This window comes from Lolium perenne, chromosome 1, assembly GCF_019359855.2.
Source record: "Lolium perenne isolate Kyuss_39 chromosome 1, Kyuss_2.0, whole genome shotgun sequence".
NCBI lineage: Eukaryota > Viridiplantae > Streptophyta > Magnoliopsida > Poales > Poaceae > Lolium > Lolium perenne.
The window spans coordinates 144,722,560-144,794,648 of NC_067244.2; the positions used below are offsets into that span (position 1 = coordinate 144,722,560).

A 72,089-nucleotide genomic window follows, 5' to 3' on the forward strand; every position below is an offset into this window, starting at 1 on the left:
ATCATATCATCCATTTTTTTAAGAAAATAAAATTAATTTTATAAACCGTAGTTGTTTTATTTTACTCTCTCATATGGTTTCTATATAAAACTTTCTCTATGTCTTCTCTTTTAAACAAAACCCTAAAACCAAAGTTATAAAGAAATATAAATATTTCAAATGTTTCAAATTCTAAAATAACTTTGCTCTGTTTTTGTTTGATTTAAAAAGGATTTATAAACCAGTTTTAAAACCAAAGATAAAATGAATTTAAAACAAAACCTTAGGTATACCGTCGGGAGACTCCTACCAAAGCTCCTCCATGCAAGATGATGATGATGAGCTTGATGGGCTCAGTCCTACATCCATGTGGAGGAGGAGAAGGAGGAGGGATCCCTTCAAAGATGAAGATGACGAGGAAGAGGAGGAACAGAAGGAAGAAGACAATGAAGAAGAAGAAGAGGAAGAGGATCACAAGCACATCACCAACGCTGAGTTCAAGGGGAAGCTTCACCCCCATCCTATACCTCTTGCTGTAGTGATGGTGGTGTCGTTTCCTAAGAATTTTAAGCGCAGCACTCACATGAGTACTGGTGGAAAAGCTCCAATAAATTGCAGGGCCTCCAAAAATCGTGTTGCTAATTTCCATCGCAGGGAAAAATCAAAGAAGGTTAGAAGAGAAGAATTGGGAGGAACTTGGCAAGAGTACTCGGGAGTTCAAGCGAGCCTACAACCTCATGATGGCTTTGCTTCGTGATCTTCAAGACCATCGTGACCTGAAGCATCAGGAGAAGAAGGAGAAGAAATAAGATCTACACCAACACTCAAGCTTGGGGGAGTTATATCAAGTCTTTTATGCTTTCTAGTTTATCATATCATTTTTAGTTCATCATCTTAGTTTGGTTTTGCTTTCATTTAGTAGTATCAATTCTCTTATAGTTTGGAAAGCTCTTAGAGCATTATCATCTATCTTTGGTCAAGTGGGTTTTAATGCAATTTGAAGTATGGTGTCATCCATGATTCTTTTGTATGGAGATTTATGGGTAACACTCATGCATATGTGTTCCTCGTATTTAGAAATTTCAATCACATCTTATCTTGATCTTAATTAACTTGAGCATGATGGACAATCTTAGAATTTTGTAAGTATGGCTTGCAACAAAGGAAAGATCCAGCAAGCAATACTAAGCATTAGAAGAGAAATAAAAAATACCTTGAAGTTGTGTTGGAGATGTGGTCTTGGAGAACATATTGTTAGGAAGAGGAGATGACAATGAATTATGAGATATTCTTGTGCTACTTGGTAATCAACGGGTAAATTGATGTCATGGATATTTCAATACATATTCTCCAACAAGTTTGTGAAGGAAAAGGTCGACACCCGAGGATTCGGTTAGCCATGGAAAGTGAAAGACAAAGGTGGATGTAAAGCATATGACATGATTGAAAGATCCATGAATAAGGTTTATACTGCTTACTAAGGGGAAAGACTACTAACTGATCACATAAAGGAAAAAAGCAAAGTGTTTGATGAACATCAAACCTCATGCTCTTCTTGTCATTTAACAATTCCTCTTCTTGTAACTAGTTGTTCTATGAGAGTTATCTTCAGTGCAAAGGCGGAGTAAAAGAAGAACAAGATGGTAAAAGGCCAAGCATAGAAGCGATCTATACTTATAGACACACATGAAACATTGTTCAATTGTCCAACATGCGATGGTTGATCTTGTTTAAACGGTAAGAGGTTATTGCTCGAGTTTCTGTTATGAAGTTCATCTTTGTATGATTTTGGTTTAGAAATCTTCCTTTACAATTGAATATGCATAAGTAGATGACACAATGCTCGCATTTCTTTTATCAACCGTAAGCTCATTGATACATGATATGATCTATTCGCTTATTTGCTCGAGGAAGAGCAAAGGTTTAAGCTTGGCGGAGTTGATAGGTGCATTTTGCATCATCATAATTGCTACATATATGATTAGTTTTCTTTGTTATTTGCCATCATACATTATTATTTATGCATTTTTAGTCGATTTCCGGAACTTTCCTATACAGTCCCCTTCAATGATATTTAATTTCTGGAAGGCAAAAAACCTCATTTTTTGTATTTTATTTGTTTTAGGACTTTCTGGATCGCTAAAAATCGAGAAAAAAATAGCTAATCAGTTTTCCCCCCAGAGAAGGACAGTGGGCGAAAGAATCGCGCAGGAGAGCCACGAGGGTCGAACGGACCCAGGTGGCGCGCTCAAACAGTTAGGGCGCGCCACCCGAGGTCATTCGCACCTCGGGCATCATTTCAGACCTCCTTTATACCAGAAGCTGTGTTTTGCCTAAAAAACTAATCCATATTTTTCCCGAGATTTATTGAGGCGGCGAAGGTGGAGGCGAAAGTCCTCTCCTACTTCGGGAGAGGGCGGATCCTGCTGCACCGGTGCCTCCGTGAAGGGGAAATCGACGCCATCGACATCCCCACTCCTCCTTGGTTTGGGAGGAGGCATCTCCATCAACATCTACAACATCACCATTGTCACCACCATCTCCATCTACTAGATCGACGTCACCCCCCTCATAGTTTGTGTTGAATTGAACCCTAGATATTGTTTTTAGTGTTATTACATGTTTGTGATTGGTATTTTGTCATTATTTGGTGGAGAGATTATGTATTCATATTGTGTTGTAACCATTATGCCTCTGATCCATATCATGTTTTACACTTGTGGGGTGTTTCCCACGTTTCTGAGGGCATAGGATGATCTGACTATGATTCTATATGATGTGCAATGAATATTTGGTCAAGTTTTATATCTTTTATGTTGTTCTATGATGGTTTTATGCGAACGTCGACTGCATATTACTTCACCTATATGGGCTCATAGGGCTGCACTTTAATGTAATGCATTAGTGTTAGAAGGGACGAAACATATTACTTCACCTATATGGGCTCATAGGGCTGCACTTTAATGTAATGCATTAGTGTTGGAAGGGTCGGAACGATAGAAACCGCCTTCCAATACTATGGGTTGCATTAGAGGAGTTTATGTTGGGGACCTCTGATCTTATGGCTATGGTGGGATATTTATGTTTTAATGGTTCCTATACGTGCTCATGAAAATATCTCTAGGACCCATCATAAGAGGTGTATTTGCACATATCTATGGCTGCAGCAAACTTAGGCTCCTCCCATAATTGAATAAAGCTTGACAAAATATTTACCGTGTTGTTTAGAAGTCAGATGCTAGTGAATCCATGTCGCCCTCGGAAACTTTAGTCTCATATAAGCACACACACACTTGAGCTTGTCCTCTTGCTGCATAGAGTATTGGCGGGCTTTTCTCTCATCGAGAGCATTTACTTATTTTCTATTTACTTTCTGCACTTTATTTTTATTGCAAACTATACACCCAAAAACACCAAAACTGCCACTTTATTATTATCGCTTTCTTGTTGATTTTGCTAACCAATACCTGCAGCTCCTCGTGGGTTCGACAACCTTTCTTATTGAAAAAGACTACAATTGATCTCCTGCACTTGGGAGCCAACAACAATATATATTGCCCACCGGCGAGCACAGTTATTCTAGTCTCTCTAAGTACGTGCATTGGTACTTACTCTCGCCTTTCTTTCTCTTTTGTCTCCTCCCCTTTTGTCGGCAACCCTTGGCCCGACTTTTGATAGATATGATATGATGGTGTTAGCAAGGTTATCCTTCCGGCTTGACCTGGGCAGGGTTATGGACGCCACTGGTTATCTCTAAGACTTTTAGTCACATTTGTTTCTTGTCCGTACTTGGACGTATTTGATATTTTGTATGATTTAGATCTTTGTATTGTATATTTGTATTTTTGACTCGTTGGAGTCGTTGTTTGAAAGGATCGTATGCCGCGCCTAGAGAGGGGGGGGGGGTGATTAGGTGCTACCCAATTTTTAGTTCTTTTTCAATTTAGGCTTGACATAAAGGTAAATTCTCTAGATATGCAACTATGTGAATTTACATAGATGACAAGGTGTACAACTAAGCAAGATATTGCTAGACAAGATATAAAGGCGCAATCAAGGATAAAGGTAACCGAGAGTGGAGCACGCGGAGACACATAGATGATTCCCGTAGTTCCTTCCTTTTGAGGGGAAGTACGTCTACGTTTGGAGGAGTGTGCTCGCCACAAAGGCCTAACCAAAGCCACGAATGCGTCACTCAGGTCTTGCTACATTGCAAACGTAAATATAAATTTTGATGCTCCATGCTTGTTTTACACCAATTTATATATGTTTTGCTTACACTTCGTTGCACTTTTATACATTTTCCGGCACTAACCTATTGACAAGATGCCATAGTGTCAGTTTACTGTTTTCTGTTGTTTCGTATTTCAGAAAAGTTGTACAGGAAATATTCTCAAAATTGGACGAAACAAAAGCCGATGTCAATATTTTACCGTAACGAAGACAGAGTCCAGAGGGGGGACGAAGAGGCGCCACAGGGCGGCCAGACCACCCCATGGCGCGGCCAAGGGTAGGCCCGCACCAAGGGGTGGTGTGGGCCCCCCAGGCGTCCACCGACCTCGCCTTCCACCTATTTATTCACGATCTCGGGAAAAAACTAAATACCCGAGCCTCCATCCACGAAAAGATCTGTCGCGGCCGCCATTGCAGACCCTAGCTTGGGAGGGTTCTGAAGCTCTCCCCAGCACCCTGCCGGAGGGGGAGATCATCACCGGAGGCCTCTAAACCGCCATGTCTGCTCCCAAAGTGATGCGTGAGTAGTTCATCCCTGGACTACGGGTCCATAGCAGTAGCTAGATGGTTGTCTTCTCCAATTTGTGCCTCGTGTTTAGATCTTGTGAGTTGCCTATCATGATCAAGATCATCTTTTTATAATGCTACATGTTGTATTTGCTGGTATCCGAGGAATATCGAATGCTATGTTGAGATCTGTAAGGGTATTTTACCCTAATCCATTATTTTGGTAACAATGACACCGTAGCTAGTCAAGAAAAAATGACACCGTAGCTAGAGTAATCGTACTAATACATGCCTACAAGATTATTCTCAGATATTAGTTTAACATGCATAATGGTGTATCAATGGAACAAGAAGCTGAAGGGAGACCCCTCCCACTTCGATGAGAAAAGGGGACACTTTTTCTCTCTTCAGGCCGGCACCTGGTCCGGCGGCACCACATGGCCGGCTGGCTCGGCGCCCATCGGCCCTAGCACCGGTGCCCACCGGGCATATTCCATGGTGCTTGGAAAGGACGCCCGGTGCCCACCCGGTCCCTCATCCAGTTTCTGCCGGCTGGCCCGGCGCCTGGCCCGGCGACACCGGCTCATGCACTGGCCATCCCGGTGTAGGCCGGCCCCTGTGCCGGTGCGCACCGGGGCACTTCCAGGAGATCAACTCGCCCACTCGGTGCAAGCCCAGTGCTAGGCCTGGCAGCTGCCGACTGGCTCGGTCTACGGCCCGGCGGCACCGGGCGTGCCACCGGCCAGTCCGACGCCTGGCCCGGCAGACCGGCCTCCTCGACTTACTGCTGAGCTGGACAAGTTACTAGATATGTGACATGCACTCTAAGATCATCCGTAAGAGTTAATGTAAAGATGTGACCTGTAAAACGCGAATTCAGGTCGTTGAACTCGTATTTACGGGTCGAGAAACCGATGGCGCGAAACAGAGCCCGTAAAGCGAACCCATAAAACAACGGGTTTGGTTTACGGGCTCTGTTCCGCGCAAACAGCATCCGAACCCCTAAAATCAGGGATTTTCACATATTTCATATGCAAGTTCATGATCACAAATTTCTAAATGCAAACAATCGATGCATAGTTCGTAGTTCTACATCAAATCACCGCGACAAGTTCAAAACAAATCGAGCATAGTTCATAGCAAATAGTTGGTGTACCTCGTCACCCAAATCAAACCGTGATACCTTCATCACCACCACCTCAATTAGTAGCCAATGCGCCACCACCGTCGCCACCTTTATCGCCACCACCTCCACGAGTAGCCGATGAACCACCGCTTGCCACTTGATGTGCTAGCCTTCTTCTCTCTGTGATCTCTATCATGGCATCCTTCCACCACTCCAATTAGTGCTCATTCATGTCCTTTGTGGACATCATCATGATCTCCCTCTCTTCTTCCAAGAGCTCCTTCATTGCCTTGGCTTTCTTCACATTGATCTTCATCTCCTCCAACTCGGTATTGCGCCTTGCTTCTTCTCGTGTGGCTTCAACCTTTGCAAGCTTCACATCTCTCTTCTTCTCGGCAATGAAAAGCTTTGCCTCCAATGTCTTCACCGTCATTGCCTCCTTCGACTTCATCATTTGATCGAATTTGTACCTCAACAATGATGCCTCCACCTCAAGCTTCATCCTCTCTTTGGCCTTCTTCCTTTCCTTGGGCTTGTCATTGTTTCCTCCATCTTTCTCATCCTCACTATCATGCATGTTAACCATTGACCCTTTCTTAGGTGTTGTTTCTTGATCCCTCAATTGCCACTTGGGAAGGTGTTGGAGCACATCAAAGAAGTGTTTGAATGAAAAGCTTTTGCCCTTGCTGCCGATCATGTTTCTATACCTAGCATCTGCAATGTGGTCCTACAATACAAAACAAGGACGAAATAGTTACTATTACCAAACAATAGTTGACATACATGAGAGACTCACATATTCATCGATAGTTACACCACTAAGAGGATTCGACGTAGTTCCCGCTGCCCAACGGCTACATGCTGGTTTGATCACGTCCCAACAGCCCTGGAGGGATTGGTATATGCGATCCACTGGTCGCGTATACGAGGCATGAGTTCATGAAAATTATCTTCGATGTGTTGCCAATACCGCTTCCCGGTTTGATCCGTGCAGGACACCGCATCCCATCCCCACGACCGCCCAAGCCCGGCACAAAGTTGCATCTTCTATCACCGTGTAGGGGTAGCTGACGGTCCTTTTTGTCTTCACTTTACCTGCATAGACCTCGACCACCTCGTCGTCATCCCCCTCGGTCGCCTCATCGTCGCCCCCTCGGTCACCTCTAGTTCTACAAAATCACCGTTACCGCAGATTTTTTGGGCGGACCACCCTATTCGGCTTGGCTGCCGCCAGGTCCCGGGCGGGGACCACCAGGAGAGTACCGGTGCCCGTATCACCTACTTGTGTGACCACGTTCGTACCCCAAGTACCTCCTCGTCTTGATGCTTATTGCTGCTGCGACCATATTCGCAACGTTGGGGGAGCTCGGCAGACCTCCGCTTGCCCCGTGAGACATGGTCACCACCGGAGAGGGTGGCAGAAGATGCAAGCTGGACCCGGCGCCGACGGATCTGGCGTTGGCGTTGCAAAAGATGGTGGGGGCGTGTAGATCGGCGACGGCTAGGTGCAAGGGGGAAGAGCTGAAATATCTGTCACGCGCAAACTACTAGAGAAGTGCGGCTCATGCTCAGTTCGGCCTTTCAACCCATACTATTACGGCTGACGAGCGGATTTTTGTGCGGCCCTTAATTTTTTTTTTCCAGGTCGATTCGTTTACAGTGATTGGCGCCATTTTGTAAATTGAACCTGCAAATTAGCGACTATTTCATAGTTTAAACCCGTTCGTTTACGGTAAATGTTAGAGAAAACTATTGTAGCCGGTATTGATACGCCGGTGAAGATGGTGTTGAAGTTAGCTTTGCGACGGGGAGTCACCTTTTGCTTCTGCCCGTGACCACCGTTTGAGGCTTTGAGCATGTGGTGTCTTCTCAACACATATAAATACTCACAGTAGTAGATTCGGAAAAGCGTGTGGCTAGACCAGTCCAAACAGCAGCGACCTGAATTCAAAATCCCTCTCGCCTGTCTCAGCTCACACGTCCTCAGCCAGCGGATGTCAGTCCAAAAAAGCCGTAGAAAGGCCGCCGAGCGGCAGCGCCGCAGCGCACGGCGACGCACGCTCACGCTCGCAACCCCGATTCAAAACCCGCACCGCTCAAACGGTCGAATCCGCCAGCAAGACCTTGAACCCCACGTGCCCGTCCCCGATCCGACGGCCCACCTCGCCGCGAATTCAAACGCGACCTCGTCTCCGCGCTACCAGCCAAGCGGAGAGCCCCTCTCCACCGGGAAGAAATAAATTCCCACAACAGCTCGCTGGAAACTGCGCGACGCGGAGCCAGAGAGACCTGTCGGCCGCGGCTAGATAATACTACCAAGAGCGCGGAGCCACTTCCGTTGGTGAGTGGCCTACTCCTCCTGCATAATCATTCCCCAATCCCGCTTCCCTTTGCTCTTCTCTCCGACGCGCGCACGCCTCGCCGCGGCTGCTGATGGCCCGTTGATTGATGATTGGCATACCAATCGCAGCAGTAGCGGCGGCGGCGGTGCTAGTTCTGGTCTGTCTCTTCGCGCGGGCGGCCGGCAGCGGGAGGAGGGCGGCGGGTGCAGGGGTCAGCGGCGAGGCGTTAGGTGGAGGCGAGCGGATCGGAGGGGCAGGTAACTCGTTGCTTGCTTGATCCTGCCTTTAGTTTTGAATGTAGTTTCCTGCATACGCGTCCTGCTGTATGTTGCCTTCCTTCTTCCTCGCGGCCGCCTGCCTTTGCGTGCTCCGTTGCTAGGATTCCAAGCCAAGTATCTGCTTTCCTCCACACCCGCTGCAGCACAGCCCTTTGCAGATTCGCGTAGGACCCCGCTAACCTCTCGCAAATAAGGTGGCGCATGATCCAGCGATTTGATTTCGAAAAAGTATAGAGCTGTCAAATTTGAACAAAATCATAGGGCCATGGCAGCAGTAAATGTCATCCTCATCACCGGCGCTCGCACGCCAGTGGGAGGCAAACACTAGCGCAACAGCTGTATTCACTACGCCCACCGCTCCCGATGACACGTGGGTCCACCAAACATGGCTCCCCTTTGGCTGCCGAAGCAGAACGAAGCAGGGGCGGGCCCACACCCGTGCGTCCGCGTCCGCGTCCGCGAGCCCGAGACGCTGTGCTCTGGGCTCGGCTGGGTTCCCCGCGACGCTGCCGATCCGGCTCATCATGCGGTCCGGCCGGCCACTCGCTCACTGATTCGGCGGCCCCACCAGCTTTGCTGCAGCGAGCCAACGGCACCTTTCAGTCCGTGCGAGGAAAAGCCGTTGCCACGGTGGAAAAGCTGGTGATCGCGTGCGCGGTGCGTCGCCCCACGAGTCAATGCCAGGAGGGCCCGCCTGAGCTTTTAAACTGTAGTCTGCCTCATTTTCGTGTATCACACCTTTTCAGTGACTACGTAATTAGTGCTAAGTAATCACGGCTAGTCTTTAGACTCTCTTTTTTTCTGTGCATGCGTGGTAGTGATAAAAAAATCATGGCGTGATGAAGCTTTCGGAGGACCCGGTCCGTCTACGGTACGTCGTCGTCCCACACAATTATTTCCCCATGATTCGTAGGCGTAACGAACGCGTTTAGATCTTTGTGGGTTAGAATACAGGAAAAGCGGTGTGAAAACTATGATCGAGTTGCTCAAATCTTGCTCCTTCCGTTCTAAGAAAAGCACTGCAGGCTTAGCTTCAGATCTGATCGCCCACTTCGGTGAGACGGCAACGGTAGCCGCCCTCTCTGATTATAGCTATTCTAATAATGCCAAAGCAAAATTCAGTCGTGTTTGCTTAGAAGAAATGCTTCGGCCACTCTGTTTTGATGCCATCTAACATGCACAGCCAAATGCTATAGCATTTTGTATTCTACTGCTAGCGGCTAATCGCACCACTTGGCCACCTCTCCTGCTGTTGGACTTCATTTCAGTTTTCCTCTTTGTATGTTCTCATTCAGCCATCATCTGCGGGTCAAAACTCCAAATGCCTGGACCGACTGCAACAGTCTGATTTTTTTTTCAGTTTTCCCTCTTTGTCTGTTCTCATTCAGACATCATTAGCGGCTAATCGCACCACTTGGAGTAGTAACAAAGAGCGCAAAACAGTCAGAAAATCCGGGGATTCTGATAGGGCCTTCGTACCAGCTCCTGATTTCGTGTGTCGTCGCAGCATTCGATCTTACTCGATTTAACATTCCGTCTACCCAAAGATGAGTGTGCTTGGAATACAGTAGATGAGGTTAGCAGTAGCTTTCCAAGTTGTATTTTGATTCGCTCTAGACGACGATTGTCTCCTTCCGGGGCTTCTAGCTCCTTCGCTAGTACTACAGTATATTTTGCTTTCCCAGATTTGTCCGCTTCTTTCTTTGCCGAGGAGTGAGCAACTGAGCACCATCACTAATCTAGTCGGATGGCTGCAGATCACGACGCGGGGTGCTGTAGCCGCTGCCGCGACAGGGAAATGAGCCTGCGGAGCTGCCCGGCCGGGGACGCTGCGCCGGACGGGACGGCGGAGGAGTTGCTGGAGCGGGCGCGCGGGCTCGTGCCGGCCGCGCTGGAGGCGGCGCGCGCGGCGACGGGGTTCGGCGGGAGGTGGAAGGCCATCGCGGCCAGGCTGGAGAGGGTGCCGCCGTGCCTCTCGGACCTGTCCAGCCACCCCTGCTTCTCCAAGAACGCGCTCTGCCGGGAGCTGCTGCAGTCCGTGGCCGCCACCCTCGCCGAGGCGGCCGAGCTGGGCGCGCTCTGTCGTGAGCCGCCCAAGGCTGGGAAGCTGCAGATGCAGAGCAACCTCGACGCGCTCGCCGGGAAGCTGGACCTTAACCTCCGGGACTGCGGGCTGCTCGTCAAGACTGGCGTGCTGTCCGACGCAACGGTTCCGGCCCCTTCTGCCGAGGCGGTGTCGACGGCAGCGGCCTCGCAGACGGACGTGCGGGAGCTGCTTGCTCGGCTGCAGATTGGGCACGCCGAGGCGAAGAACCGGGCTGTGGACGGCCTCCTGGATGCCCTGCGCGAGGACGAGAAGAGCGTGCTGTCGGCGCTGGGCCGCGGCAACGTGTCCGCGCTGGTGCAGCTGCTCACCGCGACGGCGCCCAAGGTCAGGGAGAAGGCCGCAACCGTCCTCTGCCTGCTCGCCGAGTCCGGCAGCTGCGAGGGCTTGCTCGTGTCTGAGGGCGCGCTGCCGCCCCTCATCCGGCTGGCGGAGTCGGGGAGCCTAGTGGGCAGGGAGAAGGCAGTCATCACTCTACAGCGGCTGTCCATGTCGCCCGAGATCGCCCGCGCGATCGTCGGCCACAGCGGCGTGCGTCCGCTCATCGAAATCTGCCAGACCGGGGACTCCATCTCCCAGTCCGCGGCGGCCGGCGCGCTCAAGAACCTCTCCGCGGTGCCGGAGACGCGGCAGGCGCTGGCCGAGGAGGGCATCGTGCGCGTCATGATCGGCCTGCTCGACCGCGGCGTCGTGCTGGGGTCCAAGGAGTACGCCGCGGAGTGCCTGCAGAACTTCACGTCCAGCAACGACGGGCTGCGGCGCGCCGTGGTCGCCGAGGGCGCGCTGCCCAGCCTGCTGGCCTACCTCGACGGACCGCTGCCGCAGGAGCCCGCCGTGGGCGCGCTCCGCAACCTCGTGTCCGCAGTCTCGCAGGACAACCTCGTGACGCTCGGTGTGCTCCCGCGGCTCGCGCACGTGCTCCGGGACGGCTCTGTCGGCGCGCAGCAGGCGGCCGCCGCGGCCATCTGCAGGATCTCCAGCTCCCCCGAGATGAAGCGCCTGGTGGGCGACCATGGCTCCATGCCGCTGCTGGTCCGGCTGCTGGAGGCCAAGTCGAACGGCGCGCGCGAGGTGGCCGCGCAGGCGACGGCGACCCTGATGAGCTGCCCGGCGAACGCGAGGGACGTGAAGAAGGACGAGAAGAGCGTGCCGAACCTGGTGCAGCTGCTCGATCCGAGCCCCGGGAACACGGCCAAGAAGTACGCCATCTCCTGCCTCCTGTCGCTGTCGGCGAGCAAGAGGTGCAAGAAACTCATGATCGCGCACGGCGCCATTGGGTACCTGAAGAAGCTCTCCGAGATGGACGTCGCCGGCGCCAAGAAGCTGCTCGAGAAGCTGGAGCGCGGCAAGTTGCGCAACCTCTTCACTAGGAAGTAAAAAAGCTGGAGCCTTCTGTTTTGCCGTAACCTGTAAAGAAAATTCGCCGTCCTGTGTTCATAGTCTCTATGAAGGCAGTGCTGAGAGTACTGTTGCCATCATCTGAAACTAAACATACCGCGCTGTAGTATCGCTGGTTAATGTGTATGTCGCTATGTTAAGCAGTTCATGCATTAGACCTTAACTTAGGCTGAAGTGAACTCCTGATGCCAATAAAGTAATATTCAGTCAATCGAGAATACTTGCATAGTCTGGCCATACTCTCTGCATCGTCTGTTAAATTTGGTTGTTTTACTATTGTGCTTGTGCTGCTCAGGTCTCCAGTCCCAATCTGTGTTTGGCGCTGAAAATCAACACTATCTTGGTCCAGCAGTTCATCGCACTGAAAAACTGTATTTGGCATATCTTCAGTTCTTGGATCACTGAAACTTGCATGTCCTTTTAGCCTGAAAATCATGTCGAGTTATTGGGCCATGATGGGGACAAATCGCACGAAGGTGTCTGCACTGCCCGGGCGGGCGTCTAGGCAAATGATCAGTTGATTGCATTGTCGTCCGGTCAATGGTGCTTATCAGTGGGTACTTTGTCCTTATCGCTCTGCAGTAAGTACTGGCAAACAGGGGAAGCACCATAGCATCACGGTAGATATCGATCAGCTTATGGAATTCTTCTGCCTCGCGATGTGTTATTTGCTTTAACACTGCTTTTACTGAACCAAGACAATGATCTCGGGTAAACTGATGAACTGATGAGTGAGCGCCAATATCTCGGACAGGAGGGCATAATAACCCTCTCTGCACCGTGCTAAATGCCGTCGGATTTGGATCGTTCAGGTGAAATCGATTCTCTCAAGTCCAAACAGCTCCTCGGCGAACAGCAGCTCACTGAACGAGATAATGGGAATGATGGGGACACAGTGGAGATGCGCACGTGCACGTTGGTTGATTAGTGGTTCATGGGACACAAAAATCAGGGCGATATCATGTTCTCTTCCGTTAACATGTAAAGTGCAAAAGTGTTGGAACGACTGAACCTTAATGCTTCAGATTGGAGAGTAGGCAATGCAACCATTGGTTTTGTTTTCAGTTAGTAGTAGTTGTGCTATGGTAGCTTATACACCTAATTGTTGTTTAAACAAGCTGACATGCATGTCCATCTATGACAATGCAGTAAGCACATATTCTGAATTTCAGAACTGCTGCGGAGTTACTCTATATACAATTGTCTTGGTATCATGCTTGTCTCATTAGCTACAGTCGCAGATTCATGCAAGAGACTGTTGTCCCCAAGTTCAGTACAAGCTAGTGCACGGGCATTCGATTCACGACAGGACAAGTTACCTGCACATCTCTGAAATATATGTAGTGAAACCCCATCCTGATAGCATGCAGTGCTGTGATGTTTGCTCTCTTGGTGTATGTCTTTGCTTGCGTGCATATCTCGGACATACTGTTGAAGCGATGAGTGAGCGCCGATATCTCGGATAGGAGGGTATGATAACCCTCGCTGCACCGTGCTAAAATGCCGTCGGAATTGGATCGTCAGGTGAAATCGATTCTCAACTAATCTCTCACGTTCAAATAGCTCACTGAACGAGTTAATGCGAATGATGCACTGCGGAGACGCGCACGTGTTCGTTGGTTGATTATTGGTTCATCCGTTCATGGGACAAAAATCAGGGGATATCATGTTCTTTTCCGTTAACATGTAAACTGCAAACTTTTAGCAATGACTGAAAGTTAACGCTTCAGATCAGACAGTAGCCATCCCTCGGTTTTATTTTCAGTTGGTAGTGGTTGTACTATGCTAGTTTATGCATCTAATTGTTGTTTAAGCGTTCGCATGCATGTCCATCTGAAAATGCAATGAGCACGTATTCTGAAGTTTAGAACTGCTGTAGCATTGTTCTGTGTACGATTATCTTGGTATCATCCTTGTCTGATTTGCTACAGTCGCGGATTCCTGTAAGAGGCTGTTATCACCCAAGTTCAGTACATGCTGGTGCATATGTATTTGATTCAGGACAGAACAAGTTATAAACTGCACATCTCTGAGGAAATGTAGCGAAAACCCATCAGTGTACGTCGTGTTTGCTTGCATATCTGAACTAGTTAAACTGAACCATATAAACTCTAAAAGTCAGCAACATGACCATTTGCAAATGTAAATAATTGTACCCAAGTACCTTACCCTTACGTCCAGGTTTCATGAAAGAAGCTCAAAGCCACAGTACTAGCTCGGGTTTTGTAGAAGGACTAATGGCTCCTTTGATTCGAAGGGATCATGTAGGATCCTTATGATTTCTTTCGTACAGAAGACGTTTGCTAAGAGAATTTGAAATTACTTCAAAGGATTCCTCTTTTTTTCACTATATTTTTAGGAAAATTTCCATCCACTCCAACCTTTTCTTTTACAATTCCTTCGGGTTTTCTCTGCAATCAAACACCGATTGATCTAAAATCTTCTAGTTTTCTAATCCTTTAAGAATCAACATGACATACCACTCCAGTCATATGGTTTTTCTATTCCTAAGTTTTGAGAATCCTGTGGATGCTGGATGAAGCGCTAAATAAGCATACTAGCATCTCAGCCTTTAAGTTAAAGGTTATAGAATCACGATGAACCGAACATTCAAGTTTTAGTCTACATCCTCTTAAACCATGACCTTCACAGTTAACTAAGCTTTCCATTGAGTTGCTAGCTTCATCTCCATACTGCTAGTAACAATAGTTTAAGTGTTAATATAGTCGTAACCAAATCAACCATATATGCCAAACGTTAGCCCTACTATATATTATGCTGAAAATAGAAGTTAAAACTTAAAATCCGCAAATAGAAATATAAGACATAGCCAGCAGTACTTAAATGTTGATCCATTGGGAACCGTCAAAATCTTTTGCTCTTAATGAATTGGACATGTCCAAAAGTTACTCAAACATGAAAGTGCAAACATTATTTTTCATGAGCATATCATTAGCATCATTTGCATTTCATATATTTGAGGCACATTTCTTGAATAAGTAAGTTGTCAAAATGGGACATCAGAGTGTACTGGGTGCCTCGAGCAACGTGGTTGTCAAGTTAGTACTAGTTATTATGGTTGTACGACGGAATTATACCGTTGATCACCGTAATGTACGCTAGAATTGACATTTTTTTAGTAGATTGGGCCGCCTTGTAAGCTCATCCTGCAATGGGAGGGCGTTGAAGGGTTTGAGCATGGATCCCGGGCCAAACGAGGCTTCATAGGAGCAAAGTCAAGGTCCGGCACAACATCAGTCCGAGTTGATCGAGCCTCCTTGAAACGAAAACCGAAGCTCTGGAAGCTCTAGTTTTTTTTTAATCTTGCATTGAATGAGAGTTTTTTGGTTGCATGTAAGATCTTTGTTCATCTAGGTGCGCAGTTCCTAGGAAGTCATGATGGACTGGGCCAAGTCTAGAGCCACATTCTTCATTTTATTTTGGTCACCCGCATCATCTTCAATCAGCTCCAACAGATACATGTTGAGTGTGTTTGGTTACACTGCATGTAAAAGGAGGCTTACACATTGTATGTTTATATTAAATCTTTCATCTTAAATCCTTCTACCTATACAATGGTGGTTCAGTTCATGATAAGAGTTGCATGATATATTGTGATTCCGTCCCAACTATTGGCTTCGTAGTTTCTTTGACTGTTTAAAGTTTGATTTCATGTTCATGTTTGGATATTATTATAGACAGATTTTGTTAAGTTTGTTGCACATGGTCGACCGTTTGAAATTCCCTTTTAGGAGTAGCTTCATCTCGCTGTTTCGCACAACTTTCATGTTGTCAGGTTTTTGTTTTGACATTCACTAACGAGTAGATCTACATCTTAGTACTATATATTAGGAAAATATAGATCTACTTATCTATGTATGTTAAAACGGAAAACATACACCACAAAAGTAATGTGAAACGACAACATGAAGCTACTCGTTAAGGAATTTTAAACAACCGACCGTGTGTGCGATGAATAGAAAAAAATTATGTAAAAACACTCCAAACATAAATACAAAAATGGATTATAAAAGTGAACAAAACTAGATTCGATTGCGGGAACGGAATCACAATGTTTATGTGCATCTTCTTTGTATAAATCTTATCTAGAATCGATGCTCCATTCTATGATAGAAGGGATTAACTTAAAATATATTAGATAAACATGACATGTGCAAAGGTTTATGTATCTGCACACAAACAACCATGGGAGGGCATTTTGCGATTGCCAAAAGTTGGCCCTATAAAAACCATTGTTTTGGGCGTTCCTCCTCGTGCATGTTCTTGGCTAATTTAATATGTGTGTTGTGCAAACATTCCTTTTTGCACAATCAACCAAGCTGGCAAAATTTTGACTCCCAAGGGCTTATTTAATATTTTGTGGACAATCAATTGTCTTCAGTGAATGAGCTCCATCTTCGTTTTGAGTTTATATAGGGAAGGTGTCCTTGACACATGACCAAGACCACCCTTCATGGTCGCCGGTGAGATGGGTACATTGGTAAAACTTTGTCCACTAGTTTAGGAGGGATATGGAGGTGAGAGAGGATGTGCCATGATCCATGGTGGACTAGCCCAACTATGACTCCACCTAATGGGCATCATGTTTGACCTTGTGTTTTCCTATTGTCTTCATATTTGACCTTGTATTTCATCTGTTTTCTTCATCTTTAATGTATTTAAAGAAAATATGCCCTGGATGCGATGATAAAGTTGTATGATTCATATTTCCTGATTCATAATTAAGTTTATAGTTCTGTGCTACAGTTGTATTGGTTCCATATATGTGTGATATTAGAGGAAACCTAACTACATGTGTGGAATTATGAATCCAAATAGATATCCCTAGTCTCGCCGCTAATACTAGTTCTTATATTATTAATGGTCTTGTTTTCCTGACTATGGGCAATATTAAAGTGTTACAAGGTTACCGTTGATATATGAGAGCAACAATGTTGGGGAAACAATGGTATTAGATGAACCCTGAATGGAATTATTTGTAGTTTCTAGAGACAAATATTACCGTTTACTAAGATTCATTTAACCATGGGATAAGTGTAGACCTGAATACCAATGGTGTTCATCATACATACCAGAAAGTATGTCATAGTTGTACATTATATCGAGATTGAGAATTACTACTCCGCTAATGGAGAGATATACTTAGGGCACACTTGTGTATTATTATGTTCTTCATCGTCTAACCGGACACGTGACTTAGTTGGTAAGTCACAAAAACATCGATAATACGGAACGAGTAAAAGAGTACATGCCGGGTAACAAAGATAACATAATAGTTTCACCTCGAGTTATGTGAACTATCGAGAAATGATACGACATGTATCCAAAAGTAATAGAAAACTTTCACACGATAAATATATATGTGTTATGTGTGGGAATCTTTACGGTTATTAAGTGCTCGACACCGATCATCATGGTGAATGGTATTCCTAATATGTCTGCATATATCCAAACACGTAGGGTCACACACTTAAAGGTTTAGCGACATTTCGAATGTGACTGTGAATTAAGATATGTAAGAAGAGGTTGTGAGAGAGTAGTCGAAGAGTCTCGAAATATTTCAGAGGTGTCTAGAATACGACCAAGGGTGTTCGAAATGCTTAGCAATTATGGAATAATCTAGAAACATCCAAGAAGGTCCCAAATATTTTGTGGAAGGTTCGGAACGGCCCAGAAGGTCAAAACCTAGAGGAGAACCATGGGACCCACCCAGCTGGCGCATCAAGCTAGGGCGGGAGGAGTCAACATGGGTTGCGACTCCCCCTTGGTCAGTTGGGAAGGAGGAGTCTGCGTAGACTCCGACTCCCCCAAGTCGGTTTGGGAGAGAGGAGTCCAAACCTAGCTAGAAATCCACCCCCAGCCGGTCATCCCCCTTTGTAAGCGACGAAGAGGAGATGGGGTGGCACAACACGTGTCGTGTGCCCCTCCCAAAACTCTACCTCGACCGTCCAAGCTGTCGCCTAAGCACCACCACCAAAGCCCCTCCTTGGGCTAATCCCTACCCGCCGCAGGGAAGTCGTAGTCAATGTCGCCCTTCTTCCGCATGAAGTGCTGCCGGATTTCTACCACCGTCTAGATCTTAGAGCATCTCCACTCGTCCCCCCGAACAGGCCCCCGGCGAGCCATTTTTACACCCGGACGGCGTAAATCGGCCCAGTCGCGCCCCCGGTTCCTCGTTTTCGTCCGGATTTGGCCCTTCATCCATCCGGCGAGCCCACGCCATCCCCGGTCCCCCGGGGCGCGCTCGGGGACTCCGGACGAAAGATTTTGGCGCGAAACATCGTGTGGACCCGCGTAGTCGGCGACAGGAAAACCAAATCCTGTCGATTTTCCCTCCAATTTGCTTGCATATCCCCATTCTCTCCCGCCGAATTTGTCCATTCTCCTCGTCTTCCAGTTCCAGTTCCCGGCGGCGTCTTCTCGTCCACCACCACTCTCCTCCTCGTCTTCTCGTCCACCACAATGCCGCCGAAGGCGCCGACGAGGAAGCCGCGGGCGAAGAAAGAGCGGCCGCCGGGCATGACGAACGCCGAGTGGGCGGCGGACGAGAAACGGCGCGAGGTGGAAACAAGCGGCAGGACGGAGAGGGTGAAAAGAGCCACCGCCAAGAGGGCGGCGGCGGCGGCCCAGGACGAACAAGCGAGGAAGATCAGCATGGCCATGAGCGGCGGCGGCAGCATGTTCCCCGGCCAATGGCCGACGCAAGGTACAACTAGTTCCCCGTCGTCCTTCTCCCCTTCGATGTACTTGCAGTCGCCGCCTGCCGTGTTCCAAGAGGGCGCCTACGTCCAACCGTCCAGGTCCACGCCGTCGCCGCCCGAGCTTGACGTCGGCAGCGGCGGCCAGTTCGAGGGCACCTCGCGGCCCTGCGACGAGGGCCGCTCCCGTTCGGTGCGATGGCGGCGCCGAACGAAGAGGAGATCCACGAGATGATCACCTGCGGCTCCATGGCCGCCGCTGCGAGCCCGGGGTTCTTCACGGCCGCCGCCGCTGCGAGCCCGGGGTTCTTCACGCAAGAGGAGGCGAGGGCGACGACAGCTGTGGCGGCGCGCAACGAGCATCGGGAGGATGTTGCCGATGGAAGCCAAGCCGTCGAAGAAGAAGACGAGGAAGAAGAAGAGCCAACTCAAGCCGCCGCCAACCTGTCGAAGGGGAAGAAGAAGAGGAAGAAGGACTCGCCGCCTGCCGAACCGCGTATCAAATGGACGCCGAAGGAAGAGGAGTGCCTCGCCGAAGCTTGGATGACCGTGTCCACGAACGGCATAATCGGGGCCAATCAGTCGTTCGACACATATTGGCTTCGAGTGAGGCAGGCGTACGAGGAACGCAAACTCGTCGATCCCTACTTCAACAAGACGAACATGAACGTGTACCGGGGAGACAAGGCAATGGCCACCCATTGGGGGATCATGCATACGGCGTGCAACAAATGGCATGACATACAGGAGGAGGTCGAAAAAAGGCCGATCAGCGGCCACGACTTGGAGCAAAAGGTATGCTCCGTCGACCCTGCATCACCGAGGTACATCGTCGTGAGCTGACCCGTATCGCCGTGCTCTTTTTTCCCAGCTGCGCCGTGCTTTGGACATGTACACGGACGACACCGGCCTGCAGTTCAAGTTCCTGAACGTCTACGCCCACCTCGAGAACTGCGAGAAGTGGAAGGAAACCCGCACGACCCTCTTGAAGAGCAAGACCGAGCAGTACAACCCCGACGCTCCGGCGGCTTGCGCGGCGGAAGGGCGCCCTGAACTCGGCCAGAAGAAGCTCAAAGAGCTCAAAAAGACGGACAATCCCGCCGACAGGATGCAGGCGTCGATCGACAAGTGCTGGGCCGACTTGAGGTCGCACGCCGACGGGAGGAACGACAAGTTTGACGGCAGGTGGCGGGAGATGCTCGCCAACCAAGGCGTCCGGATCGCCCTGCTGAAGACGACGGCAGCGGCGAAGAAGAGGAACACAGACTTGGCGTTCCTGATGGGCGGCGGCAACATGGAACTGATGGACGAGGAGACGAGGAATTGGTACCAGGGCCACCGCAGCGACGTCCTCCGAGCCACTCCGGCCAGTCCTTCGTCGTCTCCGCCGGCTCCTACCTCGGCTTCCTCACCATCTACCTCGTCGACTGCGGCTGCTTCGACATCCACTGCCGCTGCTTCCTCGTCGGCTGCCGTAGCCGCTTCGGCCACGGCGTGTGAGGAAACTGGTCCGTCGGACACCGCCGTGCCGGCCGGGACTGCCGATGAGCCTGTTTCCGTGTAATTTCCCTCCGATCACCGATCTGTGGCTGCTCCTTTTGCTCCTTTTGCCGATCAACTGGCCGTACTTGTAGCGCGGGACGGCGCTTTGTTTGAATTTAAACTATGTCCGCCGAACTCCGGGTGGACGACTGGAAATACGATACTCCCCACGACTTAATTTCGTCCAATCCGGCGGTTGTTTCGTCCGGATTTGGGCGTGGGGAGCGCCAACGAGTGGGGATGCTCTTATCTAGCTAGCAATTGTGGAAGCGCTACCGGATCTTCATGGACACATTCCTGCTTTGACGGTGTGCTTGATCGCACTTCGATGTCAGTGTTGCTAATCTTGTACGTGTGGATACTGTCGAGGTTCTGCATGTGCAACACTTGATTGTGGGAGTAGTTCGAGGAATAACACATCTCCTCACGTCTTCTATGAAAATGTCATCGACATTCTGCTAGATCTTTCATTGAGGGTATGATATGTTGTCTCTCTCTTAGCATATGATCTTGGTTATGTGTGGTAAAATTTTGTTTTATGTAGCGCATTCCCCCATACTATTGACCATCCATGTCCATAAATTCTTGTTCACTAGTCTTGGCTTGGCTTGGTCCGCTAGGCGCCTAGTAGGCGTAATCAAGGATGGCAATTTTACCCACGGGTACGGGTACCCGTGGGTACCGTACCCGCATGGGCAGGGTATGGGTACACTTTTATGCCCATGGGTAGTACCCATACCCTGCCCGCTAAGTCATGGGCAGGGCACATGTATAGCCTCGTACCCGCGGGTAAACCCATACCCTGCCCGTTTATTGTTAAATCTTACGTGACACGTTTATTTTTGTTGACTTATGTGTTAGAATATGAGAATGTGATTTCTATATTATATTAATTGTTATGTACTCAACTACATGTTATTAAGTTGAGATAGTTAAATTTTATAATCAAATTTGTTATTGATAAATGTAAAATTGTGATTGACTTGTGTACAATTTATCCTACCCACCGGGTACCCAATGGGTACGGGTACCCGCCGGGTATGGGCATGGGTAAAGTTTTATACCCATGGATACGGGTATGGGTAGACGTTTGTACCCATTGGCTACATGGGTATGGGTATGGTATTGCTCTATCCTGCCCATATCCTGCCCATTGCCATCCTTAGGCGTAATGTAACACCCATGCCACCCCCGACCGAGCCTTTTACTCCTAGAATCTCTAGAATATCTAGATTGTCCTCACAGGTCTTTCATGAGAACTTTAACCTCAGAATTATTTGGAGATGAGCTTTCAGAAAATAAACTGCAACTCATGTTAATCCTTTGGATCCCGGGGCCACTATGTCACACTCATCCCCCTTAGAATATCGACATCCTTGCCGATCAACCCCAACCCAGCAAATTACTCTCTTAGCACACGTACATGCGTCTAGTGCCAGCACATGTGCCACGATTGGCCACATGTCCACGTCTCTAACTTGTAGGTGCCTATGTAACTGTGTGGATCGGCTCTGATACCAAATGTAACACCTTGTCCACCCCCGACCGAGCATGTTACCCTTGGCAGCTCTCTAAGCTAGGATATCTAGACTAACCCCACAGACCAACACATATCTTTTCTGCGCCGCTAGGAGCGCTCCAGGATGTCACACATGGGGTCCCCTTAGTTAGGCGATATTCATTCCCACAACGATCATTATTGGAATTTTTTGGATTTTTAGAAGAAGAAGTTCAATAATTAAACCCATGGAATTCAAGTATATATCCGCTATCACACAAGTCTAGTTTCACTTGTTTGCGTATGTTAATAGTGTTTAATAAAAGTTTCCACCTCGTTTATAGCTTGCACACAAGAAACCCTATTTCCTAAAGGAAACGAATTTAGATAGAGATTGTAAACCCTTACGCATGACATGTGTTGGTGGTGTAACTCTTGAAAGGGGTTGAAGGCACATGGAAGTTTCCAATGTGTTTCATATGGGATTAAATAATAATTGATCACTCTAACCGTGTACCCTGAATGGGTGGTGCGTAGCTAAACTAACCTTGTCATATGTCATATTGCTAGTGGAAAGACAAGCTCCTAGTACATCGGCTCTATGCACTAGTAGAGAATTATTGCTTATAGGAGTTATGTGATCTGTGGCGTGGCAAACTAAAAATACGCTACATCTAATATTGGTGGCGAATAATATGTTGGTGCGTCACACAAAATGAATGACACGCCACAATGTAGGCCCCACAAGCCAAACCGTCAGCTAAAGCGTAATGGCGTGTCATTTTATCAACACACCACTAATTTTTCTTACATCAGCCATGCCACGTCGCCATTCCGCCGATTGCAGTGAGCCCTAAGCCTCCACTTTTTAATTTTTAGTTAATTTCTAGCTAGTGCAGCCCCCTCTCGCACGCACGAGGAGTAGCCGACCACCAGCGCCGATACCCTCGATATTATCTAGTCCGACTGATTTTATATCAGTTATGCACACCGATCTCTAGATGTACAACTAGATGTACTATTTATGTTTTAATTTGGAAAATGTTGGTATAGTGCAAATCTTCTAGTCTTAAATAATAAGTGCATTGTTAATGTTTGAAATGTTTAGTTTTTATTATCTTAACAGGATATGGTGTCGTCTTGTTATGTCTGCCACACTAGATGCGCATCGAGCTTGTCGACGAGCGCATCCTTCGGTGTGTATCTTTTTGATGGTTTTGCAAATAAAGTGGTAAGTAACAAACTATTGTGCATGCACTTCCGCACTTACTAGATGAAATGTATATTGTTCTTGCTTTATCTAATGTTTGTTTATTTTTCTGATTTGTGCTTAGATTCTTACGTGGAACGTAAGGTCATATTTCAATGACTTTTTTGGAGGGAGTGTGTCCTTCTAGACTCATGGAGACACATACAACATCACAATAAAGAAAGAGTCGACAAGGACCCTTCCGCGTTGCCAAGGATGGAGGCAGTTCATTAGAGAGAAGAATCTCACTGGAGGAGAGATGATACACTTCAACTTGACAACTCAAGTGCCAAGGATTACCATTATCTATCTCAACTTTGGTGGTAATGAGGATAATGATGATGATGTCGCTTGGCAGCTACCATGTTCGCTCAAAGATGCGACCTTACCGATCCCTAGCAATACCATCTTTTGGAAATTCTACCGCCACTCAATGCTTGCACCGGGGTTCCATTTGTGACCCGACTGTCAAACATGAGTGTCAACCGAAACACTTTGATATGTTTCTTTCAAGTTGTACGTTTTTCTTCCTTTTTGTTGTTGTGTGCATGCTTAAATATCTTGTGGTGGAAGCTCTCGTTTTACATTGCTTTTTTGTTTTGTTGGCATACTAGAAATTACCACAATAGTGGGTATCCTCCCTTGGCATCCCTACTGAAGGCGTAGTTGGAGTACGTGTTGGAGCAACCGGTGCCATCACCAACATTGGTTACCAAATGGAGCAAGATGGCCGCGTGATGTTCCTCATCGAGGGATGGATGGACTTCATCAGTAGCTTACATCTAAAGATGATTGGACAAGCTCTGCTATTGACTACTAGACCAACAGCGCGCATGAAACTCAATGTGGTGTTTGTCATCGATTTCATTAACAACTATTAGTTGTTCACGTGGCGGCCATATAATAAAGTAATAATCTATCCATGCTATAAATGGTGAACTATGTTATAAGTGCTCTATGCATGTAAACTTAGTTGATATTTGGATGTATGGGTGGTGACCTATATGTTAAGGCCTCTGTATGTGAACTATGTTGAGATTTTTAAATTGCATTTTGTTGTCAATTTCAGTATTAGCAACATAATTATTTTAGTCAAAATAATTACAGTAACATCGTGGTTTGCTAATCCACACGCGCCACTAGAGCATTTGGTACATGTGGCATGTTTCTGGCACGTGGATACTGTGTAGTCCATTGAAAATAACAATCCAACTTGTAAGCTATAGAGAATCAACCTGAGGTTGGGTGGTTAGGATGGTGGTTGTACCTCCAGCCTACCAAAGTTCAAACCTCAGGTTTGAGTTCTGTGTGTCTCATAAAGGCAAAATGTTTTTTTAGTGGGAGAGGCGACGTTCCCATCAATAGCGAGGCGCCTGTGATGATTTCGTCAATTTCAAGATCCGATCTGCTGGCTCAGTCTTTCGAAAGTGGTCATAGGGGTAAGTGTATGAGTGTGTATGTGGTATGCGTTTGTACTGTGTTTTCTCAAAAACAAAAACAACTTGTAAGCTATATGATGACAGGCGGCTCGGCCTTCAGCGGCGCGTGATACTCGTGTCCGTTTATTGCATGCAACTTCCGTTTTTTTCCAGAGTTGCTTCTACGAAAGGGATTTTCCCCTACCTTTGCTATGGACAGAAGATAATGCATGATTTATAGCCGAAAAAAGCACCTTTCACACAAACGAAAGAGCATCAGATGATTATTGATCTCCCTAGAGGCCTCTAATCAGTACGTCGTCCACCGACAGATCTGATTTCCCTCGAATAATTGACGATGATTATGGACTGAATAATATATCCTGGAGATACGGTGTGAAAATATGTGCCGCTCTAGTTTAGTGGATGCTGCATCTCCACGTCAGCAGATCTTTTTTGGAAATAGCAGCAGCAATTTTGTTGCCCATACTCACTGATAAAAGGCATACACACTGATAATCGATTACTATAGTCGATCTCTTCTCAACAACGGTTGACCCTTCACTTGTATATATATAGACGTCGGGCAGAACGATCCATACCCAGGGCAACCGAGCAAGAGAGAGAGGGAGAGAGAGAGTAGCACTAAGAGCTAGGAGAGCAAAACAATGGCGGGTGAAGGAGATCTGAAGCTGCTGGGCTTGCTGGTGAGCCCATTCGTGGTCCGCGTCCGCATGGCGCTGCACATGAAGGGCGTGAGCTACGAGTACATCGAGCAGGATGTCATCGACAAGGGCGAGCTCCTCCTCAAGTACAACCCCGTGTACAAGAAGGTGCCCGTGCTCATCCACAACGGCGTGCCGCTCTGCGAGTCCCAGATCATCGTGCAGTACATCGACGAGGTCTGGCCTGGAACCAACGGCTCCTCCATCCTCCCCGCAGACCCCTATGACCGCGCCACCGCTCGCTTCTGGGCCGCCTACGTCGACGACAAGGTGCGTGCGTTTATTTTCTCATGCTTTTTCTCCTCCACTTTGCGGCTTCCATTTGATCTGCCGGAGTCATGGTTTTCTCACGCTCCAGAGTCATGGTTACTCTTCTTGCCATGCAGTTGTTCCCTGCCTGGCTAGGCATTCTCAAGGCGAAGACCCAGGAAGAAAGGGCAGAGAAGGTGAAAGAAACGCTTGCCGTGGTCGAGCTGCTGGAGGCGGCCTTGGCCCAGTGCTCGAATGGGAAGCCTTTCTTCGCCGGCGACTCCATCGGGTTCCTCGACCTTGTGGTAGGATGCAACTTGTTATGGTTCGAGGCGCTGCGCAGGTTGTTCGGCGTGACATTCGTTGCAGCCGGCAAGACTCCTCTCCTGGCCGCCTGGGCGGAGCGTTTCGGAGGTACCGAGGCGGCGAGGGAGGTTGTGCCGGACGCGGACAAAGCGGTGGAGTTCGCCAAGAAGCTTATGGCTAGTTTATGCTCCGCTCCGGTTGCCAATGCCAGCTAACATGATTCGGTTGTACTCTTTTCATCGTTGAATTACGTGGCAAATCGGATATGTACTTCAGAACATGTTCTTCGTGTAATAAAAGATGGATATGTCAACATTTTTACTACAGTATAAGGAATCACGAGGTCGACTGAAAATGCTTAATATATACTTCGGGCCTCCTTGCCGTAATATAGTGCGCATTAGTTTGTACGAAAGTAAAACTCCACTAATTTTGACAAAGTTTACTGAGAAATTATAGGTACTACTATCTCCAATATCAAATGTATACTATATTAAAAGTTTAAAACATACTTATGATGAATCAAATGGCATTGATTTGATACTCTAGATGTTAATGTTTTTTTGGTACAAAATTAATCAAAGTTCACACGGTTTGACTTCCCAAAAAATTTATAGGCACTGTATTTTGGCATAGAGGGAGAGTGTCTATGTCGCCTCGTGGAATAAAGGTGGACTAACTCGTGTACACCTCGATTCCAGAGTGCGTCACTGGTGACGCACTCAGGTACGTAAACATCAAGAACGAGACGCCGATGAGTCTATCTCTTTGCACAATAGATAAGAGGTAGGAAGAAACATATCGAGAACGAAAGAATGGCACGCGAAGGAGGTCTGAAGCTGCTCGGCTTGACGGTGAGTCCGTTCGTGCTCCGTGTACGCATGGCGCTGCAGCTGAAAGGCATCGGCTACGAGTACATCGAGCAGGACCTGTTCACCAAGGGCGAACTCCTACTCGTGTCCAACCCAGTGCACAAGAAGGTCCCGGTGCTCATCCATGACGGCAAGCCCGTCTGCGAGTCGCTGGCCATCGTGCACTACGTCGACGAGGTCTGGGCAGCCACGGGCCCCTCGATCCTCCCAGCCGACCCCTACGAGCGCGCTGATGCTCGTTTCTGGGCCGCCTACGCCGACAGCAAGGTGTTTTTCATGTGTTTTGCCCCCCAACTTCTTTTCTTCTATGGTAGACTGGTAATTCAGTCTAACCCGGTGCCAAACTCGTGGTGTTCTATCTGCAGCTCTTGCCTGCTTGGGTAGGCATCATGTGGGCGGCGACGGCGGAGGAGAGGGCGGAGAAGGTCGGCGACACGCTCACCGCGATCGGCCACTTGGAGGAGGCGTTCGGCAAGTGCTCGAACGGGAAGGCGTTTTTCGGCGGTGACTCGGTCGGGTACCTCGACCTCGTGCTCGGTTCACAGTTGCTCTGGTTCGAGGCGCTGCAGAAGATGTTCGGCGTGGTGGTCATTGAAGAGGGCAAGGCTCCGCTCTTGGCCGCGTGGGTGAAGCGGTTTGGACAAACTGATACAGAGAAGGAGGTGGTGCCAGACGTTGACACAGCGGTGCAGTACCTGAAGAAGCTTCAGTCTCACCGACCAGGTTCTACAGTTGCCCAGTTGTTGTCGTGACAAAAGTTCTATGCCAAAGTGCGTAACCAGGGCTAACAGTAAAAAGCCTTGATGCCGTCCGTAATTCACGGAGAGCCGTTACAGGAGAAACTTGGGCGATTCTGGGCGATCGCCGGGGACTCCGAGGATGAGGATGAGGACGCCGGCGGTTCACCGCCATCTCTTCTCTCTGCCTCAACGACGGATTATCTCTGCGGGTCACCGACGCCGATCCAGTGCGACTTACAGACTACTTCGTCTAGTTCTTTGAAGAGGAAGGAGAGGAAACGGAGGATGCAAAGGGAAACAGCAGTACTTATGCGAGGTATGGATTCATCGCCATCTAATTCTTTCACCCAGAATCTTTCTACAGGAGCATCGCCGGTGGAGAAGAGATTGCCGGTGTTATCTCCGACGACCTTCTTCCTTGAGACTTTCAACGCGAAGGAGTGGATCCAAGTTCAGAGACGACGAAGAAAGGTACGTCTACCACCATACCGTCTATGTGGGCGGAGTTCCAAATCATCGCCGGCGTGTTCGCTGGCAGATCATACGCGAGTTGATCGCGTTCCTTTTCCAAACATTGGGCGATTGGGCCAAATGGGCTATAATCGTTCCAATTTTCTCTCAAGTGGCCAGATGGGCTCTACTTACCGATCTCGGAACGTCGAAGTTGATATCTCCTGTGCGAGATTACCAGGACGAATCAAACGTCAGATAGGGTTTCATAAACCCTCTGTGCCGCCGGCAATCGTGATATCCGCTCTTCCTTCTGGGGGTATTGCGGCCGAAGCGATGGCGAATCGTGGTGGTGGCATGAATCCAAACCGAGGTAGAGGGTACTCGGGAGGTGCTGGTCGGGGTTCTGATGGTGGTGGACGCTGGAATGGGGGCAGGGGGTTCGGCCCTGGTCGGGGAAACAATTTCTTTGAAGGCAGTTCTAGTGGTATCATGCGGGAGATGATCTTGGATCACGCAATGGTGGAGATCTGCAAGGAGGTGATTTTGATGGAGTCTTCCGGGCAGGGAGTGGTTACCGCAATAATGGGACAGGTCAAGATAGGTTCAACAATGCTCCAAACTTTCATCGCGGCAATGATCGCCGTGCCTTCAATGGGCAAGGTAACTACAATAACAGAAGGTTCAATAATAGCTTTTCTGCTAGAGATTCAGGCTATAGAAACAATACTGCTGGGTTTTCTGCTAGAGCAAATGATACTGAGATGTTGCCAGATGGGCTATCAGCAGCTCAGATGTTGTTGGTGAAAGAGACAGCAGCGGCATTGGCAAAACAGCTCACAGCGAGTCAGCCGCAGGGTGCTCAGGCGACTGCGACCATGGTGACACCTTCTTCTGGTGTACCGACGGCAACTGGTTCACTGGCTGTGCCTGGGGATGCTCCTCGGCGACAGGGTGGAAACCGAACAACGCGCTGAGGCAGTTCTGCTTGTCGATTGCTTGGTATCTCAGCGCCACAACAACAACAAGGTACAACGCCTGTCCTTCCGGAGGCTGCAGGGGATGCACATATGGCGAAAAAAAGAAAGGATCTGGCTGTTTTCGATGTGGCAAACCAGGGCATTGTCTGAATGATCGTACTCAACACATCTGTGATTGTTGTCAAAGCCCAGATCCCGTGTCGAGAAATTCTCCGCTGATTTCTGCTCCTACACGAACTATGGTTATGTATGGTCTGGCTCATGAGGATTTGATGTTCTGGGAGTTCCCCTTTTCAGGTATGGTTAGGCCAAGATTGGAGAACACTCGGATGGGTCGAGTTACTGTCTCTGGTGGGCAGCTCACAATCCCTGAAATAATTACTCAACTCCAGTGGATTGTACCTGAAGAGAATTATCAGTGGGATGTGGTTATGGTGGAGCCAAATATTTACCGTGTTAATTTTCCTAGCAAGATTGATCTGGTTAGGGTGCAACACTTTGGCAGATTTAATATACCAAATTCAGAGATGTTTATGACCTTTGATTTTTGGACAAGGTCGATGGAACCTGCATGGACAGCGAGAAGATGTTTGGGTTAGGGTGCATGATCTGCCAACTCCTGTACTTCTGATGATTTTACGGCTCTCTCGGGCACTTGGGTCTCTTTTTGGAAAGACAAAAGATATAGATATGGCTTTTACTCGTGCTAATGACATTTTGCGTATTTGTATCACTTGCCTCAATTCAAGTCTCGATACCTACTAGGATGGATGTCGAGTACATGAACAATTCTATAGACTTAGATTTGAGGTAGAAGGACTTCAACCCAATATAGCTTACGATGTGCATATGGATGATGCACCTAATGGGGATGGGGACATGGAACACGATGGACATAGGGAGAATCGGGAGGATGAGGCTAGCAGGCTTGGTTCACGTAATGATGAGGAAAAGAATACAACTACAGGTGGTACTGATGTCAATATACCTGGTGGTGCAAATAGGCTTGAGGTATCCCCAATAAAGTTTGGGCTACTACAGCCGTTGGAATTTATGGTGGAGTCTCCCATGGTTACTTTCAGTGAATCGGTTTATGAGCATATAAAAGAGACTCTAGGGTCGAGGCAGCAAGTGGTGTCTGTTTGTGATGTGCAAGAGGATTCACCAGATGAAGCAAATATGATATGTGCATCACCCGTGCTTTTAATCGAAGATTTGGTACCATCTGGTTTTCAGTCCGAGACACTTATCGGGCAAATTCTGCTGAAGCCAGTCCAGCCCGTTATGCATGAGAGTACGTCGATCGGAGAAGCAACGTCGATCACGCCTACTCGGTGTGCTACGGCATTGTCCGCCAATGCATCTCGGGCTGCAGTTTTGGATACGATGGGCAAAATTTCTATTGATGATGGAAAGGCATCTAGCCCTTCTCGGTGTATGACTCTGTTGGAGTAAATAAGGTACCATGTTTTGGAATTTTTAATGATAATGATCATACAAACAATGCTTTTTCTTCTCCTAATATATGTTTTTCGTCCAAGGCTTTTGGTGCAACTCCAATTTGCAAACCTTCTATGACAGAGGTTATCAGCTTTGGAGGGATTACTCCAAATTCGATGAAGGGAATTCGGTCAAGTGCTAGGTTGAGTGCTCAACCAAATGCGGATGTGTCTCGGATGGAAAGAGCGATGATGCTTGCCTCTAAGCGTGATGACGTTCGTGCTCAAGGTACACAAAAATCAACGATCCCTACCTTTTCTGCTTTTACTGATGAGCAAATAATTGATAAAGCTACTGCTATTGGGGTGTCAATGGGAGTTAACTTGGATGATAGATTACATGCGGCTAGATTAATTAAAGATATTGAAAAACAAAGAATGATAACTTTTCTAGATACTAGTAATAGCTCTGCAAAGGAGGGTCTTGATAATTGTACCTACTTGTCTAGCAGTGAGCCGTGCTTCAAATCTTTGTGAGGACTTAGATGAGGAAGATCAATATTTTGGTGAAGATCATTCACAAATTTTGATTCCTCGCAAGGAAAATAAATGTCAACGTAAAAAAAGGTCTTATGACAAGACTAAAGTTAGGAGAAGTGACAGACTAAGGCTTAAAAAGAAAAATTATTTTTGATGGAGGGTTTAAGGGGTTTGACGTGGAATAGTGAGGGGTTTCGTGATCCGGAAGCATTTTTTTGTTAAAGAGGCGATTCGTGATCACCGGTTGGATTTTATTGCGCTTCTGGAAACTGGTCGTTCGAATTTTACTATTCCTTTCTTGTCTAACTTGGCTGCGGGTCAGAACTTTGTTTGGTTCTGTTTGCCACCGCATGGTAGATCTGGGGGCATCCTTGTAGGAATTAATACTCAAACACTTTCGATTAAAAAGGTGGATAATGGTGATTTCTGTGTAAAGCTCCATATTAAATCTAAATTTGACGGTTTTGAGTGGATTTTAGTCCCTGTGTATGGTGCAGCACAAGACAACCATAAAGCGGAGTTTTTATCTGAGTTAGTCCGGTTATGTGAGGTCGAGACTTTACCAATACTTTTAGCGGGAGATTTCAATATTTTGCGAAGACCAGAGGATAAAAGTAATAATAATTTTAATGCTCATTGGCCTTTTGTGTTTAATGCAATCATTGAAAATTTAAATCTAAGAGAGATAACGCTCTGGTAGACAATATACATGGGCAAATAGGAGAGAAAATCCAACATATGAGAAATTGGATAGAGTTTTGGCGAGTGTTGAGTGGGAACAAAAATTTCCCTTAGTCACTGTGCGGGCACTCACACGAGCTGGTTCGGATCATACACCTCTGTTAATTGACTCTGGACAACATGCACATCGGGGCAACAAACCTAAATTTTCTTTTGAAATCGCTTGGTTGCAACATGATGGTTTTTATGAAATGGTTTCTACTGAATGGGCAGCTGTGGCCCAGGGAACCTCACCTATCCAAACATGGCAAAATAAAATTAGACACTTAAGACGTTATCTCAGAGGGTGGGCAAAGAACTTAAGTGGAAAATATAAAAAGGAGAAAGAGCGTCTTCTAAATATCATTGATACTTTGGATATACAGGCTGAATCCAATCCGCTGTCAACATTAGAAAGAGAAGAATTAAAACGGGCACATGAATGTCTTAATAAATTGAGACGTGATGAGGAGCAAAAATGGGCGCAGCGTGCGAAAGTTAAGAACATCCAGGAAGGAGGTAACAATACAAAATACTTTCACCTAATTGCAAATGGCAAGCATAGGAAGATAAGAATTTTCCAATTGGAGCAAGACGAAGGAACTATAGTTGGTGATGAGAATTTAAAAACATACATAACTGAATTCTACAAACAACTTTTTGGGGCACCTGAGCATAACTCATTCTCTTTGATGGAGGAGCGTGTGGCGGGTATCTCACAATTGTCACAAGACGAAAACACTTTGCTCACAGCACCTTTCACCGAGGAGGAGGTCTTTGAGGCTATTTCTCAGATGGAACGTAATAAGTCCCCCGGACCGGATGGCTTTCCACAGAGAGTTTTATCAACATTTTTGGAATATAATCAAGGCAGATCTGATGGCTTTATTTATACAATTTCATAGTGGAGAGTTACCCCTCTATAAACTTAATTTCGGAGTCATTACGCTCTTGCCAAAAAAGGAGAACGCGGTCCAAATCCAACAGTATCGTCCGATTTGCCTTCTCAATGTGAGTTTCAAAATCTTTACTAAAGTAGCAACGGTGCGTACCTCTGGTTTAATTCATAAAGTTATCAAACCTACACAAACAGCCTTTATGCCTGGTCGACATATCCTTGAGGGAGTTGTCGTATTGCACGAAGCAATTCACGAAATTAATCGAAAAAAATTGGATGGCGTCCTTTTCAAGATTGATTTCGAAAAGGCATATGATAAAGTCAAATGGCCTTTCCTTCAACAGGTGTTGAGAATGAAAGGTTTTGATCCTAAATGGTGTCATTTTATCAAACACTTTGTTCAAGGGGGTACTGTTGGAATCAGGGTCAATGATGATATTGGTCATAATTTTCAAACGAAGAAGGGTTTGAGACAAGGTGATCCTTTCTCACCCATTCTTTTTAATATAGTGGCCGACGTGTTGGCTATCCTTATATCCCGTGCAAAAGAAGAGGGTCAAGTTGGAAGTCTCATTCCTCATTTGGTAGATGGGGGTGTATCTATTCTCCAATATGCTGATGATACGATTCTCTTCCTAGAGCACGATACCGAAAAAGCTATCAACATGAAACTAATACTCTCCTTGTTTGAGCAACTATCAGGTTTAAAGATAAACTTCCATAAAAGTGAGATTTTTTGTTTTGGCAATGCGAAAGATAAAGAGGGTGAATATAGGCAGATCTTTGGTTGTGAGGTTGGTGCCTTACCAATCAGATATCTTGGTATACCAGTTCACCATAGGAAACTTAGAAATTCTGAGTGGAATCCAATAGAAAGTCGTTTTGGGGCTAAGCTAGGTTGTTGGCGTAGCAAATTACTTTCTTATGGAGATCGATTAGTGTTAATCAACTCAGTTTTGACAAGTCTCCCTATGTTCATGCTTTCCTTTCTCGAGATACCTATTGGAGTGAGAAAACGGTTGGATTTTTATCGTTCGAGTTTTTTTTGGCAAACGGATGATACAAAGAAAAAATATAGGTTGACAAAATGGAATATAGTTTGTCGACCCAAAGATCAAGGAGGGCTTGGTATTGAGGTCCTAGAACTAAAGAATAAATGTTTACTGAGTAAATGGTTGTTCAAAATTCTTACTGAGGAAGGAATGTGGCAACAAATTTTAACTAATAAATATTTGAAACATCAAACGTTGGCACAAGTGGAGGCTAAACCCACTGACTCTCCCTTTTGGAAAGGCCTTATGCGAGTGAAGAATGACTTTTTCCGTAGGGGGTTTTTCAAAGTGGGAACGGGGGATTCAGTTCGCTTTTGGGAAGATATTTGGTTAGGTAACACTCCTTTAGCACAACAATACCCGTCATTATATAATATAGTGCAACGAAAAAATATTACGGTGGCTACTGTGTTAGCACAAACCCCTTTGAATATTACTTTCCGGAGATCTTTAAATGATTACAAATGGAATCAATGGCTAAATTTATGTCAACGTCTTATGGGAGTTGAATTATCCAATGATTCGGATAAGTTTGTGTGGAAACTTAATGAATCAGGTGTTTTTACGGTCAAGTCAATGTATCTAGATTTAATGCAGGGACATACTGTTTTTCTACGCAAATACTTATGGAAGCTAAAAATCCCTCTCAAAATCAAAATCTTTATGTGGTTTCTCAATAACAAAGTCTTACTCACCAAGGATAATTTACTTAAGCGAAATTGGAAAGGGTGTCAAAAATGTTGTTACTGTAATGAATCTGAAACTGTACAACATTTATTTTTAACTTGTCCCTTTGCGAAGATTATCTGGCGTATGATCTACTTAACATATAATCTTCCCCCTCCAACTAATATCACCAATATGTTTGGTAAGTGGCTTAATGGGGTAGACAAAGATGATAAAGCAAAAATAAGAATTGGAATTTCAGCTATGTGTTGGTCAATTTGGACCAGCCGGAATGACATTATTTTTAACAAACAAAAGGGAACTAATTTTTTGCAGGTTATTCGACGAGCCACATATTGGATTCATCAATGGGCCTTTCTGCTCCCGGAGGATCAGCGGGAGAGTTTGGATACTGGATGCAACCGTCTGCTAACGGTTACTCAGGACTTCTATTTCCAGGCTACTGGGTGGCGGCACACTAGTCGATTGAAGAATGATTAGCTTGAAGTTTTTCTCCATTTTTCGATGGTTGATACATGTCTCAACCCTCTCTGATCCGTGATGTAAAACTTATACTTTGCTACTCTTATGCTGAACTTTGAAATAAAGAAAGAAAAGCCGTGTGCATCATATTGATGCAGAGGCTGGGCGCTGCCCCTTTTCGAAAAAAAAAGCAAGATTGCAACCATTCTGTATTTCATCTAAAAAACAATCCTGTCTAAGCTAGTTAAATTCATGTATTTGTTCATTTGGGAGCACCAGCTATTAATTTGCTGAAGATGTAGGACACTGAACCCCCGTCGGTGAAGATATATGACACTGAACTCCAGTCCTGAAGACATGGCAATAGTTTTTGCTTCCATCACATTTCAGACCATTGCCTGAACTGCAACTCAATTTCATAGCGGTGATACTTAGGCGTAACCAGCATCCAGCAATGATGGCACTTGCGGGACATTTTGGGCTCTAAGCGATCACAGACTCACAGTGACAGCGATGGCGAAGACGCACGGAATAAAAACATTATCAGAATTCAGAAAGCCAAACTAGCCGAGATCACAAGGAGATTGGAGGGAGCCAGGAGACAGGACCGCAGTTCAGATATGTGCAGGTCTACTCGTCATGGGTACAACCTCGTTACCTACACCTTAAGAGTGATCTTGGTTTAATTGTGCATGGTAATTAAAACATTTTGTTTTGTGTACCATGTACCACAACAACATGATCCATTTTGTTGCGCTCCTTCCAGATGTTCCACCAAGTGAGTTGAAGGAGTGATGTCTAGTTCTTCTGATTGGGCTTCGGATGCATTCGTTGGGTGGTTATAGGTTAACAGCCAGGACTCGAGTGATTCAGTATCAGGAGTCGGAGGTTGTTGGCAAGAACCACTAACAATTGAAGAATGTTGCAGGGAATGGGGGTCTCAATACAACAGAAGGGACTGGAGACAATGACATTAACAACGATAAGGAAGCAATGCATGACTCTGAAGATATAGTCAGTTTACTTGATGATGATATGTTCATGACGAACCGTCTAATTCTCAGTCAATGAGTTTTGGCACAAAACTGGGGAATTCAGTCCCAATGTCTCACAGGGTGTTATAACAAACTGTTTTGGAAGAGGAAAATTAACTTGGAGATGAACAGGACGCAAAGAGAATCAATAAAAGTTCCATGAATCTCACAAGAGAAAATAATCCGGAAAAAGGGGAAAGGTACTTCTGAAAACATGCCCACTGTGCTTAATTGGTGTAATTCTACTTTGATGGACCTTGCAAATTTAGTTGGGGAAAATATTGGACCTTCTTTTGATATGATTGAGACAAACTTAGATTTAATTAGAGAGCAATAAAATGCCAGAGTTAATAGTCTTTAGCAAAGGAAAAAAAAACGACTGCAGACCAATCCTGAACAGGAGATCTTAAAAACGAGGATTAAAGTATCTTCTTCAAAATTTGTTGCCTCTTACTAGAGAGGAACTAGAGGATGTGGACAATAGCAAGATGATACTTTCAAGAGATTTCTTGCAGTTAAAACCCAATTCGATTAGGTGACTCATATAATTTCTAACCCGTTTCTTTTTTTTAGATAAAGAGAATATATAATATCAAAAGATATCAATTACACCTAATTACACCTAACCTCTGCACCAACGCACCACCCTAATGGCACTACGGATGCACACAGGCAAAAAATAGAAAAGAAAACTAAGAAACAAAAGCCACTACAACATCTCGGACCTAACAACAGCAATACATCAACCACCAAGACAACACCTGAAATACAGACTCTTCAAAAGCAACGCCTCCAAGAAGGGAACAGTGCTCTAACACCGTTATCGTTCGATCAAAGATCTTAGGTTTTCACCCTGAAGATAGTTCCCGCTCTCAAAACAATGCCTCTAACAAGGTCATTTGCCAGACACAACCAGTTAAGGCCAGACCTTGGGTTTTCACCCTGAAAGGTAGGACTCTGAACTTCACATGTGCTGTCGCCCCCACTTTCATACCGCTGATGTGAAGCCCGGAACATCAAGCAAGTCTCTCAACAGCGCGGAGACTTGAACCTCCCTTAGCTAGTCCTCCATCATGATATTCTCTTCTTCTGACTTTCATCATGGATCCATAGTCACTTGATGTCAACACAGAAAAAGTGCTTCGTGCCGCTCCCTCCAAAACCAAACGGTCACGAATAAAAGCATGGGTGCGCGCGACCGAATACCACCCGATCCAGCAAACTACAAGCAAAAGATGCGATGTACCATTCGTAGGCGGAGCCTTCCGAAACTCAACACTCCGGCTAGATGAAAAGGATCAACATCTGGTAGGTCTTCATGTTCGCAAAAGAAGAACCCTAGGACCACCACCTTCAAACCCGAAGCAGATGAACAGGCCCCCACGCCGCCATCCGCTGACCAACGATGACCAAGGAGAATTCGGTGAACGGCGGAAGCCGCAACCACACCATCCTCACCCCGCACATCGCCGCCCCCTTCCTCGCGCAGCCAGCAGAAGCCGGCGATGGATCTCGACGGGCCCAAGATCTAACAACCGCCGCCACCACCATCCATCGCCGGAGGCCATGGAGGAGGATTCGGCGCCGCACATCCAGGGACGCCGCACTAGACGCGGAGCACCCCGAAGCCGAAGGTTGCCGCCCCAGCCGCCTCCACCGGTCGCCGCCTCCAACAACCCCCCGGGCACTTTGGCGCCGGGGCCTGCCGCCACTGTGGCCAGCGCCGACGGCAGCGGCCGAGGGAGAGAAATGGAGGGAGGGACGGCGGAAGGAGGTTGATCGGCCCCCCGGCTGCGTCCTGGGGAGCGCCACGTGAGGGGAGGGGTTATGTGCTCTAGCCCGTTTCTGGCTTAGCCTAGTGTGCCGTGGTGAATGAGTAATTTACTCTAAGCACTGGTTTCTGTACATGTGGTCTAGTTGGGCCTAAATGGTGGCGCCATTATATATGTTTTCTTAGGGACACAATGACATACATTCCTCCAAATTAAGTGATAATAAAGTCTTGTCGGCTTCAACAAGAGAAATACGAACTGAGATTATATCACTACAATGATCTGTTCTATACAGCAATTGAGCCTGTACTGCGACCGTGTGATCTCTTGATCTCTGGACCTTGCAAGACCCATGGTTAAACCGTGAGACACCTTCAGTTAAGTTGCGTTGCTGTCATACTTGGTTCTCTACACAGGCCAGGACACTCAAATTAAGCTGTAACAGACGAACATGTCACCAGCCACACCACCAACATGATGTTAATTTGATTTTAGCAGCCTCTACCACACCCACACATACCTCTACCACGAGCTTCTAAATTACGCCAACGTATATATACATCTTACACCTCAACTACGATGAGCTTATGCAGAGATACAAAGCTAACAAAAATAGCAGCAAAGCAACTTAAATAGCATCGAACACCAGACGAGGAAGGGAGGAGGCAAATCAAGAAGCAGAGCGGGCATCACATCATGAAGGCCATGGAGTTAAGCCTGGAGAGGCGGCTCCACATGTCCTCTTCCCGGGAGGTGATCACCAGCCTCGGCGCGGTCATGCTCCGGTACAGCTCCTGGAGCCTGGTGAGGAGGAGGACGATGCGCCGGCACGGGACCAAGACGAGGGTCAGCGGGATGACCCAGATGCCCAGCTCCACCACCAGCATAGTCGTTGTAGTTCTTCGCCGGCCTCTGCAAAAAAAGAATGTCTGGAGCTAGTGGAGTGTGCTTTGCTCTTCACCCGCCGGTGGCTAAAGCTCTCCCTGTTCTTTATATATGGTGGAGCTAGGTTGCAGTGGAGGGCACGCCATCCGAGCGGCCTTGATTTCTTGATATGATGTTTGCACCATCTACTGTAACATGTGCTTTGTACTCGCTCTATGAGGTAAGGCTAAGCCTGTGGGGTTTCCCTCTCCACTCCACTTGATGGTGATTGATGAGTGATCTGAAATTAACTAGCGCATTTAGGGTCATAAACTGCCCTGTCTTTTCACTGCTTTGGGTAGTCTGGGATAAGCAACCTCTTGAACCAGTGCCTTCGGTGTCTACCGCTTGGAAGGTTTGTTGGTATAGGAGGATGCTTGTGTAAAGAAGCAAACCCCAAAAGTAGCAAGTAATTTGGTGCAGTCTCCTCTGTGCTTTATTGACAACCTTCATTTTTCCCCCATTTTATAGAAACACTTAGAGAGGGACGCGAGCAAGAAGATTTGGTGTGCTTTTACTTAAAAGAGAAGAAAATCAGATCAGAAAGGCACTGATAAGTTGCAGATAGATCCAATCATCTGTACCAATCAGTGGACACGGGACCATTTCCAGGAAGAAACAATAGATTGAGTCTTTTTACCTCCTACAGCAATACCCTTTGGCCACCTAATTCTATCCTGAGTGTTGTTACCACTTATCACCGTGACCTTCCAACAGAAACAAGAGGATAGCTCCAGAGAGCAGAACAATCAAGCATGTAACCAAGTTGCTAGCAGGAACACAGGAACACCAAATTGTTTAATTAAGTGCTAAGTGCGATGCGGTAGGTCTCCCTTTCTAGATGCCCTTTACCCAAAAGCCAAATCTGGAACCGCACCACCCGACGATTCCGTCACTGTTCTCCATTCTTGGATTTGTGTCAGGCTCAATGATACACAGCTTGCAAATACAGAAATACATAATAATACACATATACGATCGTGCAACAGTGCAACTGAAGCGGCCTACGGTTTTGGTTACACATCATAGCGAGAGGAATCGAAAAATCATCAACGGTACGGGCTCTCCTACAGAAGAGGTGAGATACCGTAAGCCCTTTTTGGTGCCTTGTGCTGCTGGACTCGAACACTTCATGTCGATCCGGATGCAGCGGGCATGTGGCCTGCGGTTACAGATGGAATCCGGCAAGATCGCGTGACATTGGCAGCCGATTTGTCACCGCTCCATTCTATCTGATCCGTAACACGACGGAGGTGTGGGATCCAATATCCAATATATTATTGGCCTGCTGCGAATGCAGGAATTTAACAGGGGACGGTTCAATTCCCACTCTTGCGTAGTTGTGCTCCGAATGGACAACGGTATGCAAGGACCAATCATGCTAGGTTCGTCTCCTCAGGGTACATTACATTTCATGATATATATTGTCTCCTCAGGGTACGTTACATTTCATGATATTTTGATGTTGCGACTCGACGTTTTCTTTGAAATGGATATGGCCATGTTGATGGTGTCCGCCATGTCTGGTCGACTAGGGAGCGGCGCGTGATCAGTGCATCAGGCACAAGCCTAATCAGAGTATTAGACCATACGGGTTGGGCGGTGACGCCGGTGAGCTCGTGACCGGTGGCTCACCGTGGCGTCGAAATCTGAATCGAAAATTTCCTTTTCTGCTTAATTAGAACGACACTTGCAAGGCCACAATTTTCAGTATGAGTGAAGTGTTGACTATTTATTTTTATATTATGTACATTAACCTCACTTATTTCAAAATACATGGTGTTTAAGATAAGGTCGCATTACTATATATGGGTGTTCTTTTATAGAAATATAACCTGGCCGCGGCATCAACAACCAATTTATTGCATAGCTTTACGATTTAGGGTTTGTAGATCAGAGATGCACATAGATCGTGGAATATAAAGAACATAAAGGCATGCACAGGGACGAAGCGAGGATTTGAATATAAGGGAGGCGAAAGCGACGCTGACAGAAAATTGCATCAAGTCTCATATAAAAATTGCATTAGGAAGTATATTCTGTAATAACTGTACATGTTATAATTGCATTAGGCATCAAGGCACTTGCACAGGTAAATAAATGAAATTTCTAGCACTATATGTTTGCATCTTAAGGGCAGAAGTGTTCAAGTTTGAAGAAAGTGGCTTTTGAAAAGCAATATGTTGTTATGAAGTAACTACAATATAAATGTTAGAACATGCATAGAGCTGGGTAGTGAGAAAGGAAAAAACTTGATCTTTATTCATCTCTACACAACAGGTACAATGTTCTCCACATATAGTCACATGAGGATTAAGAGTTACAAGGATTTATGAAAGAGAGTTAACACTACTAATGTCATAGGGGTTATAGCTTTGATGACATAGAGGTTATGGACATCCACATAAATAGGAATTTCATAACAATCCCCCTTGGATGTCCATTGACTGTGAATATGTATGCCTCGTTAAAAACCTTACCAAGGAAAAACCCAGTGGGAAAAACCATGGTTAAGGGAAAAAGAGTACAATACATATTCACTCCCCCTGATGACAATATCACTGAATATCTCTGAGTCGTGGTAGTCCAACATCGTGAATTAATTTCTTGAACATAGAAGTAGGTAGCGCCTTTGTGAATAAGTCTGCTAAGTTCTCACTGGAAGGAATTTTGTGAACTGCTATAACTCCGTCCTTCTGAAGATCATGAGTGAAGAAAAACTTTGGCGAGATATGTTTGACTCTATCTCCTTTTATATATCCATCTTTTAGCTGGGCTATACAAGCCATATTATCCTCGTATATTACTGGTGGTGCCTCATTTTCAAAGATTAATTTACAGGTCATTGCAAATATAGTGTGACATATTCCTTAACCACACACATTCCCTGCTAGCTTCATGGATTGCTCAGATTTCCGCATGGTTAGATGAAGTTGCCGCTATAGATTGCTTCATTGAACGCCATGAGATACATGCACTTCCGCACATAAAAACATATCCGGTTTGTGATCGACCATTGTGTGGATCAGATAGATATCCTACATCTGCAAAACCCAATATTCCTCCTTTGCATTTTTTTGAAAAATATAAACCCATGTCTTTTGTACCTTGAAGGTAACCGTAGTATATGCTTCACACCGTTCCAATGTCGTCTGGTTGGACAAGAGCTATATCTCGCTAATAAATTAACTGTGAATGCAATATCAGGCCGTGTATGAGTGGAAAGATACAATAGTGCTCCAATTACACTTAAATATGGCACCTCAGGGCCAAGAATCTCGTTTTGATTCTCTGGGGGCCTAAAAGGATCCTTGGTTACATCAAGCGACCTAACAACCATAGGAGTACTCAATCGATGTGCTTTATCCATGTAAAATTGTTTTAAAATTTTCTCCGTGTAGGTTGATTGATGCAAAAGAATCCCATCTTTGTGATGATCTATTTGCAATCCAAGGAAAAAATTAGTCCTCCCCAGATCTTTCATTTCAAATTATTTTTTCAAGCAATTCATTGCCCTGGAGAGTCCTTGAGAAGTACCAATGAGATTTAGATCATTAACATATACAGCTATTATTACAAATCTGATCTAGATCTTTTTATGAATATACATGGACAAATAGAATTATTTGTGTACCCTTCTTTCACCAAATATTCACTGAGACGATTGTACCACATTCATCTAGATTTTTTCAATCCATACAATGACTTGTTCAACTTAATAGAATATTGTTCTCGAGAACCTGCTTCTGGTAGTTTAAATCCCTCAGGGAGTTTCATATATATGTCACTATCAAGTGATACATATAAGTATGTTGTAATGACATCCATAAAACGCAAGTCCAGATTCTCTTTTATTGCCAGACTAATTAAATATCGAAAAGTTGTTGCATCCATAACAGGGAAGTATGTTTCTTCATAATCTATACCAGTTCTTTGAGATAATCCTTGGGCAACTACTCGGGCCTTGTGCCTTGTAATTTCACCTTTCTCATTTCGTTTTCAAACAAAGACCCTGACGTGGGCATTACCCTTCGGGTAACTGTCATTGTCCTATCTTGTACGGCCCAACCGGAGGCCCATGAAGACACCCGATGGCAAGGTGGGCCACTAGGACGGTGCTGGAGAAGATTCCTCGAAGAACAAGATGGAGAGGAACCGAACAAGGAAAGTTTAGAGCTAGGTCTTTTGTAAACCTAGTCGTACCCGGACAGATCTCTTGAGACCTGGCCTCTTATATAAGGGCCAGGAGAGGGGCTGCCGAGGGACACAATCAATCTTAGCAACTTTAGCCACCATAAGTTCAGAGCTAGGTCGCCGTAGCACTTAGCCTCTCGACGAGATCACAGCCGAAACCTTCGGCACCCCATTGTAACCCGATATTTTCATAATCAAGACCAGACAGGCAGGACGTAAGGGTTTTACCCCATCGAGGGCCCCGAACCTGGGTAAATCGCTCTCCCCGCTTGTCTGTTAACCGATGTCTCGTGTCAGCCTACAGGATTCCATCAACCCTAAGCCCCAATCGGAGGACATTGCCGAGGAGTACCCTCGACAATTGGTGCCGTCTGTGGGAAACCTGTCGGCACAAGGCAGGTCATCGGCAGTACCAGTTACGTCTGCGACGTTCGTGCTGGAGTCACCAACGCCGATAGATCCGAAAAATTCAGTTCGCTGCGGATCCTTCGAGTTCGTACCGCACACCGAGGCGTCGCATCTGATCTCCGCAGAATCACGCGGCAACATGGATACTACTTTCGGTGGTGTTCACTTCATCATCGATTCCAGAGGGTTTCTTCGCCTCCCTAGTTCAAACGCATCAAGCCCAAGAACTTTGATTCCAGAAGATATCACGCTAACAGCGGCCCTGGCGGTCCTATCCAGAAGAGCGGGAGAGGGCAGCCGAGGCAGCTTCGGCGCCATAGAGGAGCAAAGGAAAAGACGAAGGGACTCACGTCGTGAAGAAGAACAGTAAATCGCGACTCGTCCCCGACAATACGAACGAGGATGCCACAACACACAATCGAACAAGGATCGCCTTCGCACACCTTACCTATCAGCCACAGAGCAACTTGAAGCACCGTGTTATCTGCACTCTTATATCGATCCAAAGGATGGCCATGAAAAATCCAGTCATTTGCTCAGAAATTGTCGGTAGTTCCTCGAAATTCGGTAGTTCTGCGACGATCTCAGGGCTGAAGCCACGACAAGAGTTCATACGATGGAGAGAAGAGCGACATCCTACAGTTATCCGCCAGAACCATACATACCAGAGCCATACATACCAGCAGGAGGAGACAAGTACGTACCAACCGAGGTGTTTCCAGAATCTCGCGGACAGGTCAGCATGATCCATAAAACCAGTTTTTCGAAGAGAGATGTCAAGAAGTTTTCACAGGAAGTAAAGTACGCGGAAGTTGCCATGGTCAATACACCCGAATACATCGACTGGTCAGACCAAAGCATATCTTTTAGCAAGGCAGATTACCCGAAGGCCGTTCCAAGACCTGGTCACGCAACCCTAGTTCTTGAAGCACAGATCGGAGGATACAATATGAGCAAGGTATTCATGGATGGAGGAAGCGGCCTGAATCTGTTATTCGCCAGCACAATGAAAGCAATGGGCCTAACAGTCGACATGCTAAAAGAGTCCGACACAGGATTCCACGGCATCATACCGACTCGACCTGCTTATTCCCTTGGTAAAATATCACTGGACGTAGTTTTTGGCACACCTAGCAACTTCAGAAAGGAGAAAATCGAGTTTGAAGTGGTTGATTGGGAATCTCAGTACCATGCCATCCTCGGCAGACCTGTGTTTGCCAAATTCATGGCGGTACCCCATTACGCGTATCTGAAGTTGAAGATGCCGGGCAACAATGAGACAGCGATAACCATCCATGGAAGCTTCTCCCGTTCAGACAACTGCGACATGGATTTTCAAAAGATCGCCTCGAAGTTTGGGGCTAGGGAAGAACTTAACGCAGTCGATGCCATCACAGACCACACGAAGCCACCAGCCGATAATCAAAACGTAAGATCCGATGAATTTGACGTCGCGAAGGAAGCAAAGAAGTAGCAGGTGCACCCCTCTGACCCGAAGAAGACAGTCAATACTTCGGCAGATCTTACTGTCGCATAGGAAAGCGCGCTCATCGAGTTCCTCCGTGAGCACTGGGAAATATTTGCATGGGAACCATCCGACATGCCAGGTATTCCCAGGGAATTCGCTGAGCACGCCCCCAATGTTGACCCAAAAGCCAAACCAGTGCAGCAGTCGATGCGCCGGTTTTCTGAGCCGAAGAGAAAAGCAATCGGCGAAGAGGTTAGTCGGCTCCACAAGGCTGGATTCATTCGGGAGCTCAAGGAAGCCGAGTGGGTGGCCAATCCAGTCATGGTGCCGAAGAAAGACACAACCGCTCTTCGCATGTGTATCGATTACACAAGTCTCAACAAGCATTGTCCTAAGGATCACTTCCCACTGCCTCGTATCGATCAGATAGTCGATTCCACAGCAGGATGTGATCGTCTCTCTTTTCTCGATGCATACTCCGGGTACAACCAGATCAAGCTCAAGAAGGAGGACCACGAGCTGACCGCATTCATCACCGCGCATGGCGTTTTTTGCTACAGCATCATGACTTTCGGGTTGAAAAACGCAGGGACAACCTATCAGCGGTGTATGCAAGCCTGTCTTGGAGAGCAGATTGGAAGGAATATCGAAGTCTATATTGATGATATCGTGGTGAAGACAAAGCACGTTGGCACTCTCATCGACGATTTGCGGGAAACCTTTGACAACCTCGACAGGTATAAAATCAAGCTGAACCCGAAGAAATGTTTCTTCGGGGTGCCAGGAGGACAAGTACTCGGGTACTTCATCTCAGCCAGAGGGATAGAGGCCAACCCCTTAAAGATCAAAGCTATTCTCGACATGGAGCCGCCAAAGAATTTGCACCAAGTGCAGCAATTGGCAGGATGGCTGGCCGCACTCAGCAGATTCATCGCCAAGCTGGGAGAGAAAGCTTTGCACTTATATAGCCTAATGAAGAAGTCAGAAAACTTCGAGTGGACAGATGAGGCGCAGGAATCTTTTGATAATCTGAAGAAGATCTTATCGACGTCTCCAGTACTCGTAACCCCACGCAAAAATAAACATTGCTCATGTACATAGTAGCAACGGTGCAAGTCTTCAGCAGCGTCCTAGTTGTTGAACGAGAGGAGGCAGGAAGAGTTCACGGTGTGCAAAGGCCCGTTTACTACCTCAGCGAAGTACTCACGCCAGCGAAACAACGGTATCCTCATCACCAGAAGTTGGCATATGCGGTATGGAGAACGGCTCGCAAGCTACGCCATTATTTCATGAAGCACCCGATCATTGTCGTAAGCGAGGCACCGTTGAAGAATATACTTACTAACCCAGAAGCTACGGGTCGAGTGTCCCAATGGGCCATCGAGATAGCGCCGCACGACATAACCTACGTCAACCGAACGGCGATCAAATCTCAAGTCCTCCCACATTTTGTGGCAGACTGGATCCAGTCACAAACACCGGCAGCACCCGACATGTCTGGTTCATGGACAATGTACTTTGACGGGTCAAAGCGGAGTACAGGCGCAGGGGCAGGGGTGATACTGATATCGCCACAAGGAGACAAGATGAAGTATATCCTACGTATGAATTTCGCCCTGCTGACAAATAATGAAGCAGAATACGAAGCGCTGTTGCACGGAATGAATATAGCAAAGGCATGTGGAGCAACTCGCCTGGAAATCTATGGAGACTCGAACCTGGTGGTACAGCAGTCGATGAATTTATGCGATGCGGTCAGTGATAACATGATTGTCTGCCGACAATTATACTAGAATATGGAAGCCAAATTTGAAGGGTGCGAACTTAAGCATATCGGCAGAGCCAGTAACGAGGAAGCCGACGCTCTGGCAAACATTGGATCCATGTGTTCCCCCATTCCGGACGGAGTATTTTACGAAGTTATCACTCAACGATCGATAAAGGAGAAAGCATCGGCACTTCCAAAATCATCGGCTGGCGATTCAGAAGCAAGCTTGAAGCAAACTATAGAAGAATCTCCACCTCGATCTGCAGAGCAGGTCCTCCTCCTCCTCGAACCCCTGTGGGCCAAACCATTTTTAGCATACTTAATAGAGCAGCAACTACCAGAGGATCCGGTGGAAGCCAGGAGAATTGTGATACGGTCGAAGGCCTTCACCGTGGTAAACGGAGAACTCTACAAACGTAGTATCTCTAGCATCTTTCAAAGATGCATCGCTATCGACGACGGAAAGGCTCTGCTACGCGAGATACATGAAGAAACTTGTGGGCACCACGCAAGCAGCAGGGCCCTTGTGGCGAAAGCTTTCAGAGCAGGGTTTTACTGGCCAACGGCAGCATCGGACGCACGAGATCTGGTCCTGAAGTGCGGCCCTTGTTAGTGTTTTGCACCAAAACCGCACGCCCCTGCAACAGATCTGATGACGATACCACTCGCGTGGCCCTTCGCACAGTGGGGACTCGACCAAGTTGGACCGCTGCCAAGATCATCGCCTGGGGGTCACACGTATCTACTGGTTGCAGTCGACAAGTTTACCAAATGGATCGAGGCTGTACCTGTTCGAAATCAGAAAGCCGAAACCGCCGTCCAGTTCTTCAGGGGAATAACTTGTCAATTCGGCATGCCTCACAGTATCGTCACAGACAACGGAACTAATTTTGATTCCAAAAAGTTCCGGAAGTTTTGCGATGATGGTGGCATTAAACTAAAATTCGCTTCGGTGGCACATCCCCAGACCAACGGCCAGGTCGAAAGGATCAACGGTCTAATAGGAGATGGCCTCAAGAAGCGCCTTACGGGTGCGGCTAGAGCTTGGGTCGAAGAATTGCCTTCCATGCTTTGGAGTCTGCGCACTACACCCAACAGGTCAACCCAGTACACCCCGTTCTTCTTGGTATACGGAGCCGAAGCAGTTTTGCCAGCCGATGTTCGGTTTGAAGCCCCTCGGGTGACCGCGTACACGGAAGCTACTTCCAACAACGCGCTGCAAGATGCCGTGGACCTCCTTGACGAAGCTCGGGACATTGCCTTGGCAAGAACAACGGTGTATCAGCAGGCGTTAAGAAATTATCACAGTCGACGAGTACGCAATCGAAGCTTCAGTGTTGGAGATATGGTACTGCGACTGAAGCAAGAGAGACCTCTGAAGCTCGAATCTCCATGGGAAGGGCCGTTCATCATCACTAAAGTGATACCAAGGGGAGCTTATCGTGTCAAGAATCCAGCTTCGGGTCAAGACGTTGAAAATCCATGGAACGTTGCACATTTGCGACGGTTCTACGCATAGGATATTATTATCCTCTTCTTGTTATTCGACAACTCCTAAGCTTGTTTTATGATATGAATAAAAATTCTGATCGGGTTTTTTACCTTTATTGTTCCAGGCCTCATTATCCGAACAAATTGTTCAGGGCCCTTATCATTGGCTCTTACTCCCATCGGGAGCGCAGGCTAGAAACACGCTCGCACAAGTGTCATTAATTAAATACTCCCATCAGGAGCTAAGATTAATGACACACAACAACCCATCCAAGCCTCGAGAAAATACGCGAGTGCTGTAGTCGATGGACGTACTATCACAAACAAGGCTCAAACCGGTGCACCGTGTGACGAAGCCAAGCGCCTAAATCCCTCGATTACTCGATGGGTGCCGCTCTTACAGAACTTACGCATCGACTCCGTAATAAACTTGCAATTACAACGGAGTCGTCGGGTGAGCAGGCTGACTTGATCACTCGGCCGCCTCCGACAAAGAAATTATTAATCAAATTAGCAAATTCACCAAAAGTACATAATGTACGAAACAAACATTAAATTTATATGAGATTATCCCTTGCAGGTACAAGGTCATTACATACATATGAATGCATAAATTCATGGCAGGTTTCCCTGGTCCTCTCGGGCCTTCAGATCCCTCTCAATACCTGTTTCCATCGGAGAGATGATAGTATATGCAGGATTTCTAGCAATATCGTAATATTGGTCTAATCTCCTATTGGCGTTTGCTATGACCTCCAAATCTAAGGTCGGATGACACGCTAACACTGAAGCAAGGGCAAGTTCAGCGCCAGCCAGGAGCTCTTTTCGCACCAATAGTCGAATCCTTTCAGGGTTTTGAATCGAGTAAACAGAGCAGATAAAGTTTCGGGTGCTTGGTCCAGAGGAAACAAGGTTCTCCAGACCATCGAGAGATGAGCATGGAACTTGTCAAAGTAATAGTGCACCTTCTCTGCTCGATGTTCAAATTTGGCCACGGCAACAGCCTTCGGTCGATGGGACCACAACTCATGCTTCGGGTGAGCGACATCGGTCATCGCTTTGATCTTTTCATGGATCATTTTGTTTTCCTCTGATTCGTCAGAAGCTACGACTGTTGAGAGGCAAAAATCAGCTAAAGGATATTCAAGCTTCGATAAAAATTGACGGATGGATGGACACTTAAAGCTCAAGCTTTCAGTAGCAACACGGAGACGGTCGAGGGCGTGTTGTTCAATTGCAGTCGCAATCTCACTTTTCCTTTTTACCAACGCTGCCATCGCCTGGAGGGTGGTAATGTCTTTGTTCAATCGGGATATTTGATCACGTAAACGATGAACAAGATCGGATTCATCGCTAGCCGAAGGATTTAAAGAAGGATCGGCACGAGAAGAAGATGAAGGAATCTGCAGCACAATTCTCAGTTCAGAATAGCATTAATAAAAACTCCCATCGGGAGCAGCGTATATATTACATTCAAAAGACTGGTGCTGGCAACAGAGCCAGAATAAAACAAGATTGGGTTAAACTGTATCAGGCCTTAATTACAACTGACAGAGCAAGTATTCATTCAAGGAAGAGCTGATGATGAGCCAGGGGCAGCTTCAGGCGCAGTTTTGGTCTTCGCCTTGTCAACCAGCTTGAGGAGTTGATTAGCACATGTTACTGCCGATTGTTTGAAGGGCTCAAGATTGATTAGGCAATTGTTGTCATCTACAGGCAATGCCTTAGACAACTTTTCTAGCTCAGAGCCCAGCCCATGACCCATTAGTAGCTGGAAAGTAAGTACCGCCCCAAACAAACGGGAACGACGCTTTAGTACCTCCACAGGCTCAGAAGGGTCGATGAGGAAAGCGTCTGCCATCTCACCAAGGGTCTTGTCCTGCTTCATCTTCGGGAAAATCATCGAGAATAACCTCGACAATGCTCCCTTGGTCCTTTGCAAAAGTCCAAGAACTTGGATGTTGGACTCAGCAGCGAGTGACAGGGCGTCAGACATGCATGGAATCCTCCCGAAGCTTGCGGGCCCGATTGATGGTTATATCGGCAACGCCTGGAAGAAGATAGATAAGCAACCTGGAGGAAATTACTGGAAAAATAACATGCACTGAGGAACTTACCCAATAAATTTGCAATGGATTCACGGAGGACGCCTTCTTTTTCATCGGCTGCGACTGCAGCCTCGCATCTAGCATCCTGCTCATCCTTCATTTTTTGCTTCAGCTTCTTCAGTTCATCCTTCAGCGAGATGTTTTCATTTTGAGCATCGGCTGCGAGCCTGTTGGCCTCCAGCACTTGGTCAGCCGAAGTCTTGATGGTCTTCCGAAGATGAGCATTTTCAGACTCTAGACGAGTGAATTGATCAGCAAAATCTGCCACAGTGTCAACTGTGGCATAGATTGGCTGCGAGGCAAAGGTCAAGAAACCTCAGTCGAATATGGAAATTCACCCAAAAAGAAGAAAGCCAAGTTAGATGAATCACACACATGGTCGCGGGCAGCTGATGTAACGAGAGCGTTGCCAGAAGGGATAACCTTCGACACCGGAATTTTCTCCACGGCCGTCCTTGAGGGCGGCGTTGGTTTGGCAGGCGAAGGATTTGACTCCTTGGCTGACTCAGACTTCCCAGAGAATAACTTAGCCCTCTTTGCAAGAGTAACATCATCGTCATCATCAGAGCTGCTTGAAAAGCAAGGACGATCAGCATGCAAAATAAAGAAGGATAGTTACGAAGAGAAAAATAGATACTCACAGGTCCAGGTCATCCTCGACAGCAAAAAAGCCTGTTGAACTTTTCACAACAGGGGGGGCGATGCGGTTTCATCGGTATCATTATCTTGCCCACTAGGACTCGATTTAGCCGTTGTGATTAGGTCCTCGTTTATCCTCTTGCACCGCCTGCTCCTGGTGAGAGCATAGTCCTCGGGAGCTTCGTCCTCCTGGACGTCGCTTTCCTCAAGAATATGCTTGGCATCCTCGGTCTCCTCGGAGCCATCGTCATCATCCTCTGGTTCCACACCACTTTCGGGTGTGGGAGGATAACATTGAGCCACGGTGGAGGCCTATTGACAGGAGAAAAATTAGTGGAAGATTGAAGAACAGCACAATGATAGTAATAAAAGCAAATACAGTAAAGGCTACCTCAGCCGGAAGGAGCTTGAGATCATATGGAGAGCGGGCAGAAGTCAGGACAATGATGTCCTTCATGCTGTAGCAGGTAAGACGCCGTACTTCATCGCGACGGTCTTCATCCGACAGATCGGCAGAGCTTACTCTCGACGTATCATCCTTCCCGGTGTACATCCACAACTGGTTGGGCCGGGACATCAGTGGCTGCACCCGACATCTCAGGAACACTGAAACTACCTCAGTGTCGCACATCGTCAAGCCTCCCGCGTTCTTCAAGTCAACAACTTGCTCGAATAGTTTGTCGGCTATAGCGCTTTCATCGGGAGATAGGGTGTTTCGCCAAGATTTCTTCGGCCGAGCCACCGGGACATCTTTAAACGGAGGAAGGTTGGAACACCGCCCAGACGCTGGAGTGTCTCGCAGGTAGAACCATTTGTGACGCCAGCCTTGGACGGATTCTTTCATCGGGAAGTTGAAGTAATCAACTTCCTTTCTAACAACGAAACCAACGCCACCAACGACGGGGGGGGGGGGGGGGGCATTGTTGTCATTGTGGCGCTTGACATAGAAGATTTTCCTCCAAAGACCCCAGTGGGGGTCAATGCCGAGGAAAGCTTCGCAAAAAGTGATGAAGATGGAAAGATGGAGAATGGAATTTGGGGTCAGCTGCCAGAGCTGGATCCCATAGAAGAAAAGAAGAGAATGAAGAAATTCGTGGGTAGGAAGGGAAAGCCCGCGAAGCAGAAAGGCAAAGAACATGACAGTAAAGCCCTTCGGGGGCTTTGGGCGAGAGGCTGGACCTGGAAGACGAAAGTCGTCGTCGGACGAGGAGATGAGGCCGAGGGTGCGCAGCTTGTTCACCTCGCGGTTGGAAATGGTGGAGGCGCCCCAATCGCGGCTGACCTTGGTTGCGCCTGAGGCGCTGGCGCTCTTCTTCTTGCCCATGGCGTCCGGAGTTCTTGAGAGAAGGAACAGAGGTGAAAAGAAAGGCTGGGGAAGAAGATGAGCAGTGTGGAAACGTAAAAAGTGAAAACAACGGGAAGGCTCCCTATTTATGCTACGGGATTGATAGGAAATCGTGGCCATAACTCCAAAGACATCGTGGGAGGTGGACGAGATCTAGTCGTACACGTGTCGCTCTAGAAGAGAACGGAACCGACGGCCCATTATTCCCACGATGTGCGGAAATCGAGGAGGCGCCTCGGTCAATGCGCATGCACTGGTCATTCCCTAAGAACTGCTCGCGCAGAACTAGGGTGGGCCCGTCAGGTCACGTCTTGTCAATCAAACCATAGCAGTCGTTACGTCATTAGTGACGTCGTGAAGCTCGCCGGAAGCATCCGAAGGGAAACCAAAACCGTCGGATGGTCAACCTGAGTCTACGCACGGATTGCAAGCATCCGCACCTAGACTCGGGGGCTACTCCCATCGGAGCGCTGGACTCGCACCCGATAAATGTGAACTCGAAGATTTTCCTGCGGAGAAGCGCATGAAGAAATATTTGAAGTGAAAGGACGGAATGCTCAGCTCGAGTGTGCACCCGGTCACAAGCGCCCGTGCCCAGACTCGGGGGCGACTCCCATCGGGAGCGCTGGACGCGCACCCGAAAACTTTTTTGCACTCCAGGATCATGCCCGGGGACTTGATTCTGTGTAGGGTAACGTTGTTTTGCCATCGGCAGTTAACCAACAAAAGTTGGGCACGTTACTCAATATCCTTTACGCGTTAAACCTTACTGAAAAATACAAGCCCCGATACAAATGTATCGGATGACCTATGAAGACCTGCAGAAAACTTCGGTAGAAGAAGACGTTCGAGTGGCACAACTTGAGTCTACGCACGGACTGCAAGCATCCGCACCTAGACTCGGGGGCTACTCCCATCGGGAGCGCTGGACGCGCACCCGATAGAAGAAGATAATGTTGTTACAAGATGGACAAGAATAATCAGGGGAGAAGAACATTCAGTGGAAGCATGCTTTAGTCTCTACCCGAAATATCTTCGGCTAGACACTCGGGGACTACTGATGTGGGCATTACCCTTTGGGTAACTTTCATTGCCCTATCCTGTACGGCCCAACCGGAGGCCCATGAAGACACCCGATGGCAAGGTGGGCCACTAGGGCGGTGCTGGAGAAGATTCCTTGAAGAACAAGGCGGAGAGGAGCCGAACAAGGAAAGTTTAGAGCTAGGTCTTTTGTAAACCTTGTCGTACCCGGACAGATCTCTTGAGACCTGGCCTCTTATATAAGGGCCATGAGAGGGGCTGCCGAGGGACACAATCAATCTTAGCAACTTTAGCCACCATAAGTTCAGAGCTAGGTCGCCGTAGCACGTAGCCTCTCGACGAGATCACAGCCGAAACCTTCGGCACCCCATTGTAACCCGATATTTTCATAATCAAGATCAGACAAGCAGGACGTAAGGGTTTTACCTCATCGAGGGCCCCGAACCTGGGTAAATCGCTCTTCCCGCTTGTCTGTTAACCGATGTCTCGTGTCAGCCTACAGGATTCCATCAACCCTAAGCTCCAATCGGAGGGCATTACCGAGGAGTACCCTGGACAGACCCACTTGTAACCAACAGATTTTGTACCATTAGGTGTGCGAGTTACGGGTCCAAAAACTTCCCTTTTTTAAGAGAATCCAATTTTGCTTGAATTGTGTCCTTCCATTTTGGCCAATCTTGTCTTTTCTTGCACTCCTCAATTGATCGAGGTTCGTGATCCTCGTTTTCATCCATAATTTCTAGCGCTAGACTATATGCAAATACATCATCCGTGATTACTTTATCACAGTTCCAAATTTTTCCAGACACAACATAGTTTAGTGAGATCTCATTTTCTAATGAATTAGGTACCTTTGTATCTTCTGTATCAATAGTATTTGTCATGTCTTCTATCTCTTCAGGAGGTTTTTCTTCCATTATTATTTCCTGAACTTGCCCATCTTGATTCTTCCCTCCCTTTTTTCTAGGATTCTTATCTTTAGAACCCAATGGTCTACCTCGTTTTATAGTTGGTTACTTGGTTTTGATTCGTTAGCGATAGACTATTGTCCATGTTGAACATCAATTTTTTCAGGAGCATTAGCCGCCAGGATATGTGACTTAGTCACTCTTTTTAAGTCTGTAAAAGCATCTGGCAATTTATTCGCTAAGCTTTGTAAATGAATTATCCTTTGAACTTCTTGCTCGCATATATTTGTACGAGGATCAAAGTGAGAAAGTGATAATTCTTACCAACTTATTTCTTTATTAAGCTGCTTATTCTCCCCCCTGTTTTTGGGAAATTTGTCTCATCAAAATGACAATTAGCAAACCTTGCTGTAAATACGTGTATTCCCAACCTTCTTTGGTTCAAGCTATTTTATGATAGACGGTGATTCATATCCAACGTATATTCCCAACCTTCTTTGAGGTCCCATCTTAGTGCGTTTTGGTGGAGCAATTGGGACATATACAGCGCACCCAAAAGTTCTTAGATAGGAGATATTTGGTTCTTTTTTGTGAACCAATTGTAATGGGGAAGATGTATGATAGCTTGTTGGTATGATGTGAACTAATGACGCTACATGAAAAATAGCATGGCCCCATGCAGATGTTGGGAGATTTGACTTCATAAGTAATGGCCTTGTTATTAATTGGAGCCGTTTGATAAGTGACTCTGCAAGGCCATTTTGTGTATGAACATATGCTACAGGATGTTCAACACTTGTTCCAACTGACATGCAATAATCATTGAAATTTTTTGATGTAAATTCACCAGCATTATCCAAGTGTATGGTTTTAATCTGTTATCTGGAAAACGTGCCCGTAACTTTGTCGGGGGATGGCCCCCGGTAGGCCAAGAACATGGCAAATATGCCATAATTAAGTATTTGTGTACCAGATTAAAGGTTAATCTGGATGCTCAAAGTTAAGAGAATTGTGCTAAGGTTAGTACGAACCGGTATCCCAGGAGGGGTATGCCGGAATACGGTAAACATATGAGATCAAGATACAAGGCAACGATGCCGGAGCTCTAAGGCAAAGATATCGGCGAACCAACATAGGCTCAACTGTAGCATGTCGGTATTCTGGTCAAAGATTCCACCAAGGACTAAAGGACAAAGATGAGCGAAGCACTTCAGCTTTAATCGAAGCCCTGGCACCAAAGCAGAAGGTGACGTGAACGATACTGGATGAGGTCATCAGTCCCTGATTAAAGACAGAATCGGCGTCAGCAGGGCCAAAGAAGCTTTATAAAGTAGCTTAGCTCATCAAAGATTTCATTAGGGTTTCTTCCCTTGTAAGCCACCAATCCCCCTATATAAGGAGAGGAGGCACACCCCTGCGAGGGACATCTGACATCGGGCGAGTAGCAAGTAGAACAGGTCCTGTACCGTACATTCTTCAACCTCTGACCATCGGCCAAGTTCATCAATACATACCGGTTTCTTTTTCCACTTTCCCTGTTAACAAAACCCTCCCCCGGATCCTCTAGCGCACATTCGGCCCCAACTTAAGCCATCCCATGGCATCTGTTGTTCCACCACGATGATAGTTGGCGCCCACCATGGGGCCAGCAGCTACGCTTGCTGGAGTTCATATCCGGGCAGGCCTCCTCACCGTTTCCGGCGAGCGTGTGGTTTCTGGCCTCGTTCAGCGCCTCGGCTCGCTGGATTTCGTCAACGAAAACGCGGGGTGCTTCGCCAATGGCGGACGCTTCCCCAAGAATGGCCGCATCTTCGAGTTCGGCTCGCACCGCATCTACTTCGGCACTGTGCCGGAGCGCCAGTACCCATCGCTGGTGCTGGTGGCGGCAGATCCGCCAAGGCCTGTAGCTGCTCGTGGGTCGCGCACCGATCGCACCGCCGGCAGCGTCGAGGTGATGATGGTTGGCGCAGGAGGCGCTGGCAAAGAAGCCGCTGAAGAGGGCGCGACGCAAACCAAGTCCGGGCGCACGGCAAAGCCACCGACCGAGCGCGACGAGATCATCACAGGCACCTCCAATGCGCCACCGGCAGCAACACCACTTCAAGCTGCTATAAGCGTGTTGGCCACGCCCATCGTGCAGAATGCCGATGCCGAGGCTACGCGCGTGGAGCTGGAGGCGCAGCGGCAGACGCGGCTGACCGGCGGGGAAGACATCATCCGAGCCCAACAAGAGCTCAACTTGACCCTTCGTGAGTATAACGCTGCACATGGCTTTGCTTCTGTTAGCGCAAACCACGCTAGATTAGCAGGCAACCGGCTTAAGGCGCGTAACTTAGACTAGGATCTGCGCCGGGAAGTTCTTTCCGGAAAGACAGTGTCGGTATCTTTGGGACCGGTAGAGAAACCTAAGTACAACAGTCCGGATAAAACAATAAAAGCTGCTAGGGATGCAGTAGAAGCATGTGATTCACTATCAGGTGAGGCCTTAGCAAAACAGCAAGATCGAGTAAGAGAGTTGCTTGATATGATTGAGGCACAAAATGCTGAGCTGGCTCGAATCAACAAAGCAGCTGCAGCGTCTAAATCGGTTCGCTCGGCAAAAAATGCCGGAAGCAAGTCGCATGGGCAGGCCTCGTCCCCCCATCCCGACAGAAGAACAGAAAAAGATGCAAACGCACAGCAAATGATTGTGTATGATCCGGTTTTGGCCGGAAAGCAACAAGCCGGGCAAAATGATGCCGGCAGAAAAAGCCAAGGGGCAGGCCGTGGCTATGCGGGAAATGGCTATGCTGGAAACGCTTATGCCGGTAAGGGTCAGACCGGGCAAAATTATTGAGCGGCTAGAGCAGCCTATGCCGATGAAGAAATACCACCACCAAGATACCAGAGAGGAAATGTTGCAGCGCATGACCGGTACGATGAAGTCGATTTCAGAATGGAAAGGGCCGCAGCTTACCGGAACCCATTGGGAGAACGTGTTGGAGAAAGATGCCTGCCAGACTGGGATGCGAGACACAGGCTGGACAGGGTGTATCTATCCGAAATGATTGAAGCTGAGGGCCCACCGGGTCCGAAATGTTTTGGCCCCCAGATCATGGGGGAGGAACCGCCAGTGCGTAACTTTCAGTTGCCATGAGATACGAGAACATATGATGGTACCACGAAGCCGGAAGATTATGTTACAGCGGTGTATGTCGCTAGAGGTGGAGGAACCGCCGCTGGCGGAGGAAACCACCGCTGGGCGGTAAGATACATACCGTTAGTGCTGGTAGGATCGGCACGCATTTGGCTGAACAATTTTCCAAAGGGAAGCATAAATGGTTGGCTTGACTTTGAAGAAGCGTTCGTGAGCAACTTCAGCAGCACGTACCGGAAGCCAAACAGACCGCAGCAGCTCGCCATGTACCAGCAGCGCGAGAATGAAACATACCGAGATTATCTGACCCGGTTGAACTCGACAAGAAACTCATGTGAGGGTGTGATAGAAGCGCAAGCGATTGCTTGGTTTTGCAACGGATGCCGGAGAGGCTCACCGTTGTGGCAAAAGTTACAAAGAAACATGCCAACCACATTGGCAGAAATGATCCGGGTGGCTGATAGCTACGCACTGGGAGATCCAATGCAACCGGCAATTGCGGGTGACCCTGCGTCAAGAATCCAACCGCGCCAAGATCAGTACCGGAACAACCACCATATCAAAAGAAGGGAGGATTTCCTGGATAGAAGATACGGAGTGCAACATGTGGCCGCGGTGCAATATAATTCCGGAGCCGGTGGAAGCCAAAGGCATAAAACCGGAAATCAGCCGCGGGCTGGCCAGAAAAAACAGTGGGTGGAGAAAAAACCTTGGCATGATCAGCCAAAGTATACCGTGGAATACGCAATGAAGCAACCATGCCGGTGGCACACTCCTAACCCCGCGAATCCAGCAAATCACTTAACAAAAGATTGCTCTTGGACCAAGCACTTGATGGCAAGAGCTGCAGCAAAAGATGCTAGAGACCAAGGTTTCGATGCATTGCCACCACCTCCACCGTTAACCGGGGCAAACGCGCAGCAAATTTTCGTGCAGCAAAACAAGCCGCAGCAGCAACAAGGGGTTCACCAGGTGGTACAGGATAACAATCATCCCCCACCCCCAAGCCGCTAGGCCGGAATGTTTACCAAGATCCGGATGCGTGTTTTTTTGTCTTCGTGACTGAGCCAAGGGACCGACAAAGTATGCATCGCCGTTCCATGGAAGTGAATGCGGTGATTGATGGCGTGTATTTCACACGTTCGTTGGGCAACCCCAAGAGGAAGGTATGATGCGCACAGCAGCAAGTTTTCCCTCAGAAAGAAACCAAGGTTTATCGAACCAGGAGGAGCCAAGAAGCACGTTGAAGGTTGATGGCGGCGAGATGTAGTGCGGCGCAACACCAGTGATTCCGGCGCCAACGTGGAACCTGCACAACACAACCAAAGTACTTTGCCCCAACGAAACAGTGAGGTTGTCAATCTCACCGGCTTGCTGTAACAAAGGATTAACCGTATTGTGTGGAAGATGATTGTTTGCAGAAAACAGTAGAACAAGTATTGCAGTAGATTGTATTTCAGTAAAGAGAATTGGACCGGGGTCCACAGTTCACTAGAGGTGTCTCTCCCATAAGACGAACAGCATGTTGGGTGAACAAATTACAGTTGGGCAATTGACAAATAAAGAGAGCATGACCATGCACATACATATCATGATGAGTATAGTGAGATTTAATTGGGCATTACGACAAAGTACATAGACCGTCATCCAACTGCATCTATGCCTAAAAAGTCCACCTTCAGGTTATCATCCGAACCCCCTCCAGTATTAAGTTGCAAACAACAGACAATTGCATTAAGTATGGTGCGTAATGTAACTAGTGACTACATCCTTGAACATAGCACTAATGTTTTATCCCTAGTGGCAACGACACAACACAACCTTAGAACTTTACATCCTTTGTCCCGGTGTCAATGCAGGCATGAACCCACTATCGAGCATAAGTACTCCCTCTTGGAGTTACAAGCATCTACTTGGCCAGAGCATCTACTAGTAACGGAGAGCATGCAAGATCATAAACAACACATAAGCATAACTTTGATAATCAACATAACAAGTATTCTCTATTCATCGGATCCCAACAAACGCAACATATAGAATTACAGATAGATGATCTTGATCATGTTAGGCAGCTCACAAGATCCGACAATGATAGCACAATGGGGAGAAGACAACCATCTAGCTACTGCTATGGACCCATAGTCCAGGGGTAGACTACTAACACATCACACCGGAGGCGACCATGGCGGCGTAGAGTCCTCCGGGAGATGATTCCCCTCTCCGGCAGGGTGCCGGAGGCGATCTCCTGGATCCCCGAGATGGGATCGGCGGCGGCGTCTGGAAGGTTTTCCGTATCGTGGCTCTCGGTGCGGGGGTTTCGTCACGGAGACTTTTTATAGGCGGAAGGGCAGGTCAAGAGGCGGCACGGGGGCCCCACACTACAGGCCGGCGCGGCCAAGGGGGGGGCCGCGCCGCCCTATGGTGTGGCCCCTCCGTGGCCCCTCTTCGTCTCTCCTTCGGACTTCTGGAAGCTTCGTGAGAAAATAGGCCCCTGGGCTTTGATTTCGTCCAATTCCGAGAATATTTCCTTACTAGGATTTCTGAAACCAAAAACAGCAGAAAACAGCAACTGGCACTTCGGCATCTTGTTAATAGGTTAGTTCCAGAAAATGCACGAATATGACATAAAGTGTGCATAAAACATGTAGATAACATCAATAATGTGGCATGGAACATAAGAAATTATTGATACGTCAGAGACGTATCAGCATCCCCAAGCTTAGTTCTGCTCGTCCCGAGCAGGTAAAACGATAACACAGATAATTTCTGGAGTGACATGCCATCATAATCTTGATCATACTATTTGTAAAGCATATGTAGTGAATGCAGCGATCGAAACAATGTATATGACATGAGTAAACAAGTGAATCATATAGCAAAGACTTTTCATGAATAGCACTTCAAGACAAGCATCAATAAGTCTTGCATAAGAGTTAACTCATAAAGCAACAATTCAAAGTAGAGATATTGAAGCAACACAAAAGAAGATTAAGTTTCAGCGGTTGCTTTCAACTTGTAACATGTATATCTCATGGATATTGTCAACATAGAGTAATATAATAAGTGCAATAAGCAAATATGTAGGAATCAATGCACAGTTCACACAAGTGTTTGCTTCTTGAGGTGGAGAGAGATAGGTGAACTGACTCAACATTGAAAGTAAAAGAATAGTCCTCCATAGAGGAAAAGCATCGATTGCTATATTTGTGCTAGAGCTTTGATTTTGAAAACATGAAACAATTTTGTCAACGGTAGTAATAAAGCATATGCATCATGTAAATTATATCTTATAAGTTGCAAGCCTCATGCATAGTGTACTAATAGTGCCCGCACCTTGTCCTAATTAGCTTGGACTACCGGATCATCACAATGCATTGTTTTTACCAAGTGTCACAAAGGGGTACCTCTATGCCACCTGTACAAAGGTCTAAGGAGAAAGCTCGCATTGGATTTCTCGCTATTGATTATTCTTCAACTTAGACATCCATACCGGGACAACATAGACAACAGATAATGGACTCCTCTTTTATGCATAAGCATATAACAACAATTAATAATTTTCTCATTTGAGATTTGAGGATTGTTGTCCAAAACTGAAACTTCCACCATGGAGCATGGCTTTAGTTAGCGGCCCAATGTTCTTCTCTAACATATGCATGCTTAACCATATGGTGGTAGATCTCTCTTACTTCAGACAAGACGGACATGCATAGCAACTCACATGAAATTCAACAATGAATAGTTGATGGCGTCCCCAGTGAACATGGTTATTGCACAACAAGCAACTTAATAAGAGATAAAGTGCATAATTACATATTCAATACCACAATAGTTTTTAAGCTATTTGTCCCATGAGCTATATATTGCAAAGGTGAATGATGGAATTTTAAAGGTAGCACTCAAGCAATTTACTTTGGAATGGCGGGAAAATACCATGTAGTATAGGTAGGTATGGTGGACACAAATGGCATAGTGGTTGGCTCAAGTATTTTGGATGCATGAGAAGTATTCCCTCTCGATACAAGGTTTAGGCTAGCAAGGCTTATTTGAAACAAACACAAGGATGAACCGGTGCAGCAAAACTCACATAAAAGACATATTGAAAACATTATAAGACTCTACACCGTCTTCCTTGTTGTTCAAACTCAAAACTAGAAATTATCTAGACCTTAGAGAAACCAAATATGCAAACCAAATTTTAGCATGCTCTATGTATTTCTTCATTAATGGGTGCAAAGCATATGATGCAAGAGCTTAATCATGAGCACAACAATTGCCAAGTATCACATTACCCAAGACATTTATAGCAATTACTACATGTATCATTTTCCAATTCCAACCATATAACAATTTAACGAAGGAGAAACTTCGCCATGAATACTATGAGTAGAAACCAAGGACATACTTGTCCATATGCTACAGCGGAGCGTGTCTCTCTCCCATAAAGGGAATGCTAGGATCCATTTTATTCAAACAAAACAAAAAACAAAAACAAACCGACGCTCCAAGAAAAAGCACATAAGATGTGATGGAATAAAAATATAGTTTCAGGGGAGGAACCTGATAATGTTGTCGATGAAGAAGGGGATGCCTTGGGCATCCCCAAGCTTAGACGCTTGAGTCTTCTTGATATATGCAGGGGTGAACCACCGGGTGCATCCCCAAGCTTAGAGCTTTCACTCTCCTTGATCATGTTGCATCATACTCCTCTCTTGATCCTTGAAAACTTCCTCCACACCAAACTCGAAACAACTCATTAGAGGGTTAGTGCACAATATAAATTGACATATTCAGAGGTGACACAATCATTCTTAACACTTCTGGACATTGCATAATGCTACTGGACATTAATGGATCAAAGAAATTCATCCAACATAGCGAAAGAGGCAATGCGAAATAAAAGGCAGAATCTGTCAAAACAGAACAGTTCGTATTGACGAATTTTAAAATGGCACCAGACTTGCTCAAATGAAAATGCTCAAATTGAATGAAAGTTGCGTACATATCTGAGGATCATGCACGTAAATTGGCTTAATTTTCTGAGCTACCTACAGGGAGGTGGACCCAGATTCGTGACAGCAAAGAAATCTGGAACTGTGCAGTAATCCAAATCTAGTACTTACTTTTCTATCAACGGCTTAACTTGGCACAACAAAATACAAAACTAAGATAAGGAGAGGTTGCTACAGTAGTAAACAACTTCCAAGACACAAAATAAAAACAAAGTACTGTAGGTAAAAATATGGGTTGTCTCCCATAAGCGCTTTTCTTTAACGCCTTTCAGCTAGGCGCAGAAAGTGTGTATCAAGTATTATCAAGAGATGGTGCATTGTTATCATGAGCCCCCCCATCCATAGTGGTACTAAGGGCTTTGTCAATTTTAGGCCTATAATAATACTTCTTTGGTCTAGGCACTTTAGAGACATACATAAACTTTTGCTCCTTACCCACATAAGCTTTCTCCTTATATTTAAGAGAAGAAAATGTTGAACCCAAGGTTCCCATAGCTTTTTCAAGTTCGTCAATCCTATTGATTTGATCATCATGGACAGCATTAGTTCCTAGGACACTAATTCTTTCATCAATTCCTCCTAAGGATTTATCAAGTTCATCAGTTTTATCAAGTAATATTTCCAATTTAGCTTCAATACTTGGAAAATTTTTCTCTATGGTTTCCAATTTTTTCATAACATCTTCAAGAGAGATTTCAGTTTTAACTTTATCAACAGGGGGTATTCCAAATAAGCTCTCAATAATGCAACTAGCTTCTAATGCAGGAGTACTTAGGAAGTCACCTTTTGCGAGACTATCAAGAACATATCTATTCCAGCTAGAGATACCAACATAAAAATTCCTGAGTAAAATAATGGTGGAGTGCTTCTTAGTGCATCTATTATGAGCATCGCTAATTCTATACCAAGCATCTCTCAAACATTCTCCCCCTCGTTGCTTAAACGTGCGAACTTCAACTTCAGGATTACTCATTTTAGTAGTAGTAAATAAAGCAAACTAGATAAAGTAAATGCAAGTAAACTAATTTTTTTGTGTTTTCGATATAGCAAACAAGATAGCAAATAAAGTAAAACTAGCAACTAATTTTTTTGTATTTTGATTTAGTGCAGCAAACAAAGTAGTAAATAAAACTAAGCAAGACAAAAACAAAGTAAAGATATTGAGAAGTGGAGACTCCCCTTGCAGCGTGTCTTGATCTCCCCGGCAACGGCGCCAGAAATTTAGCTTGATGGCGTGTATTTCACACGTTCGTTGGGCAACCCCAAGAGGAAGGTATGATGCGCACAGCAGCAAGTTTTCCCTCAGAAAGAAACCAAGGTTTATCGAACCAGGAGGAGCCAAGAAGCACGTTGAAGGTTGATGGCGGCGAGATGTAGTGCGGCGCAACACCAGTGATTCCGGCGCCAACGTGGAACCTGCACAACACAACCAAAGTACTTTGCCCCAACGAAACAGTGAGGTTGTCAATCTCACCGGCTTGCTGTAACAAAGGATTAACCGTATTGTGTGGAAGATGATTGTTTGCAGAAAACAGTAGAACAAGTATTGCAGTAGATTGTATTTCAGTAAAGAGAATTGGACCGGGGTCCACCGTTCACTAGAGGTGTCTCTCCCATAAGACGAACAGCATGTTGGGTGAACAAATTACAGTTGGGCAATTGACAAATAAAGAGAGCATGACCATGCACATACATATCATGATGAGTATAGTGAGATTTAATTGGGCATTACGACAAAGTACATAGACCGTCATCCAACTGCATCTATGCCTAAAAAGTCCACCTTCAGGTTATCATCCGAACCCCCTCCAGTATTAAGTTGCAAACAACAGACAATTGCATTAAGTATGGTGCGTAATGTAACTAGTGACTACATCCTTGAACATAGCACTAATGTTTTATCCCTAGTGGCAACAGCACAACACAACCTTAGAACTTTCATCCTTGTCCCGGTGTCAATGCAGGCATGAACCCACTATCGAGCATAAGTACTCCCTCTTGGAGTTACAAGCATCTACTTGGCCAGAGCATCTACTAGTAACGGAGAGCATGCAAGATCATAAACAACACATAAGCATAACTTTGATAATCAACATAACAAGTATTCTCTATTCATCGGATCCCAACAAACGCAACATATAGAATTACAGATAGATGATCTTGATCATGTTAGGCAGCTCACAAGATCCGACAATGATAGCACAATGGGGAGAAGACAACCATCTAGCTACTGCTATGGACCCATAGTCCAGGGGTAGACTACTCACACATCACACCAGAGGCGACCATGGCGGCGTAGAGTCCTCCGGGAGATGATTCCCCTCTCCGGCAGGGTGCCGGAGGCGATCTCCTGGATCCCCCGAGATGGGATCGGCGGCGGCGGCGTCTCTGGAAGGTTTTCCGTATCGTGGCTCTCGGTACTGGGGGTTTCGTCACGGAGACTTTTTATAGGCGGAAGGGCAGGTCAAGAGGCGGCACGGGGGCCCCACACTACAGGCCGGCGCGGCCAAGGGGGGGGCTGCGCCGCCCTATGGTGTGGCCCCTCCGTGGCCCCTCTTCGTCTCTCCTTCGGACTTCTGGAAGCTTCGTGAGAAAATAGGCCCCTGGGCTTTGATTTCGTCCAATTCCGAGAATATTTCCTTACTAGGATTTCTGAAACCAAAAACAGCAGAAACAAAGAATCGGCACTTCGGCATCTTGTTAATAGGTTAGTTCCAGAAAATGCACGAATATGACATAAAGTGTGCATAAAACATGTAGATAACATCAATAATGTGGCATGGAACATAAGAAATTATCGATACGTCGGAGACGTATCAGTGATACCGGCAATACCAAAGTACATGCTGTGGTCAGAACAAGAAATCAGTTGGTCATTTAAAGATCATCCGAAAGTGATGCCTAATCCGGGACGATATGCTCTGGTGGTGGATCCAATCATGCATGTAGCATCCTCGAGAGTCCGGTTCAGCAAGGTGCTGGTGGACAATGGTAGCAGCATTAACATCATGTACTGGGACACCATGCATACACTTGGCATAACTCCAAACATGCTGGAGCCAAGTCACACGACTTTCCACGGCATAGTTCCAGGATTGTCCTGCTCCCCGATGGGCAAATGCCGGGTAGATGTGTTGTTTGGCGGTAGAGATAATTGCCGTATTGAAAACATTCTGTTTGAAGTGGTTGATCTCGACAGCCCTTACCATGCTTTGCTGGGGAGACCGGCACTGGCTAAGTTCATGGCCTCAACTCATACGGCATACCTCAAGATGAAGATGCCGGCACTAAACAGTCCCTTAACCGTGGTGGGAAACTACAAGATGTTGCTTGAAACCGCTTCTGCTGGATCAAATCTGGTTGAATCGCTGGTCATAGCGGAAGAAAAAAGGAGAATTCAAACCGCGGTTGCGCTGGCTCAGTCTTCCCAGTTGAACTTAGCGGCAATGAGCGGCAGCCTTGGCACACCGGCTTCAAAGCCACCAAAGGAAACAAAGGACATTGTGCTGGATCCGGCTTACCCAGAGCGCACCGTTCGTATCGGTGCCTGCCTGAGTGAGGCATAGAAAAGCGCACTCGTCAACTTCCTCCGTGAGAATCGGAACATCTTCGCCTGGTCTACTGATGACTTGGTGGGTGTACCGAGGGAGTTGGCTGAGCACTCTCTGAATGTCCGGAAGGACGCAAAGCCGGTGAAGCAACCTTTGTGCCGGTTTGCTGAAGATAGGAGGAAGATCATTGGAGAGGAGGTAACAAAGCTACTAGTTTCCGGTTTCATCGTGGAAGTACTGCATATCGAATGGTTGGCAAACCCGGTGCTGGTCGAGAAGAAGAAGGAAGAAGATCCGAAGGCACCCAAGGCTTGGCGCATGTGCATTGACTACACGCACTTGAACAAGGCCTGTCCCAAGGATCTGCTCCCGCTACCCCGGATTGATCAGGTGATCGATTCCACTGTTGGATGTGAACTGTTGTCTTTTCTGGATGCTTATTCCGGTTTCGATCAAATTTCCCTGAAAAAGGAAGATCAATTAAAGATTGCTTTCATTACCCCGCACGGGGCTTATTCCTATGTCACTATGCCTTTTGGTTTGAGAAATGCCGGCGCAACATGCCAGCGTTGTATGCAAAAATGCCTTCACGATCAAACCGGTAAAAATGTGCAAGTCTATGTCGACGATGTCATGATAAAAACTGAAGTAAAAGATACCTTGATCGATGATCTGAGGCAAACATTTGATAACTTGCGAAGGTTCCAGATGAAACTTAATCCGGCAAAATGCACGTTCGGCGTACCTGCCGGAAAGCTGCTAGGCTTCCTGGTCTCAAGCCGCGGTATAGAAGTAAATCCGGTAAAAATTTGGGCCATTGATAGAATGGTACTACCCCAATGCCTCAAAGATGTGTAAAAGTTTACCGGATGTTTGGCATCTTTAAGCCGGTTTATAATCCGATTGGGAGAAAAGGCTTTGCCATTGTACACTCTAATGAAAAAATCGGATACTTTTGTCTGGACAACGCAGGCAGATGCAGCGTTCAAAGAGCTGAAAAAAATGTTAGCAACAGCTCCGGTATTGGCTTCGCCTTTGGAAAGGGAACCCATGTTGATTTACATAGCAACAACAAACCGGGTCGTAAGTGTTGTGGTTGTTGTAGAAAGAGAAGAGGAAGGAAAAACCGTGCAGAGACCAGTATACTACCTGAGCGAGGTGCTCTCCCTCTCAAAGCAAAACTATCTGCACTACCAAAATATGACCTATGGCGTGTACATGGCCGGCACTAAGCTCAAGCATTACTTTGAAGAGCATGAGATGAAGGTGGTATGTGAGGCCCCTATGTCGTAAATCATCGGCAACAAATATGCCAGCGGCCGGATTGCTAAATGGGCAATTCAGTTGTCACCATACGTACCGGTGTATGAAAGAAGAGATGCCATAAATCACAAGCTTTGGCTGATTTCCTGGTTGATTGGGCTGAGATGCAGTACAAGCCACCTAAACCGGAAGTTGAGTTTTGGAGGATGCACTTTGATGGATGAAAGCTCAAAGAAGGTCTCGGTGCTGGAGTGGTCCCACCTCACCAAAGGGGGATCACCTGAGATACGTGCTGCAAATACACTTTAGAGCATCAAACAATGTTGCCGAATATGAGGCTCTAGTCCATGGGCTCAAGGTTGCAAAAGAAGTCAGAGTGCACCGGATCGTTTGTTATGGCGATTTATATCTTGTGGTGTGATACGTCCAATTTGCATCACTATTTTATATCATAATTTGCTGTTATTCATTGATATATTTCATATTGGGACACAATACTTATGTTATTTCATCTATTTTGCATGTTTCATCATTATTGGAGGATCGAACACCGGAGCCAGGATTCTGCTGGAAAAAGCACCGTCAGAACGCAATATTTCGGAAGATCAACTCTGGAAGGAAATTATACCAAAAATCCTATTTTTCAAGATGACGAAGGAAGCCAGAAGGAGGAGCCAGGAGGAGCCAGGGTGGGCCCACACCCTAGGGCGGCGCGGCCCAGGCCCTGGCCGCGCCGGCCTATGGTCTGGGGGGCCCACGACCCTTTTCGCCTCCTTTTCTTCGCCAAACCCTTCGTCCCGAAGAACTAAGCCACAGAGGGTACCTCGCGAAGAGTTACAGCCGCCTCTGCGGGGCGGAGAACACCAGAGAGAAAAGAGCTCTCCGGCGGGCAGGAATCCGCCGGGGAAATTCCCTCCGGGAGGGGGAAATCGACGCCATCGACACCGTCATCGAGCTGGACATCATCGCCATCACCATCATCATCATCTCCACCATCATCACCGCCGTCATCACCGCTGGACACCGCCACCGCCGTAGCAATTTGGGTTTGATCTTGATTGTTTGATAGGGGAAACTCTCCCGGTATCGATTTCTACTTGTTGTTGATGCTATTGAGTGAAACCATTGAACCAAGTTTATGTTCAGATTGTTATTCATCATCATATCACCTCTGATCATGTTCCGTATGATGTCTTGTGAGTAGTTCGTTTAGTTCTTGAGGACATGGGTGAAGTCTAAATGTTAGTAGTGAACTATGGTTGAGTAATATTCAATGGTGTGATATTTAAGTTGTGGTGTTATTCTTCTAGTGGTGTCATGTGAACGTCGACTACATGACACTTCACCATTTATGGGCCTAGGGGAATGCATCTTGTACTCGTTTGCCAATTGCGGGGTTGCCGGAGTGACAGAAACCTAAACCCCCGTTGGTATATCGATGCAGGAGGGATCGCAGGATCTCAGAGTTTAAGGCTGTGGTTAGATTTAATCTATTATATTATTAAAACAACAAACAACCAATGGTGGAGATTTGTCACCCAAAAACTAGGATGTGCAAACGGTGGAGATTTACAATCCATATATGGACCAAAAGCCGTTCTTTTCCCGTAAAAGAAAAAACGCCATGAAACGGACATAAAAAATATCCAACCCTAATTTATGTTTAACGGAAGAAAGAAGTATACAGCTGCCATGGCCTTCCACCGATCGAGAAAGGCAACGAGCTAGAAGAGGTGCGGCAGCCAAAGGCAACTACACAGCGCCGGCCTGCAAACTATTGTATGAGCTTCCCCAATTTTCCATGTTGGAAAAGCTTCTCTGTGCATGCAATTAAAGTTTATACAATTTTGGCTCTCAGAAATTTGATCGAGATGAGGAGATCCACGAAGGTAAAGCTGCTTTTTGCATCCAATTTGAAAATTCTACAATTTCAGCGTTCAACAATTGCGAGGAGAAGAGGAGAGAACAAAAGATGTCTCCGTTTGTGGATGGCCATGCCCTTCACGCGGTTATCGGCAAGATGCACTGATTCCTGGTAAAGTAGTCCGCCTCAGAGGGCCTAAAAGTTCTTGCCAGATCATGACACTGCTGATATAGAACCTAATCTTATTTCAACATACAAGGATCAAGACATCTCTGCAGCCATGAACGAGGTACCACTGATGGGGAGATCGGTGGATATCCCATGATCTATGACTATATTCCTAGCGACAAGGGGCATCACGACTAATCTATGCGGGATGGGTGCATGGTTGACGGATGATCGACAGAACCTGCAGGTTAGCTTAATGCCTACTAGATTATTGGTAATTAGGTGAGTATATACGATATAAATAACTTTCAAGCTGCAGGCCTCCAAGACGTCTTCAGTTGTTTCCGATCGACTGAGCAATGATCTAAACAGAGAATAAATGTTGCCATGCAGATTTGGACATAGCAATGAATGGTTTCTAACAAGCAGAACAATTTGTATATCCGGCATTCATGGCGGTAGAACTCCAGATGATGGCAGCGTGCAGTGTCTAGCAATCGGAGCAAGTTCGGTAAATCCGTCGGCCATAAACGATCCCTAGCTATGGCAGGTGTTTATGGTGGCGGTCATATAACAGATGTGGTGCATATAGAGGACATGATCACTGAGGCCACAACCCAACACAGTCATATACCAATGCTTCTGGACGGTATGTTTCCTTTTAATCGCTTCTTATGTTAACTTGCATAGCGGAAATTAATCAGCTCTGATCTCACGCAAAAAACAGTTAAATTCTTTTAGAACTACAGGGAGAAACTGCAGAACTTATGATTGTATCCGGCCAGATCGCTTACAAAAACTGAATCCGTATCCGCACACACTATATCAGATCGATTCATCATATCCCAGATTAACATCTTCACTTGCATCACAGATCGATCAACATCCAGTACGAATCTGCGATCCATTGTCCATCACACTGCCCAAGCTGCGTGCATGCGATGCATCGACATCCCATGCCAGTTTGAGCAGCGGAGATAAAGCGAAGTGCTTGGCTAAGTGTGAGGCAATAAATCCAGACGTGGCAGAAAATCAGCGTTAGGTCATGGACAGTCGTACCATCAGCCTATTATTTCACATGGATTAACTTGACCAAACCATGTCGGGTCTACAAGCTAAGCACGACGGCCCATCAATAATCAATTTTATTGACAAGTGCACCGGCGTGACTGGACCGTCCGCAGCGGCTCATCATGCAAATGCTTTCATTGTCAAAATCTCAATATAATGTTGAGCAAAATGAGATACTAAGGTATGTTTTTCTCTCTTCTCTTGGGCACTATTTTCATTCATTGAATCGTCACAGAGGGAAGTCTACAAGTAGGTTAACATATTTAATTTGTTGCAGGTTTCTTCGTATAATTATTATTTAGACTATGCTGATATTGGATATATTTTATTTATTGTTGGATCATCTCAAAAGATCTCCAGTCATTCGTCGTGAACAAATGATCCACGATCTGAAATACCGTATAAATACAACTATGCAGAGCAATGGAAAATTTATTCTGAGTCTAGCACCAGAGATGACATTATAGATGACACACTAATTTCGCATGCAGGTAAGTATATGTTGTTTGTGATCCTAAAATCATCGTTCTGAAGGAATTTTGGAGGCATAAAATGCGTATAAATGGTAGAGGTAGAAGAAGATACATTTTAAGAATATTCTGAATCAAATCCCAACACGGTACCCATTTTCCATGCCATCTTATATATTAAAAAGGTGCAAGAACATGGGAGGTTTCAGAGTTATGATAATCTTCTATTCTTTGATCTTTGTCAATTGAGGTAAGGTATATTTTATTCACTTACAATAGTTGTTTATATCATACTCACAGATCATGTGTATGTACGGTATTGCCACTTCAAATCCAAGAAAAATAGGATTAACAATCATAATTGGAAAATTCTTCTTATAATATATACTTATCCAAATATAATGACACCTAAGTATTTACTTTCTTGTGCTAACTGCTTCTGAAATCATTACAATCAGACTTCGTAGTGCGCCATACTGTAATTCATATCAAAGTAAGTTGTTGGCACATACGAGTTCCACTCTCAACTGAATTATATTTTCTACTGCATGACACTAGGACCCAAAAGTTAACGAAGAGCACAAAAGATTGAGTATATATGTACACATATAATATCTTGGATTTTGTTACTACAAATATTATCAGTTTTGAAACTACATCGCACGCTTTAAAAAATTATTATGCATTCGGCGAAGAAAGATGGATCGGAAACACCAATTTTATCACATGAAAAATAAACAAGTCTAGCCGTGCAGTATGCACGGGCCACCCTGCTAGTTCTTAATTACTTTCTTGTAGTTGCGGATGCTTGCAAGGGGTATAATCACAAGTATGTATTAGTCCTAGGAAGGGCGGTACATTAGCATAGGTTCACCCACACAACACTTATCACAACAATGAAGATTATTTAGCCGTATGTAGCGAAAGCACTAGACTAAAATCCCGTGTGTCCTCGAGAACGTTTGGTCATTATAAGTAAACAAACCGGCTTGTCCTTTGTGCTAAAAAGGATTGGGCCACTCGCTGCAATTATTACTCTCGCACTTTACTTACTCGTACTTTATTCAACTGTTACATCAAAACCCCCTGAATACTTGTCTGTGAGCATTTACAGTGAATCCTTCATCGAAACTGCTTGTCAACACCTTCTGCTCCTCGTTGGGATCGACATTCTTACTTATCGAAGATACTACGATACACCCCCTATACTTGTGGGTCATCAAGACTATTTTCTGGCGCCGTTGCCGGGGAGTGAAGCGCTATTGGTAAGTGGAATTGGTAAGGAAAACCTTTACTGTTGTGCTGATTTTCTGCTGCTATAAGTCATTATGGAGAGATCTTCTCTTCAATTTCTATTTGGGAAATCTACTACTACTGCAACGGTAGTGGATGAGGCGCCAGGTGAGGAAGTGATACCATATAAAATACCTATGAAAATTATTGAACGTGTTATGGATAACCGCTATGAAGGGGATGGAACTGTCCATCCCGGTGATCATTTACTGTTTTTGCATGAATTATGCGGGTTATTCAAATGTGCAGGTATTGCTATGGATGAAGTGAGGAAGAAACTATTCTCTTTGTCGCTGTCCGGTAAAGCGGCGCATTGGTATAAATTACTGGATAATGGGGATTCTCTTGAATGGAATGATATTGTGCCCCGGTTTTATTCTAAGTTCTATCCTCCAAGTGAAATTCATAAGGATCGGAATCGCATATATAATTTTTGGCCTCATGATGGAGAGAGTATTGCCCAAGCTTGGGGGAGATTGAAGTCTTTAATGCTCAAATGCCCCATTCATGAGCTTCCTGGTAATGTTATTATTGATAATTTCTATGCAAGACTTTCTTTTCAAGACAAGACCTTGCTGGATACTTCTTGTTCTGGATCATTTACACGCAACAAAGAAGAGTTTAAAAGGGACCTTCTTGATCGGATCC

At 46.3% G+C, this 72,089-nt stretch overlaps 3 protein-coding genes across 3 annotated transcripts; all 3 read left to right on the forward strand.

Moving 5' to 3' along the window:
- Nucleotides 1-8,278: 8,278 nt before the first annotated feature.
- Nucleotides 8,279-12,178, forward strand: LOC127306793 (uncharacterized). The gene is made up of 2 exons (XM_051337503.1): nucleotides 8,279-8,444; nucleotides 10,223-12,178. The coding sequence occupies exons 1-2, from the start codon at nucleotides 8,294-8,296 to the stop codon at nucleotides 11,944-11,946; spliced, it is 1,875 nt and encodes a 624-aa protein (XP_051193463.1). The 5' UTR covers nucleotides 8,279-8,293; the 3' UTR covers nucleotides 11,947-12,178.
- A 12,790-nt stretch (nucleotides 12,179-24,968) lies between these two features.
- LOC127306801 (probable glutathione S-transferase GSTU6) lies at nucleotides 24,969-26,005 on the forward strand. Its single transcript, XM_051337514.2, has 2 exons — nucleotides 24,969-25,388; nucleotides 25,505-26,005. Exons 1-2 carry the CDS (start codon nucleotides 25,062-25,064, stop codon nucleotides 25,886-25,888), a joined length of 711 nt encoding a protein of 236 aa, XP_051193474.1. The 5' UTR covers nucleotides 24,969-25,061; the 3' UTR covers nucleotides 25,889-26,005.
- Nucleotides 26,006-26,378: 373 nt separating this feature from the next.
- Nucleotides 26,379-34,869, forward strand: LOC127306806 (probable glutathione S-transferase GSTU6). Its single transcript, XM_051337522.2, has 3 exons — nucleotides 26,379-26,812; nucleotides 26,911-27,315; nucleotides 34,816-34,869. Exons 1-2 carry the CDS (start codon nucleotides 26,489-26,491, stop codon nucleotides 27,295-27,297), a joined length of 711 nt encoding a protein of 236 aa, XP_051193482.1. The 5' UTR covers nucleotides 26,379-26,488; the 3' UTR covers nucleotides 27,298-27,315; nucleotides 34,816-34,869.
- Nucleotides 34,870-72,089: the final 37,220 nt, after the last annotated feature.

Coding starts and splice junctions, on each gene's coding strand:
- LOC127306806 (XM_051337522.2), top strand. CDS start 26,489: ATGGCACGCGAAGGAGGTCTGAAGCTGCTCGGCTTGACGGTGAGTCCG. Junction 26,813..26,910: donor CCGCCTACGCCGACAGCAAG/GTGTTTTTCATG, acceptor TTCTATCTGCAG/CTCTTGCCTGCTTGGGTAGG.
- LOC127306793 (XM_051337503.1), top strand. CDS start 8,294: ATGATTGGCATACCAATCGCAGCAGTAGCGGCGGCGGCGGTGCTAGTT. Junction 8,445..10,222: donor CGAGCGGATCGGAGGGGCAG/GTAACTCGTTGC, acceptor GGATGGCTGCAG/ATCACGACGCGGGGTGCTGT.
- LOC127306801 (XM_051337514.2), top strand. CDS start 25,062: ATGGCGGGTGAAGGAGATCTGAAGCTGCTGGGCTTGCTGGTGAGCCCA. Junction 25,389..25,504: donor CCGCCTACGTCGACGACAAG/GTGCGTGCGTTT, acceptor CTTGCCATGCAG/TTGTTCCCTGCCTGGCTAGG.